General features: G+C 37.8%; 3 protein-coding genes across 6 annotated transcripts in view; 1 reads left to right on the top strand and 2 right to left on the bottom strand.

Moving 5' to 3' along the window:
- The window catches only part of LOC115442098 (serine/threonine-protein phosphatase PP1-beta catalytic subunit), a 7,949-nt gene extending 1,853 nt beyond the window's left edge, over nt 1–6,096 (bottom strand). Inside the window, exons 1-5 of the mRNA XM_030167072.2 lie at nt 5,960–6,096; nt 4,406–4,537; nt 2,750–2,965; nt 2,238–2,429; nt 1–87 (exon numbers count right to left, since the gene is read on the bottom strand). The exon at nt 1–87 is cut by the window's left edge and continues 65 nt beyond it. Of these exons, the coding sequence (XP_030022932.1) occupies nt 1–87; nt 2,238–2,429; nt 2,750–2,965; nt 4,406–4,537; nt 5,960–6,008 (676 nt within the window). The 5' untranslated portion in view covers nt 6,009–6,096. The remainder of the gene's footprint in view (nt 88–2,237; nt 2,430–2,749; nt 2,966–4,405; nt 4,538–5,959) is intronic.
- Nucleotides 6,097–9,217: 3,121 nt separating this feature from the next.
- LOC115442082 (nuclear factor related to kappa-B-binding protein) lies at nt 9,218–30,234 on the top strand. Of its 3 annotated transcripts, none has more exons than XM_037437408.1 (24): nt 9,218–9,977; nt 10,764–11,057; nt 11,561–11,674; nt 11,744–12,135; nt 12,220–12,350; nt 12,602–12,796; nt 15,244–15,356; nt 15,500–15,615; nt 15,797–15,913; nt 16,390–16,572; nt 19,616–19,762; nt 20,049–20,238; nt 20,321–21,001; nt 21,189–21,275; nt 21,357–21,443; nt 21,519–21,618; nt 21,698–21,762; nt 21,842–22,765; nt 22,851–23,024; nt 23,321–23,399; nt 23,725–23,780; nt 23,917–23,967; nt 24,543–24,780; nt 29,272–30,234. In XM_037437408.1, exons 1-23 carry the CDS (start codon nt 9,546–9,548, stop codon nt 24,672–24,674), a joined length of 4,860 nt encoding a protein of 1,619 aa, XP_037293305.1. In that variant the 5' UTR covers nt 9,218–9,545; the 3' UTR covers nt 24,675–24,780; nt 29,272–30,234. The 3 variants fall into 3 exon arrangements, with proteins under 3 accessions (XP_037293305.1, XP_037293302.1, XP_037293304.1); XM_037437405.1 differs by having other exon boundaries at nt 12,533–12,796; XM_037437407.1 differs by lacking the exon at nt 23,917–23,967 and having other exon boundaries at nt 12,533–12,796.
- Nucleotides 30,235–31,181: 947 nt separating this feature from the next.
- Nucleotides 31,182–36,928, bottom strand: LOC115441963. Of its 2 annotated transcripts, none has more exons than XM_030166909.2 (3): nt 35,514–36,928; nt 34,239–34,370; nt 31,182–33,538 (listed from the first exon to the last, which is right to left on the bottom strand). In XM_030166909.2, exons 1-3 carry the CDS (start codon nt 36,549–36,551, stop codon nt 33,464–33,466), a joined length of 1,245 nt encoding a protein of 414 aa, XP_030022769.2. In that variant the 5' UTR covers nt 36,552–36,928; the 3' UTR covers nt 31,182–33,463. The 2 variants fall into 2 exon arrangements, with proteins under 2 accessions (XP_030022769.2, XP_030022762.2); XM_030166902.2 differs by having other exon boundaries at nt 31,182–33,541; nt 35,514–36,926.
- Nucleotides 36,929–68,680: the final 31,752 nt, after the last annotated feature.

The following is a 68,680-nucleotide window of genomic DNA, read 5'->3' as shown; positions in this document are numbered from 1 at the left end:
CGAATGTGAACGACACTCCGCGATCGTTCTCGCCCCAGCCCTGCACGTCCTTGTCGGGATCAGACCACAGCAGATCACAAAGCAATCCTGGAAAAGACCATGCCGTCTATCAACCTGAAGAAATCACTTTCTTGCTCTTCTTAACTACAAATGCATAGTAATAATTAGCTGTTTATATCTATACTATTGTATAAAGCTGAAGAGTTTGTCTGAATGCGTTAATCTCAGGAATTACTCGTTTGAATTGTACAATTCATTTATGGTTGGATAGCCCATTTATCGAGGAAGACTATAGGCAATATAATAATTTATTCCGGAAAATCTTTAGGCGGGCGGCTGCAGGCAAAATTATACAATATTATCTACTTAACGTAAGTGGCATAACAAGATAACGTTCATTAAAATATTTGGTAAGCAAAGCTATTTCACCCTGAACATAAATTTATTTACGTAACTGTTATTTCAATTACGCTTAATTAGAAGCCGTCTTGGATTTTTGCCATATCTTGTTAAATTACACAATCTCTCGTGTTACGTGTGCTTTACTAATTTTATTTTAATCCCGCGATGCAGCCCGTAGTTATTCCAAGGGATACTAAAGGCGAGGTTAAAAATAAAACCCGTAAAACGTGCAATGAAATCCGAAAACTGTTTAACGCAAGAGCATAAAATTGTATAAGCATTTACATCAAAGCATCGTGCTAAAAATAGTTATTCACTATGGAGCTGTCGGTACATATTTTAACGTGTTACGTGTAAAAAAATATAAAATTATGATTGTGACAGACATAAGCTAACACTTGCTATTGTCATAAGATAACAAATGTCAAGCGTGGTGCGTAATCCATTGATCACATGCGCTACGTATCCAAATTCATCTATTGCGCACAATATAACACACACACCCGCGTTAATTTTTTAAAAAAATATTTCAACTTTATGAGTATTATTATTTTATTCCAGTCCGAATACCAATAGAAAATGTTTAATGCTAGCGTATATCCGATAATTTTATTATGCTTTTTCAATTAAAACATTGTGGATTAGGTGCACCTAACGTGTTTCGACTATGATGACAACGGTTCGCCCTAGGAGGAACGCTGCACTGATTAAAAAGAGATTTATTTCCCGCACATAGTGATGGTGTCCCATATTGCCGATGCGAATTCATAATAAAGTGTGTTGGTGGTATTGGTGTAGCGCAGCTCAACGCCAGTGCGGGACAACAGCCCGCGCGTGGTGCGTCTCACGGTTGGATATTTCATTGTTATGACTTCAGTCTGTGTGTTAACTTGCCGGTAACTTTGACGCCAGAGGGGAAAGGAACCCGTTTCTATGCGCCGAAGATATTCACCGGCTGGATGTGGTTGGCATGCCAGTTGTAGAGAGTTTCCATACAAATATAAATACAACTGTCCATTATTCACAGCCAAACCAATGAGCCGATTTTCATGAAATTTTATACGAAGTAAACTTGAACTATAAGGACAAAGGCTACTTTTTATCTGAGAAGAGTACATAGTAGGACGTCTAGAACCGGAAAGGCTTTTCACCTGGGATGAGTTGCAAGCCGAATTGACACCGAACACGTATGACGTATTAGATGCTGTATTATTATACAGCGTTAGTTAGCGTTAGACGAATCTCGCAATGCGACCCACAACGAGACGCCACAATACGTTTTCAATATAGACTGACAGAATATGTTTGTACGTTCATAATGCAAAGTAGTGAGAACGCCTCTGAACGCTCATTGTCCACGCAACAGTTACGCGCATCCGCGTAGGAGTGCATGGCGCGAAGCTATGTTTTTCATAGATGGTAATACTCATACAAGCTTTAAAACCCACCATCATAATATGTAAGTGTGTCCTGTTCCGGTATTAGCGTATGAATATCTGGTGTCAAACAGGCAGACATAATTGTGTTCATTGGCGTGGGACTAATCTTTCGTCAATTGATACGCTATCTGAATCCTGAACCAATTAGAATCAGTGCAGTGGACTCATTTTAGCAGGGCCATATAAATAATATAACAAATTCATATTATACCTATGGTAAATAAAAAAATATATATATTTAAACAAACATCAACCTACATCTGAGTCATCCTTTATATTCAAAGTAATTAGCAGGCCCGAATAAGACCATTACTTTAAAAAAGTTTACTATTTGTTGACCATATTTTTTTTCTTTACCTGTATAATTTATTATGATTATGTAATTATTTCATTTACCTGTGTCAGGCACATCAGTGGGTCTCATTATTCTTCTGATTTGCTCCATGCCCTGTAAATCTGGAGAGAGACCACCATGGCAGCAGAAAATCTTCTCGTCAATGATAGCAGCTATGGGCAAGCAATTGAAGCAGTCTGTGAATGTCTTCCACAGCTTGATGTTGTAACGGCGTTTGCATTCATCATAGAAACCTATAAGGAAAATTTATTAAGCTACTTACTATTTATAGACGGAATAATAAGTATACTTATTAATTAATTAAATTACTAAAGTATATACAATACACAATTACATTGTAGCTTATAAAATAGTGGAGTTTATTCTCAAATGCATCAGATAATTATTTATAAATGAATACAAAATTTATTACTTATAAAATTGTTAGATTTTCATTTAAAAGATAATTATAGTGTGAAAGTAAACAATACAAAAAAAAAATTGTGGACCTTATCAGTGCGACCACATGCAATTATGAAAAAACAAATGATTTCTAATTAAAAAGTTTACTTACCATAAATACGATTAATGCTGGCACATTCATGATTACCTCTGAGTAAAAAGAAATTCTCTGGGTACTTGATTTTGTAAGCAAGTAAAAGGCATATTGTTTCTAAGGATTGCTTGCCACGATCCACATAGTCACCAAGAAATAGATAGTTAGCCTCTGGTGGAAACCCACCATATTCAAAGAGACGTAGCAAATCTGTGTATTGGCCATGTATGTCACCTGAAATATAACACAGATGTTATCCTGAAAGATATGTAATAACATTTCTACATTCATAAACCACAAAATAGTGATAAAATTAGTGTAATCCTGGATTTAATTAACATAAACCATCTGATTTAAAACATGCAAGATAATAATAATATTATAATATCAGCCTCGTATTCTATAGTGTCCTATGATTGGGCACGGGCATCCTCTACTACTGAGAGGAATTAGGCCTCACTCCACCACACTTGCCTAGTGTGGATTGATAGAATTCATAAATCCTCAAAATCCCTATAGAGAATTTCCCAAGTATGCAGGTTTCCTCATGATGATTTCCTTCAAAAATCTTGTTAAAGCAAGCAATGATTTACAAAGTATACACACATAATTTTAGAAAAGTCAGATTTGTGTGCCCTTGGATTTTGAACCTGCAGACATTTGTCTCGTCAGTCTATTCCACACCCAACTCGACTACACCTGCTTGTGTACACCAAATATGTGATTGGGGTAAATCAATACCTTTTTTCAACATGTGTTATAATATCTATATTGAAATGCTTGAAGTATTTATTGCCACCGCTTCAACAACTTGCAACATCTTTTGCCAATATTTATTTATAAGTTAAACCAAGCATTGTTTAAATTAAATAATTTTAAATTAATTATACAGGGTCATTTCGACATTGCATTATGAAACCACATACTTGGTTTTAGCTTTGCCAAGTTTTTGCAGAAGATCCTCTGAAAAAATTTCATATTTCTTATCAGATTTTTTTATCATTTTGTAGCTTACCGAGAATATGATGTGAGTCTGGGTGTTTTTTTGAATACAAGAATGTTGTTGTCGCTATGACAAATTCTCTTGGAGTAGTAGAAGCGGTAAGAAGTTAATAAATTAAAACATTTTATTTATATTATTTTTGTTTGAAACATACACTACTTTAATTTAAATTTACAACTAACTTATTGGAGTTGTAGGAAATATTTTATATCCGCCCGGATAACGAACACCAAAGGTAAGGTGTTAAAGCCATAGCCCAGCCATGGTGGCCCACATAGGTATGTCGCGTTCCGAGAACAGCCTGTGTATATCTGGCTTCAACAGGCCGGTAAACTGTCGAGGGGCAATAAGTGTCAGTCAACACCCTGCTGGACCCCACTCCACTGACCATCAATGCAGTTGGGTGACTTTACTAAGTGGTTTCATATTAAAGTAATGCAATGTCAAGATGACCGTATATAAGACATAAGTACCAAACGATATAAATATTAAAAATATTAATTGTTAACCAATTATAATATTATGTTGTTTGTGCATTGACAGTATATTAATGTTGCATCTATAAACATAACATTATGAATCAACTGATATACTATTCACAGCGGTGACCTCATTCTAGTACATAATGAACAAGCCAAAAACATTGATTTAGTGTTAAACAAAAATTATACCACAAATTTTGAGTGGTGCCTCCAATTCCAACAGTATCGGCTGTTGCAGGAATATTTCCCTGGACTTGGTACAGAGGCCACGGACCTCTGACTCTGACATCTGCACTGTCTTCCCGGGCCTGCATCCTCGAACTGTGACCAATATCATCAGCTATTACATCAATTTATAGATTATATAATATCAAATGCATAAAAAATGTATGCAATATGAATTATGTTGATGGCAGGGTTAAAAGGCAAGACTCAAGAACATGTCAAACATGGCCTTAGCATCTGTAGTGTCACCTACCTAGGTTCCCTAACTAAATATATATAAGTACTCATAATTTGGTCAAGGCAATACAATAATTAGAGTAGACATACACAATGATATGCAATAATGAGTAAACAATTCAATTGTGCCCAAGCAATTATAACATTTAAAATTTTATGACAACAAACAAATAATAAGCACTGTAGTGTTGTCGTAAGAACATTTTGCATTATACAATACAAGCTGCCTATTCACGCAATATACAAATAAATGGGTCTAAAACATGCTAAGTGATATGACACAGCTTATCAATACTTTCAAAATGTTGCAATTATTTACATGTGTATTATATTAAAATATGAAGCAAACATTTTATAACATGCTAATAAAGTGCTTCTTCCAGCAATGGGGGAAAGTCACAAAATAAAATGTAAAGTAAAAATGTATATTTGTAGAATCATCATTTGTATCAAAACTTTTAATGTAAGTTTGCAAATATGATTTTCATGAATATGTTAAATATCATAGTTCCACAATATGTGTTGTACAATCAAACACAAAATACAATTGCAAGACCCTCCCATTCCATAGTTGTTTGCTTTGCTTTGTATAGACTTCAGTGGCTATTTTTAGTTCCTACCTATGAAGAATCAAACAAGTAAAAAGGTTAAAAAATAAAATAATGAAGATAAGTATTTTCAATGAGCACAAATATTTGGCAGTTCAGATCACTAAGGGAGGAAGAAAATAAACAATCTAGCTTAATACTCTGGCAAGAATTCTGTATGAAATCATACATTCTCCTGAAAAGATGTCTTTCAATTTCCCTTTTCTCCTTGCGTTTTCCTGCTGCAGTCTGTACACTGTGGTAACCCATCAAAAAGCAGCACAATAAAGTGAAATAAACATATTAAATTTAAGTAAATTAATACAAAACGCTGAATAAAACAAAACAATAGGCCTATGGCGGTGTTCCATGCTACGAAAGCTGACATCATTGATGCTAGTGAGATCGTCTATAAACTTTACAAATTTATGTTGCCTGTAAAATTGTGGATAACACTTTATTCCCGTGACCAAAATAGACGTCTGGTAATCATATAAATATCCCATTAAACGTAGAATCAGATAAGAATTGAGGATAATCGATTTATTTATGAGTTTGACGTTTCTATACCTACATACTCAGTGATAATTACGCAACAAGAGCATACTGAGCGAGAACCCATTATGATGAGACATTAAATACGGATTCAAAAAAATATTTAAAGCACGTATTCATGCAATAAAATGTACTTTACCTTCTAAAAGTCTATGAATTAGACTGTCAACATTGAGTTCGTCAGCCATATTTACTACACGAATAATTTACGTCAAAAAGTCAAATCTTCCGATACAACTTTGTGCTGATGCTTGTTTGTGGTCTCTAGCTGACGTGCCATTTTACGCAACTTTTTATAACATTTCATCAAAATTATAACTAGTTTATTTAAATTCAGTTTCCAAGTTTCACCAAGGTTTTACAAACGGCATGTAAAAACTTTCCCAATTTTACTATCTGATAAAATAACTACATTTTTTAAACCACCTTCAATAATAAAATCTAACTACTTACATACTATAAAGTTAGAACATAATAAATCTCTTGCCTTCTTAAATGTTTTAATCATCCGTAATTCTGAGTCATACAGTAACAGAAACGGACCCATACGGATAAATATATGAACCACATCTCACCCAAGAGGCAATTCTGGTGCGCTCGGTCACCAGCGCCCCACCGAATGTACGCCCACGCACGGTGGGACATATTTTGTCACGGCTTTAGGCACATAGTTGAGAATGTACATACCCAGCGGCTGCCAATTCCCATTGAGACATATAGAGGCTCACGAATATTTCCTGATCTTTGCTCCTCCTCCCATTCTAACAGGTTTCCCTATCCTTCCCCCGCGCTTCCTTCCCAGCTATCCCCCCCCCCCCCCCCCAACTTTCTCCAGAGCCAAAGAGAATATAACCACTACGTTAATCCAGGGCCCTACAGTCACTAAGCCGGGGTCCCTAAGTCCAGTATCCCTTTAGCGGTTTTCGCCCCTTGTTGACTGCAGCTACGGGGTCTGAAACCCAAAAAAAACTAAGCGGTGAAGCTCAACAGTTAGCTTCCGTGGGAAAATTACCATTTTGGTGATTACAAGGAATCTGTCACGAGAAATACCTGGCCGTTAAACTGCAACATAGCAAACACTGTGAAACAGCAAAGTCCAATTCCACGCCGCCGTCACAGAAACCGCGTGAAACCAATCACAGTTAAACGTATTCCGGTTGTTTCACTATATGTAAGCGAAGTCACCGACAAGATTAGCTAAGTATATCCTGAAAGCGTGATTCTATCAAAAGTTATTTGAAGCCGCTTAAGAAGGGTAGTTCATTTTTATCACCTGTCATGTATTATATACTTCTGTAAAAACCGGTCAAACAAACAAAAAGACGCGAGTTAAAGGACATATTATAGCTAACGTGAAACACCGACACTATGAAGTCTACAGTAAGCAATTAAACATTCGGAAGAAGGCTCACTAATATTATTTTCGCCTAGACAATTCACAAATTATTTTCAAGGAATACTGATTCCTACCTAGAATGATACTCGAGGCGTTTGAAATTAATAAACATCCAAATTACAATAGAGAAGATAGTTGGAGAATTGCACAAAGCTGGGATCCTGTTAATTTAATTCAATCTGAATCTAGAAGACCGGCTTCCATACTGACATTGTGAGCTCATTCTGCGTAGATCGGATCGTCAACAGTTAGATTTAAAAAAAAAGGATAATTATAAAATGTAGGCAGCCAGTCACAATAAATTGCAAATTGGATTGGATGTAGGTAGATATTGTAACATTGACTATATAGACGACTAATAGTCAGTCCGTCCTGTGACCATGAAGCTTGCCAAGTCTGCAAAACGTTGGGAAAAAAATTAAAAAGTATTAAAAACTGTGATAAAATCCGATAACTATTATTTCGGTACTTCAACAAAATTTCAACTATTTTATCAATATGGTACTATTTAATGTTGAATGTTTTTAAACTAAATCAGTACAACATATCATGTAACATGACGTTCTTACTTCTTAGTTATTGCAGCGATATTATATATAAATATGTACTTACGTAAATAGTCAACACAGCAGACATATTATAAATGTTAACTTCGCATGTATCGTACATCGTATATATCGAAGGCGTGAATCGAGCCACTATGCTTAAAATTCCTTGATGTTGTTACAACAGTGGACGCAGTAGGCAGGGCTTAATTAGAGAGTGGGAGGAGGAGCCAAAAGTTACCTGATCTACCAATCATTTGGTCGAAAAGCCGTTACCTAGGGTTTCCGCCCTGTGGAATGGGGGCGTTTGGAGAATACCACCACGGTAAACCCCTGCCTGTCGTAAGAGGCGACTTATAGGGGCCACGAAGGGGGTCGTCGGCGGGCAGCAGGGGGCTGTCCGCCCTAGTGCATTTTTGTGCATTTCTTGCACATTTTCGGTTGACCCCGGGATGGACGGCAGTGTGGCGTTGACCTCATGCTGCCGTTGACGCTGAGAGCGTCCTTCGGTGCGAGGGGCTTAGGAGCCCCCCACATTTAGGAGACGGGCCGCAAGGCGGCACCGCGCAGGGCGGCCGCGGACGAAGACTCGGACCTGCTGTCTCGGGAAGCCCGCAGTCGTCCCTTATGCGCCGAAGAGGGTCAACGCGGAGTTTTAGTTGGTAGGCCGTTGCGTAGGGACTTAGGTTAGGGTCATTGGTTAGGGACTCGGCCCGACCGCCGCCCGAGGGTCCCGGGCTGCTTCAATTGTCGGGTCGTAAGGCAACGGTTACCCCAACATAACCGCTCAGTCGCCCCCCGCGAAGACTGGACGGTAGTAATAAGGGACTTTCTCCGCGAAAACAAAAAAAAAAAAAAAAAAAAAAAAAAAAAACCTAGGGTTCGCTTCTCTGCGGACATCTACAAGCGATGGTTCAAATGGTTTGACGGCATGTATACCATCTCTATACTAAGTTGAACTAGACGTTTGGCAAGTGTGAAAAAAAAACAATGCAACGCGGTCAATATAGACGAGTTTTGTGGATGTGTCCACAATACGCCTGTGTGTCTATACTTTCTGCGTTGTCAATTTTTATCGTGCATAAGTGGGATAAGTGACACGTAATGTTAAATTAGATGTATAAGCGTTAGTGCTTGCCTTAACTTCGCTATAAATAGTCAAGCTACACCGAATGATCTCAAGGCAAGACAATTAAGCTATCTACACGTTGACATTGGCCCATACCTGGCCTAGTAAGGCTCAGCTAACATGTATTGCCAGCTTTAGCTGGACTCCGTTTTTATTCTAGAGCAGACTGTACATAAAAATCCATGTAGTACATCAATAGATTCGTACGTAGATAACAATCGTAACTTTAAAAATTATTGTCTACGGTTCATTCCTAAATCATGTGTCATTGACCCAACCATAGACACCATTACAGTTTCGCCAAAGACAAACTACGTTTTATTTTTAAATTCCATTTTGCGGACAAAATGTCGCTATTCTTGATTGTCAAGCTATTTTCTCGTCGCAATGTTCCGTTCTGGCGCATAGTATGTATGAAACATCGCGGTTTGGCGTGTGCGCTCTATTTTATTTTAGACAAGACTTGACGGCTGTTTAAAAAAACTTCATGGCTCTTTGTTTGACTTCAATATACCATTCCTTGGGTTTTTCGTAAACAACTACTTCCAAGCAACGTGAAAATCCAATGAATTGGACGGAAAATCTACATTGAAGTGAGTGATACATCTAGCTATTGCATCACTGGTGCACGAAATCCTATATTATCTGTCGCGTGATGGAAGAAAAGATGGATAGTGATCAGAGCTACAGTGAGGAGAGCAGCAGCTCTTCGGATTCCTCGAGCGGGAGCTCGGAGGGCGACGAGGAGGTCATGGAACCGGTTCGTATCCTTGGACAAACTTTGGAGCTACCACAAGAATTATGCGAGGACTATGCTGTATTCAAAGAGTTCTTTTCCATGAAAACTTGGGATTCATTGGAAGAAAAACACAAAGAGGAACTTTTAGCTTTGTTGCCAACGTTCTCTGAAAATGAGGAGGAAGAGAAGCAAACTACTATTAAGATGCTGTTCAATCATGAACCCTTTCATTTCACATCACCACTTGGTGATTTTTATAATAATTTAAGACAAGGCAACTACAGACCGGATATTGCCAAGATGAGAAAGTTCCTGACGAAAGCCAGGATTAAGCAACAGAGGCACAAGGTGCGTTCATGCTCAATATTTTTGTGAGAATCTTAGTGTTTATATAATGTGCTATGTGTGTATTTGGGATGATACATATACCTTGGTGTTGAAACAAAACATTTAAGTGTAAACAAAAACTGAGGTCAAGCTGGCATTGTTCTTTTAAATGTTTGTAAACTTTGTGGTACATTTTAAGATTATTGGGAGATTGGTTGAAATACAAATCACTAATGATTTCCTAACAAATATGTTTAGTTTGCTGCCAAATTATTGTTGTTGGACATTAGCTTCTTTAGTGTTTAAAAGATTTATGGATACTCATAAATAACATTGGTCTACAAAACTGAAACATTTTCTGCGCTTTAAAATAAATGCTATATTTGTATGTTGCATTCACTATATACACAAAAAAATTGCATTGGATTTTTTAATTTTCTATTCAGCAAGTAAAATTCTATAAATATAGTACAGTTTCATTTGAAAGGCAATTTTGGTATAGACAAGTGTAATTAAAGGATAATGGAAAAATAAACAATGTTTATTAAATACCTACATATAATATACTGAAAGTATCTGCACATTGTACATCTCTTGAAATTCATAAGGCTTACATGCCTTATATTATACTTATATGTATAATAAAAATATTGGATGATAAGAAATAATTTAATTGCAGTAGATTAATAAAACTGTTGATAAAGACAATATTTTTGAATTCTACCAAATACTGGATAATTAAACTATAATGTGTTTGTAATGACATCAATAAATTATGTAAGAATTCATTGTGTTTTTTCATTTCAGAGGAAATCATATTATGCAAAACTGTTGCCTGAAGTACTCATATCACGTGAGAGACTGTTAGCAGCTGCAAGAGCTGCTCCACCTGGACCTACTCCAAAAATATCACATCTTCCACCAAAACCATCAAGTAAGAACAATTTCAAGCCAGTGTATGTGAGAGCTAGACAAAGATACTTTGAGGAGTTAGCAGCTATTAGAAGTGAGGTGGGTGGGGACGAGACTGAAGATGAAAATTACCCTGAAGGACCTCCTGAACAGTTCATAAAAAGGAGGAAACAAGTTAACTCTGTACAGGTTAATTGACATTTTGATATATTTATTCCTTTTTTTTTTTCATAGAATACTAACCTGGCAATCAAGTTAGGTTAGATTGATTTGATTCAAATAATTCTTAATAATATAAAAAATAATTATAAAGAATTATTATAATATAACAAATATTTATGAATATATAGGTTGTAGAATGTAATGTATATATCTATAGTAACCTAAAGAATAGCTGTGGTCTTCTGATACATAAACTAATTTATATAATATTCTAACATGGTAATAGTTCATGTGAATGTAATATGTACATATATTTTCTGGTATTTACAGAGTATATTTACTAGTAAATATATATGAATGTCACTGTTTGAAATGTCCTTGATTGTGAAGTGGAAACTAATAAGAATTTGAAACTAACTTGCCACAAATGTTTACTAAGTTGTATGATCTATTGACTAATTTTACAGGTGTTTGATTTTATTTAGCAATGAGCAATATAAGGAAACTAATTGTATTATAATTGTTTGCAGAATGCTGAAAGTATATCGGGCACATTAGGTGGTTCAGATCAATCACTACCAACCTCTTTAGAATGCTTAAAGAATGTTCTAGCAGCACACAGAGCAAGGAGACAGTATAGAGAGGTTTGTTTTATAATTGTAAAATAGTATAGTTCTCTTTTCATTGAGATAATATTATGATCATGTTTTCAGAACCATCCTGAATTGAATGTAATTGGGATCACTTTGGATGATATAAAACAAAGAGTGGCTGTTGTGAATGGTGCCAAAAAACTTATGTTTGGTAGTCAAAAAACAGGTTCACCTATACAAAAGCTAAAGAGGGGACCAAAAGTAGGTGGGAAACAGACAAAATCACAAGAGACCAAAGCAATGAAAAAGTTAAAGGAGGAACAACTTGATAGCACTGATAATAAACCACTGTTGCCTAATATTAAAATAAAGTGTGAACAAGAAGAGTCTGATTCAGAAAGCTCATCTACTGTAGATCCAGTTACTAGCCCAAAAATATCTAAAAAATCGTTAGACCGTGTAGAGGTCAAAAGAGAAAGTATTGATGCTAAATACTCAACTGCTGTATCAAGGTGAGTATTAACTCATAATATTTTTGGAGATTATTTTGTTACACTAGTTTAGAACAATAGTTATACAATATGTTTCATTTTCAGTTTAAGCTATAGTGACACTGAAATGAAGAGTGTTATAAAACAAGAACCACCTGACTCTATGACGCCAATGCAAAATTCATCTAGACATAATCAACCATATCCAATTAAATTGGAAGATCTGGATGGACTTGGTGAGCATATATGAGTAAAATATTATTTTTTAGTTCATTTGACCCATATTAGTCCAAGTCGTTGCAATAAGCAACATAGAGTAAACAAAAATGAAAGTGTTATGACTCTAAAATTGGTCAGCTTGAAATATATGCAGCGTAGAATGTAACATTGTGATAAAATGTTGTTGGTGGCATTGCAGACATGATGGCATTACCAGTAGAGCTGGCTGATGAGTCAGGTGAGGTGATTCAAGTTGACACTTCGACAGAGGGCGGTGTGGAGATGGAAGAGGTGGTAGAGGCAGAGGAATGCCTGACGGAGACGACGCACGCGAGCTTCCTGTCGCTGGTGCGCGCGCTGTTCCCCGCGCGAGCCGCGCACCGCGCCTCCAAACCGCAGCTGCGCGCCCGCGCACGCGCCGTGCTCGCCTCGCCCATCGCGCCGCTCAACACCTGGTACCACTGTGAGTATACACCTTCACTCTAGTGTTACTGCCTCCACACCGCAGCTGCGCGCCCGCGCACGCGCCGTGCTCCTGCCTCGCACATCGCGCCGCTCAACACCTGGTACCACTGTGAGTATACACCTTCACTCTAGTGTTACTGCCTCCACACCGCAGCTGCGCGCCCGCGCACGCGCCGTGCTCGCCTCGCCCATCGCGCCGCTCAACACCTGGTACCACTGTGAGTATACACCTTCACTCTAGTGTTACTGCCTCCACACCGCAGCTGCGCGCCCGCGCACGCGCCGTGCTCGCCTCGCCCATCGCGCCGCTCAACACCTGGTACCACTGTGAGTATACACCTTCACTCTAGTGTTACTGCCTCCACACCGCAGCTGCGCGCCCGCGCACGCGCCGTGCTCGCCTCGCCCATCGCGCCGCTCAACACCTGGTACCACTGTGAGTATACACCTTCACTCTAGTGTTACTGCCTCCACACCGCAGCTGCGCGCCCGCGCACGCGCCGTGCTCGCCTCGCCCATCGCGCCGCTCAACACCTGGTACCACTGTGAGTATACACCTTCACTCTAGTGTTACTGCCTCCACACCGCAGCTGCGCGCACGCGCACGCGCCGTGCTCGCCTCGCCCATCGCGCCGCTCAACACCTGGTACCACTGTGAGTATACACCTTCACTCTAGTGTTACTGCCTCCACACCGCAGCTGCGCGCCCGCGCACGCGCCGTGCTCGCCTCGCCCATCGCGCCGCTCAACACCTGGTACCACTGTGAGTATACACCTTCACTCTAGTGTTACTGCCTCCACACCGCAGCTGCGCGCCCCGCGCACGCGCCGTGCTCGCCTCGCCCATCGCGCCGCTCAACACCTGGTACCACTGTGAGTATACACCTTCACTCTAGTGTTACTGCCTCCACACCGCAGCTGCGCGCCCGCGCACGCGCCGTGCTCGCCTCGCCCATCGCGCCGCTCAACACCTGGTACCACTGTGAGTATACACCTTCACTCTAGTGTTACTGCCTCCACACCGCAGCTGCGCGCCCGCGCACGCGCCGTGCTCGCCTCGCCCATCGCGCCGCTCAACACCTGGTACCACTGTGAGTATACACCTTCACTCTAGTGTTACTGCCTCCACACCGCAGCTGCGCGCCCGCGCACGCGCCGTGCTCGCCTCGCCCATCGCGCCGCTCAACACCTGGTACCACTGTGAGTATACACCTTCACTCTAGTGTTACTGCCTCCACACCGCAGCTGCGCGCCCGCGCACGCGCCGTGCTCGCCTCGCCCATCGCGCCGCTCAACACCTGGTACCACTGTGAGTATACACCTTCACTCTAGTGTTACTGCCTCCACACCGCAGCTGCGCGCCCGCGCACGCGCCGTGCTCGCCTCGCCCATCGCGCCGCTCAACACCTGGTACCACTGTGAGTATACACCTTCACTCTAGTGTTACTGCCTCCACACCGCAGCTGCGCGCCCGCGTACGCGCCGTGCTCGCCTCGCCCATCGCGCCGCTCAACACCTGGTACCACTGTGAGTATACACCTTCACTCTAGTGTTAATGCCTCCTGCCGCTGGGGCCGCGCCGCGCCGTTCTCGTCTCGCGCATTGCACCGCTCAACACCGGGTACCACTGTGAGTAAGTAGAACACGGCCTTTGACAATTCTCCGTCCACCTAATATATAGTATCAACACATCATTCAATTACCTGCTTTCCAGAAACAGGTATCTAAAGCACATATCTATACTTCTATACTATTATATAAAGCTGAAGAGTTTGTTTTTTTGAACGCGCTAATCTCAGGAACTACCGGTTCAAAAGAAAAAATCTTTTTGTATTGGATAGCCCTTTGTTTGTGGACTGCTATAAGTTATATATCATCACGCTATGACCAATAGGAGCGAAGCAGTAATGAAACATATTGCAAAAATGGGGAAAATTTATTAGTTTTGAGAGCTTCCGTTGCGTGCGCTGCGTAAGCGGATTATTCTTCTTAAGTTCTACAAAAATATATTATAAAACAAAGTCCCCCTCTGCATCTGTCTCCCTGAACGTGTTAAACTCAAAAAGTACTCAACGTATTAAGATGAAATCTGGTATGAAGACAGTTTGAGACCCTAGGAAGAACATAGGCTCCCGGGAAAATATATAGCGTGACTTTTATAACGGAAAACTTTAGCCCCAAAAACTTTATAACGCGGGCGGAGCCGGGGGCAAAAGCTAGTCTTATATACTAGCAAAGGGAACACCGTAGTCCTAAATTTGCCAAATACCAATTACACGTTCACATATGTGTTATGCCTCATTAAAGTGATACACATATTCATCTTTATGTTTATAATAAAAGAAAACACATTGGATTCAAATAATATATTCATATATATTTTTTTTTATATATATAATGAATATATTATTTACCAGTGATTATGGCATGTATCTTTTTTTTCAGTGTCTGATGACTGGTGTGCGGAATTAGATTCAGCATTAGATTTTCTGGCTGGCGAAAGAGGGCCGCATCCAGATGATTTTGTGCCATATTTGCAATTTTTGCCTGAAACACAGGTAATTATAATCTTACTTTCATTACCTTCAAATAATTTGTAGCAAGCTTTAAAGTTTGAATTATTTGCCTTAGTTAGACAAAAATCTAATATTTTATTTATAATTATTGTAAAAGTACTAATTATTTTTATACACCATCATAGATGTATCAATGGATTGGTGCGGGTCGAGATTGTGATGCAATATTGGGACGATTATGTGAGCGATGGTTAAGAGCAGCATCACCCGTTCAACCAGCATGTGAAGCGCCTCCTCCTAGGTATCCAATTTACATTAGCCTGCATTAGAATATTGGAGATAATGTAAATAATATATATAATTCTATAACTAATAATATATATAACTCATCGGGTATTATTACAACACAAAATACAAATATAGTTTCATGTGACCAAAAACGCATTGTATAACATTGATTTAATAAGGAATTCAATTTGTAGATATCCAACTTCATGGGTGGTGCGGTCACCGACTACTGCGGAAATAGCAGAATTTAGAGCACAAGAACGACGAAGGTTTTTATCTGCGGCGAAACCTTTCACGTACATACAACACGGGTATGTAAACTGTTATAATTTATTTTATTTAATCAATACATATTATAAAATATACACGTTGGACTTTCTGTCTGTTTCAACGCAATAAATTAAAAAAATCGTTAACGGATTTTCATACAGTTTTCACCAATGCGCACAGTGGTTAAAGTTGAAGGGTTATGTTATGTGTAACTCATGAATGTTTTTTTTTTAAATTGGTTTAAGGATCGTAGAGACAATACTATAGCAAAATAATAGTACGGTATATGGTTCTCTGCTACTGGGGTTAGGCCGTTACTGATCCAATAAAATATTATTTTTGTGAGGCAGTTTTGTCAATATTTTGTCATGTGTTTATAGATATGTCGTTAGCTATATTATTGTATTTTGAATGAGAACAGTGTACTAAAAGAGCGTTTCATCATCGTATCTCGATGAAGAACTCGATGGGTAGGTGGGCACTAGTGAGGTGTGACGGGCGTGTGTCGTGTGCGCAGGTACCGCGCGGTGGTGGGTCCGTGCGTGCGGCTGTGGGGCGGCGCGGCGGCGGCGGGCGCGGGCGCGGCGCTGCTGTGCGCGGAGCGGCCGCGCCACGCCGGCTTCGGCGCGCTCGTGCGCGACGCGCTCGCGCGCCTGCCCAACGGCGAGGGCACGCGACACGACGTGCTCACGCTGCTCAAGTCAGTACACAACACACTATTACACATTACTATAATGTCAATATCTTCGGCGCGCTCGTGCGCGACGCGCTCGCGCCTGCCCAACGGCGAGGGCACGCGACACGACGTGCTCACGCTGCTCAAGTCAGTACACAACACACTATTACACATTACTATAACTGTCAATATCTTCGGCGCGCTCGTGCGCGACGCGCTCGCGCGCCTGCCCAACGGCGAGGGCACGCGACACGACGTGCTCACGCTGCTCAAGTCAGTACACAACACACTATTACACATTACTATAATGTCAATATCTTCGGCGCGCTCGTGCGCGACGCGCTCGCGCGCCTGCCCAACGGCGAGGGCACGCGACACGACGTGCTCACGCTGCTCAAGTCAGTACACAACACACTATTACACATTACTATAATGTCAATATCTTCGGCGCGCTCGTGCGCGACGCGCTCGCGCGCCTGCCCAACGGCGAGGGCACGCGACACGACGTGCTCACGCTGCTCAAGTCAGTACACAACACACTATTACACATTACTATAATGTCAATATCTTCGGCGCGCTCGTGCGCGACGCGCTCGCGCGCCTGCCCAACGGCGAGGGCACGCGACACGACGTGCTCACGCTGCTCAAGTCAGTACACAACACACTATTACACATTACTATAATGTCAATATCTTCGGCGCGCTCGTGCGCGACGCGCTCGCGCGCCTGCCCAACGGCGAGGGCACGCGACACGACGTGCTCACGCTGCTCAAGTCAGTACACAACACACTATTACACATTACTATAATGTCAATATCTTCGGCGCGCTCGTGCGCGACGCGCTCGCGCGCCTGCCCAACGGCGAGGGCACGCGACACGACGTGCTCACGCTGCTCAAGTCAGTACACAACACACTATTACACATTACTATAATGTCAATATCTTCGGCGCGCTCGTGCGCGACGCTCGCGCGCCTGCCCAACGGCGAGGGCACGCGACACGACGTGCTCACGCTGCTCAAGTCAGTACACAACACACTATTACACATTACTATAATGTCAATATCTTCGGCGCGCTCGTGCGCGACGCGCTCGCGCGCCTGCCCAACGGCGAGGGCACGCGACACGACGTGCTCACGCTGCTCAAGTCAGTACACAACACACTATTACACATTACTATAATGTCAATATCTTCGGCGCGCTCGTGCGCGACTCGCGCGCCTGCCCAACGGCGAGGGCACGCGACACGACGTGCTCACGCTGCTCAAGTCAGTACACAACACACTATTACACATTACTATAATGTCAATATCTTCGGCGCGCTCGTGCGCGACGCGCTCGCGCGCCTGCCCAACGGCGAGGGCACGCGACACGACGTGCTCACGCTGCTCAAGTCAGTACACAACACACTATTACACATTACTATAATGTCAATATCTTCGGCGCGCTCGTGCGCGACGCGCTCGCGCGCCTGCCCAACGGCGAGGGCACGCGACACGACGTGCTCACGCTGCTCAAGTCAGTACACAACACACTATTACACATTACTATAATGTCAATATCTTCGGCGCGCTCGTGCGCGACGCGCTCTGCCTGCCCAACGGCGAGGGCACGCGACACGACGTGCTCACGCTGCTCAAGTCAGTACACAACACACTATTACACATTACTATAATGTCAATATCTTCGGCGCGCTCGTGCGCGACGCGCTCGCGCGCCTGCCCAACGGCGAGGGCACGCGACACGACGTGCTCACGCTGCTCAAGTCAGTACACAACACACTATTACACATTACTATAATGTCAATATCTTCGGCGCGCTCGTGCGCGACGCGCTCGCCGCCTGCCCAACGGCGAGGGCACGCGACACGACGTGCTCACGCTGCTCAAGTCAGTACACAACACACTATTACACATTACTATAATGTCAATATCTTCGGCGCGCTCGTGCGCGACGCCTGCCCAACGGCGAGGGCACGCGACACGACGTGCTCACGCTGCTCAAGTCGGTACACAACACACTATTACACATTACTATAATGTCAATATCTTCGGCGCGCTCGTGCGCGACGCGCTCACCTGCCCAACGGCGAGGGCACGCGACACGACGTGCTCACGCTGCTCAAGTCAGTACACAACACACTATTACACATTACTATAATGTCAATATCTTCGGCGCGCTCGTGCGCGACGCGCGCGCGCCTGCCCAACGGCGAGGGCACGCGACACGACGTGCTCACGCTGCTCAAGTCAGTACACAACACACTATTACACATTACTATAATGTCAATATCTTCGGCGCGCTCGTGCCAACGGCGAGGGCACGCGACACGACGTGCTCACGCTGCTCAAGTCAGTACACAACACACTATTACACATTACTATAATGTCAATATCTTCGGCGCGCTCGTGCGCGACGCGCTCGCGCGCCTGCCAGCGGCGAGGGCACGCGACACGACGTGCTCACGCTGCTCAAGTCAGTACACAACACACTATTACACATTACTATAATGTCAATATCTTATTCGGAAACAGTTGACCCACATGACCTAACGGAAATCCGCCTTCTGCTAGCCTTATTTACTTGTATTTAGTCGTCGTTTGTTGAACTTAATAATATCATTACATACGTATTCAGTTATTTTGTTAATTTGAGTAACTTTTTTGTCTTAGTTTAATAATAAATGCTACTGCTACCTTTTCGAATGTATGTATGTATGTATTTATTATGTACGAACCTTGACAGTAAGTAACTCCTACTTCATAAATAAATAAATTACTGACACTTGGATATTTACAACTTTCATTCAATTAGTAAATTAATATTGTTATAGTACTTTTAGAATCGTATATAGATAAAAAAGCTTTATTATTTTTAATTGTTATGGTTTGCTGGTATGCGTTAAAGGATACAAATCTATCTCAGATCAAAGGCTTCTTGATACTTATATAATATTAGAATATTTGATCCTTTCTAGCTTTTCTAGTCCTTTTACCGTAAATTTATGTTATTTGTTCGTACTTCTCTACTTTGTAAATTATAATATGACCATCTACTTGTGTTTACAGAATGTCACAATGGATAGGGGCATGCAGCGACCAGGCACTTCTCGCCGCGATTACGACAACATTGGATAAATTTAATTCAGTTAAGAGAGATCCAATCGTTAAATACGATCAACGAACGGCTGTGTGGACGTATTTACACAGGCATAGGTAATTTTAATACCAAAAATATTTATTTTATCTATCTAGATGATAATGTAGATAGTAGGCATTGCGGCTTTATCTTTGAAAATCTTAGATATAAATTATGTTTTGTAAATGAATGAGTGCAAATATTTGGGAATTAGCGATGAAATAAATAGTACTTATACTTTATGAAAATCGCATAAAGATAAATATGTTGTTTTTTATACTTTATTTTAAGTTTAGGTATTAGTTATCCCTAGTCATTATCAAGTGTTTGTAATGACGACGAACCTTACAATGAATATGACAGAAGCGAGGAGGAGTGGCTGAAGCTGTGCGGTCGCGGGCGCAAGGCGGCGTCGCTCCCCGCGCCCCCCGCGCCCCCCGCCGCGCTCCCCGCGCCCGCCCCGCCGCCGCCCCTCGCGCCCCCCGCGCCACCCCGACCGCCGCCCGCCGCCACGCCTGTCAAAGACCTTGCTGTAACCACACCACCACACTCGGTAATAATAAATTTCATTGGAATAGTAATTATCTATTCAAAGAATTTCCACATTTTCTAACTTTATTAATCAAACACTCTAGGTGGAGCTCGAAGTGGGTAATGTGGAAGAGATCGTGGAAGCGTCGGACAGTGACGTGGACGTTGACGACAGCAACGTGTCGTCTACTGTCCCGCAGCTGTCGTCCGCACAACTCCTTATGCAAGCCACTCAACAAACCAAACAACCGCAAGTACCTCTGCCGGTTAAACCCAAAGGAAAACTAGTTGCAACTCCACCGGCCAAACCGAAGGCGGCCTCTGTCAAGCAAGGCGTCACCAAGCAAATGGGCTCGAATAAAGCGGCGCTAATGACTCAATCAGTGAAACAGGCCAACTTGATGGCTCAGTCGATTAAGCAAGCGAGTCTGATACAGGCGAAGACTGCGGCGCAAGCGGTAAAGACTGTACTTCAGGCAGCGAAGCCGAATGCGGCGGCGCAAGGGGCTAAAGAAACGTCGCAAGCCAAACAAGGAACGCCTCCGGTGCCTAAGCTGTCCGCTCCGGCGCGACAGTCGACGGTGGTGAAACCCACGCCGTCCCCTAAACAGACTGTGTCGACATTGCCTAAGAGTATAGTGACTCAATCGCAACTCAATCTGAATGTGGCGGCGTCGTTGTGCCAAACCAGTGCGTCTATGTCGAAGTCGATGCCGTCGCTAGTGACCACGCCGCAGAAGTCGCCGCTGATCAAGCAGAGGCCTTTGCAGAAGTCTGAGTCACAGGTCAGTGGAACACAAGTGGTATTTGCTAGTGTATTAGAAATTAACATGATTTTGTAATAAATATTTATATCAGTCAACTATTGAGTTGATCTATACATTATAAAGCTTAATTTTTGTCATAAGATAATTTTTTTAAATAGCTTTTTCAAGATGTAAATACATTCATAACTTTCATAAAAAATTACAGGTAGTTTTACCAAACCAAACGCAAGTACAAAACACCACCCTCATACATTCTCTTCCGACAACAACTGCTGCACAGAGTATAAATAAGGTGTGTATCAATTTATGTGAACAATTGTACAGTATCTACTATCTAATAAGGGCTGTTAATTAACGAAACTTTATGTTTTAGGTGGTTCAAGGCACACGTTCTTTGTTAATAAGGCCTCCCACGGTTCAGACAACGGCATCTGCCACTAGTAATAATACTACACCACAGGTAAGATCCCGAGATTACTATATTGAAATATATTTTACCACCTCAAATATCAAACACGATGTGAATGATTTTTAGGTGACGCCAACGTCTCGCCGAGGAGTGGTCAGAGTACTAAGTCCAGCGACGCCTTCATCAGGGAAGTCGCTAATATCACCGCGTGCTTTAATGCAGTCAGGTATGTATCTAATCTATTTTTAACATTTTATTATGCTAAATTTGATTCGATGCTACAAAATAACCTAATTTCATTATAGGCACTCCGACGCCCAAAAAACGTACCACTACGCCAACCACATCCTCGGTTACGACTATTGCTCAGGTAATTGCCTCTTTTATTTTCTTCGTCACAATGTATCCTGAAATATACTATTTGCTAACGTTACTGGCTTCAATTACAGACTGCGCCGAGTGCTACCACCGTCGTAAGCAGTGTGCCCACCGCTGTGACGTCATCAATGTCGACGCGCACTGTCCAACTGGCTGGCGGTCGGACTGTACAGTTAGCGGCGAATCAGACTGTTCATTTGCCCGGTGGTCAAGCTGTGCAATTAACATCTGGGCACACCTTACAGCTGTCCTCCTTGCAGTTACCGACGCATAGTGTTCGGCTACCAAGCGGGCAGACTGTACAGCTAGCCTCGCCTCAAGCAGTACAGGCTGTAAAGATGTCTACTACTGCTGTGAAGAGCCCCAGTCCGCGCGCATTGCAGACTTCAGCTACAGTGAAAAATATACAAACTAGCAGTCAACCAACCGTGCAGATACCTGTGTCAACGGTGCAACTTGCGGGACAAACGGTTCACATTGGGGGACAAACTGTACAATTGGCCGGTCAAAGTGTACAGTTGACGGGGCATACTGTTAAATTACCCAGTGGTCAAAGTGTTCAAGTTGCTAGTCAAAGTGTTCTGCCGTCACAAAGCGTGCAGTTACCGAGCGGGCAAACGGTTCAGCTATCTAGTGGTAACGTTCAGACTGTGCAATTAAGTGGAACGAACGTTCAATTGGCAGGACAAAGTGTTCAAATGGCGGGTGGGCAAAGTGTGCAATTAGGTTCTCAAACAGTTCAATTAGGTGGGCAAACAGTTCAACTGGCTGGGGGACAGACAGTTCAATTGCCCAGCGGTCAAACACTACAGTTATCAAGTGGACAGACAGTGCAGTTGTCGAGTGGACAAACGTTGCAATTAGCTAGTGGACAAACAGTGCATTTAGCCAATCAAGCTGGAAAATCAATATCGCAGGTTATTCGAAGTCAAACGCCAGTAGAAAAATCTGCGACGGGCCAGCCAATAGTTGCCAAATTGCTCACCAATTCACAGGTAAAAAGTTTTTTTGGTGGTAACAAACAATGATTTTACCCCGAAACATATAGAATGAGAGTTTATTGTTATAATTTGTGTGCAGGGTCAGATGATATCTCTGGAGAGCGTGGTGGGCGGGAGCGCGGGCGCGGCGGGCGTGGCGGGCGCGGCGGGAGTGCGCGCGCGCGGCGCGGTGCGCGTGCTGGCGCCCGCGTCGCGGCTGGCGCGGCCGCTGCTGCTCACCGCCGCCAAGCCGCTGCACAACATCATCCTGCAGGTCCTATCGTATTGGATTATCATTGGTGGCTAATGTTTTCCGAGATAAGAACGTGCAAACAGCGAACTTCAATTTGATTACCTTCACTGCTTTGAACTAAACGTTGATTAGTCTTTAGGGTCAGTCAGGTCAAGTTATTCGATTACGTCAAAGAATGTCATATATTACAAAACATCATATATAACAAACAGTTCACTTACATTGTCATATCTTACAAACAATTCACTATTGTTATACTAATATAAATATTATTTCATTATCTAATAATTAAAGGTTTTTGGTTTTGTTGATTATAGCAAAGTGATGGCAGTGCTATTCGAGTAACGTCCAGTGGAGGTGCTCCCTCCTCGCAGACATTAGTCCTCAGCAATATCGGCAAGTATATTGTTATAGCTTCGTTAGTCTCTTGCTAATTTATAGTTTTCTAGCGTTAGGAGATGGCAACCGACACGCTTGTCATAGACCATTGACTTTGCGGCTGAATCCTATTTTGTCAAAACTCTGCTGTCTGTAACGTAAAGAAGTGTTTGCTTCGATTTGCATTACCTGTCATCAACTTCAAATGAAGTGACGTCACGACCATCGAGAGTTGCAATGTTTCCTTGGTCCATAAAGTTTTGTTTATAAACTGTTGCAGTGTAATTTTGCTACGTCAGGATAAAATAAAGTTTTTTTTTTATTAAATTACATTAATTTTCAGGCGCGCAAACCATCACAACCTCGTCTTCATCGGCGCCTGTTTTGAAACTACAACAGGTAATTTTTAGTTTTTTACATCACTCATTTGAGAAATTCTTTGTTTCTATAATATAGTTAAAAAAATACAAAATGGTCTTATACAAAAGTTCTACAATGTCGATACCAAGCTAATGGCGACTCCAATACATTTTAGGTGAATCCAATACAACAAGTAAAACTCGCACAGGGAATTAAAATTCAACAGGTGAATTATGCCAGCTTGCATGTTTTGACTGAGTATACGATTTATGATTGCATGATGACACTAGATTTGATTGCACGGTTGAATGGTTTCGTGAATGGGTGCGTCCATTTAACGACCGGTCTCGAGGAAATGCTCGACCAATCAGGATGCGGCTCGCGTGAAAATCACGCCCTGATTGGCTGATCATTTGCCTCTTTCGTCTTAACACTCAGTCTGCACCTAATGGAAAACTTTAAAACACTTAACATGCTCATAAAGATAACACACTCGAGATTAACATAGAGGTTTTCTAGTTTGATTTTGAGGGGATGGATTACGCTTTTAATATGTATTATGCCTTGACTTGATATAATAATTAAAAAATAGAAAATATTATGTAGTTCCTGGTCTGGTGACAGCTTAACAAATATTTACTATTGAAATGAATTGAAATAATTTAACATTTCCGATTCCCAGATCATTTATGGTAGATCTGGTAGCTTTCAGTTGGTTATTATGTAATTTGCATTATGGATTTATGGTTGCACGTCTGTATTCACTGTGCGTTTCTTAATTTTTGTTTGTGGTTCGTGCAGAGTGGCGCGGCGAGTACAGTGGCGACATCTAGCGGCGTCCGCAGCGTACTAATGGACGGGCAACAACTGAAGCTGGTCGGAGGCAGGCACGTGCTAGCCAGAATACTGAGGCCCGCGCATCCGCCACAGTAAACATTTTTTCACGTTTACATACTTTTTTACATTTACCAAATAGTTCTGTGGATGTAAAGGTAAGTTAACGAAACGAATCTCTTGAATATTGTAAAGGTAGAGTCAGTTTCTGTTAAATATGTAATTATTTAATGCAAACTCGTTGACAGTCAATAACGCACTGACGTCTTTATTGTGACAGGTCTAAACCTGCCAGTCATATATATAACATTTCTCCCCCATAACATAAGTATTATTAAGGTACAACTAAATAACAGAACATAAACTAAAATAACAAATTACAAGTCCATACAAAAGAAAGCTTTATAATCAACTCTTTGTTTTGGCGTAATAATCTCTCCGATTGACCTGGCCTTTGCTCCGAGGAAAGTTGATTCTCAGTTTCGTGAGCAACCTGACATTCTGAACCTGACGTCCCATCTTGAACGCACTGGTTTTCCGAATGTGATGTCACAGCCTCAAAAAACTCATCATCAGAGCTCAGGTTTGGCTGAAGCGGTAATTCGGCTGGAGCCTCGGCTAGTGCCACTTCATTTTCTCCAGCTGGAGCCTCGGGTAGTGCCACTTCGTTATCTCCATCTCCCTCTCTGGTGCAACTTTGCGACACAATCGCTTGGTCCTCCCTTGGAGACGTATCTGTCTCGTAAAGTTCAGGCGTAAAATCCAGGACGTCACTGGTATTAGAGATAGGAGGAAGAGACTTTCCTACGAGTTGATTTTTATACTTTTTCACTTGCACTAAGGTCGTACAGTCCGTGACTAAATATGTTAATTTGCCTATTCGTTTGGTAACAATGCCACGATTCCAAGTAAATTGTTTATTTCCTTGATATTTCTTGTACATAACAACATCACCCGCTTTAAAACTTTGTCTGTTGGAACCTCCATAGGCCCTACTCTGTGAACACTGTTGTCGTTTCACAAATTTGGTAAGAGATTCAGAAGGGGATGGCGGTGAAATAGGATTAATAAAATCTAGGCGCGAACGAAGTTTCCGCCCAAATACTAACTGCGCAGGGGAAGACCCAGTTGTAGAATGAACCGAATTTCTGTAATCGAAAAGGTATTTTAATAACTTTTCGTAACGTTCTTTAAATTGCTACTAGATAACAAACAGGATTTAATACCTTTTTTTGATAATTTTTTACATAGCTCTCCGCCTGGCCATTGCTAGCTGGATGATAGGCGGGCGACGTTACATGCGATATTCCATTCGCTAAACAAAATTTCGTAAATTCTTCAGAAACAAAACATGTAGCATTATCACTAACCAACGTGTGAATCAACCCGAATCGTGACATGAAATCGTATAATTTTGCTATCACTGTGGCCGAAGAAGTATAATTCACTCTGTACACTTCCACCCATTTGGAATGTGCATCCACAATGACACAAAATCACTCACCATTAATAGGACCTAAGAAATCTACATGAACTCTATAAAATGGTTGTAACGGGTGTGGCCACACGGCAAGCGGTGCCCGCGTCGGTGACGGTCTTAGCTGTGTACAAATTTCACAGCCAGCAATCATAGATTCTATCGCTTTGTCGATACCCGGAAACCAAAGTCTACTACGAGCTTCAGCTTTAGACTTTACAATGCCTAAGTGTGATTTATGAAGCTCTGACAATAAACTTGCTTGTAACACGTTAGGAATTACAACCTTAAAACCTCGCATGATCACACCATTTTCAAATGAAAGTTGGTCTCTACAAAGAAAAAATTTACGTATATTTTCGTCTGTAACTTTTTTCGGCCAGCCATTCAAAATATATTTTATCACTTTAGATAATATCACATCTTTTTGAGTTTCTTCGCGTAACCTCTGAAGCGTTACAGGTAAGCTAGAGTCTACAACAAAATTAACATAAGTTGCCTTATCCTCAACGTATCTTGAAACTCCGTGCGCTACGTGATCATCCATCTCACATGACTCACAATCATCTAAACTTGCGCGAGAAAAATAATCTGCGCTATTATTAGCACTTTTGACATACTCTATTATAAAATTATAACCACTTAAGAAAAGTGCATACCTCTGTAATCTATTTGCAGAAATCTCGGGTATTCCGCGATGAGGCCCGAATATAGTAATTAAGGGCTTGTGATCAGTTCGAAGAACAAAAGGAGTAGATCTGCCGTAAAGATACTGATGGAAACGACGAACCCCAAATATGATGGCTGTCGCTTCTTTCTGTATTTGCGAGTATCTGCGCTCCGCAACATTCAGTGTGCGCGACGCAAATGATACTGGCCGCTCCAACCCTGTAGCATCTTCTTGTGACAGAATGGCACCTAATCCGGTCGGAGAAGCATCTACAGTCAAAATTACTTTGCGTTTGTATCAAAATGAGCTAAAACTTGTTCCGATACTAACATGTTTTTATTTTCTTAAAAGCGGCATTATGCTCTGGAGTCCAACACCATTTACAATTTTTTGTAGCAATGCGTATAGAGGACTGAGAATTGATGAAGCATTAGGCACAAAATTACGATAGTAATTTACAAGACCTAAAACGATTGTAGTTTAGCAACGTCTTTTGGAACTGGAGCGTTTAATATTGCTGAAACCTTTTGGGTGACTTTTTCAACCCATGCTTATCAACTACATAACCTAAATATTCTAGCTCCTCTTTAAAAACTCACATTTGGCATTTTGGAGCGTTAGGCCTGCGTCCTGTAGTCGACCAAGTACAGTGCGCAATCTACTTAGATGTTGCGCCCTATTCACTCCCGTCACCAAAATATCATCGAGCATGCACAATACACCGTCCAAACCTGATAAAACATTTTCCATGAGGCGTTGGAAAATAGCCGGGGCGCTGGACAACCCAAATACTAAGCGCGTATACTTAAACAACCCTTTATGAGTATTGATAACTGTATACTTTTGAGACTCTTCATCTAATACACATTGTGCGTAGGCTTGTGAAAGATCCAACTTAGAGAACTGTTGACCCCCTGTAACTTTGTAAAAAGTTCTTGCGCGGTGGGTAAAGGGTATTGATCGACCAATAGTTGTTTATTAATTGTGATTGAATAATCAGCACACAACCGGATGGAACCGTCGCGCTTTAACACGGGCACCACGGGCGAAGCATACTCGGAATGCTCTACGGGCTTCAATATGCCAACGCACACTAGACGCTTTATCTCTTTGTCCAGCTTATCACGTAAAGCAAAGGCTACGGGACGCGGCTTAAAAAATTGGCTTTACGTCATTTTTCAATTTAAGTTTTACTTTATATTTACTAAATTTCCCTAACTCATCACTGAATACTCGAGGAAATTCATTCTTTAGGCGCACTATTAAATCTGAGGTTTTCTCACAAAAATTGACGGGAAGTAATTCTAATCGGAAGAAAGATATAAAGTCCCTCCCTAAAAGTGGCGGACCGCCATCACGAATTATAAACACATTCAAAGAACATGTTTTTCCAGTATATGTGAACGGCAATTTTGCAATACCTACGCATTCAATACGTCGACCAGTATAAGACATTAAATACTTAGTTGTTTTGGACAACACTACTTCCTTAAAATATTTAAAATACGTTCGTTCGGAAATCGCAGTAACAGCTGACCCGCTATCAACCTGAAACCTGATCCGTTTCCCTAGAACAGTGACAACCTCTGTCATTGGTTCACCATTATAGGTGCGAATATTATACAACTCACCGTCATCCCCGCTAGTGATCTCATGTGCCAAGAAATTATTTTTTACACATGCGACGCAAATGCCCCTTAACGTTGCACTTTTACATTTATAGCTAGCGAATCTACATTGAGTTGAAGAATGATTTTAAAACCGCAAACCGAACACAACAGTTTAACACTAGAATTATTTTTGGCGTCGATCTTGAGTATTTGATCGTTGTTAGACGGTGCCTTTCCGGGACCGTTGATGCTAAGGCGCCTGCACGCGCACACCGCATCCTCTCTGCTAACTCCACCGCTTTTCCTAGCGTTAAACTCTTTGGATCTTGAGCAAATAGTTTTTCACGCTCCGTTCCAGGTAGCATTGCCATTACAAAATGGTCCCGTAATGCTTCCTCCACGTTTAAAAATCCACAGTTTGCCGATAGTCCACGCAATCTCGCCGCCCATTGGTGATAGGTTTCTCCCTCGACTTGGATTGCTGAATAAAATTTATACCTCTCGTAAAACCACACACTGGGGGCGACAAAATGCCCGTCCAGAAGACCCAATATGTCATCGAACGGGATGGAAATGAGTTCTTTCGGTAAGGCCAAATTCGCAGCAAGCTTGTACGTGGATTCCTTGAGTGCGCTTAATAAAATAGCACGCCGTTTGGATCCTGAAGCATCGGTAGCTTCAGAGACGTCATTTGCGACGAACCATTGTAGCAACCGTCCCTTGTATTCTGGCCAAGTTTGCAAATTGTGGTCGAAGGTCGTAAGAATACCAAATGTTTGAGCCATATTTTCGTAAATACACTTTTTACGAGAATATTGAGTAAAATCCTCGTCGCCAATGTTAAATATGTAATTATTTAATGCAAACTCGTTGACAGTCAATAACGCACTGACGTCTTTATTGTGACAGGTCTAAACCTGCCAGTCATATATATAACAGTTTCGAATTTAGTTGTTTGTGTTTATTTAGATTGGAAATGTTTAGTTTAAGTCAACTAGTCGAATGACAAGCTGACAGACTTACAAATTATGTATATAAAGTATTACATACACAAGCGATTCGTTTCGCTAATATTACCATATTGTGTTATATAGGGTTTATAAGAAAATTAAAAATCCACTGTCGACGCTTCTCACTGGGTCGATTAGACGAAGCATTTGAGAATGTACTATAACAGTATTTGTACTGAACGTTTAGATTTTCGTATGAGAAAATGTACGAAACTATTGATTCTTTGTGAAATGACTATTCCGTACTTGATTTTGGTGTATAAAATTATTTTCGAGTTTTAACATTGTGACATTCATTAAAATTTGTATATTGTTTAAAAGGTTATTTATTGTAATTGTTTAAAGAGAATGCGTGTATGTTTCGACCGGCAATAAAATGTCCCTATAAGGGAGTGAGTGTAGGTGTGTACATATTAACTGAGTGTAGATAGTTCAATGGAAGATGCGTGCTTGGGGTAGAGAAAAGATAATTAGTATTTCATTTATTCTACTTACTAAACTGTAAAGTTACAATTTAGTTGAAGTATTTTGTGGTAAATAATAATTTATTTTGTCTATTTATCTCATTGAGAATATCTTGAAGTATGTTAAGATCATAGTATTTTTTTAAGGAATTACACACGTTCCTCATATCGAGTTATAACTTCGGAATTAGTTTTTGATGATGGCGGTATATTGAAGGTAAAGGGTTATTTAAAAAGGTGGATTTTTTCCACACCAGATCGATTCGTAGCAATTTAAGATCTGTCAATTGCAATATGTTTATTTTGTTACGAGCGATGGCTATTTTGTTACAGATGTATGATTTTTTCTTTCAATTGTACAAATAATGTCTGTTACTAGGCCTGATTAACTTTAAATCATTTGAAGAATAAGTCAATTGCTTAAAACATTTTTCGTTTTATTCCAAAATCCCTTTCTTATTTTCTTATAAGTTACGTTTATTCACTGTCCTGAAATGAGCTGCATGTTTCCTGTATTAAAGTTTTTTTCCAGTAATCCTACTAAATAGTATAACAAAGTAGTTTATTATTCTAGTTTATTTATATATCCCAATAAGAAATGCTTTTGCTTAAATAACCATTAAAAAACTTACTATTTAGTTCCACAATTCAAGTTACATCTATGGTCAAAATATAAAATAGTAACTTTTTTTTATAAAAGAGTTCTAATATTCTTTTAAACAACTTCACAATGCAGTATACGTGGTTTTGATGCATCTACTTTTGTTTGATACGATACTGACGAAAATTATATATTTTTTCGTATTAATGTGTCTTGGTTACTATCATGGAATACTATATACGAAAGTGTAAATACTCTAATTGGATTTAGGACAGCAAAATAAGTAGCTCATGGGCTTCGATGCTTCTCAGTTAATACGTACGGTACATACATGTTAATTTCAATCAATTCAATACTTTTCTAGTCGAGATTTTAATTCAAGATAGAAATTGAGTCACGCCGCTATTGAAATATAGTTTTGATTGCAGTGTTTTGTTGAGGCAAATTTAATATCTGGTTTTAATTGCAAGCCCTGGGGCGCAAAGGTCTCAGGAAACTATTAGCTGACTATGAGAAATATGTCCTTGGGCTATAAATTGCAATTGTAGACGCGCGATAAAAAAGTGTCAGTCAAGAAATGGACGCAATAGAAATTACTCTATATACATTTTTAATATTTTGTTAATAACCCATGCGTTTTTATTTATATTTACTGGATAAATCTTCGTCAACGAGGCTGACCAGTCATAGTGTTCTTCATCTTGTAATACCAATGCTTACATTGTCAGCAAGCGTCCAATTTTAGGCTCTACATGTTTGCAAATAATGGAGATATTGAGTGGGAAAACATAATTTATTTCACTTTTGTACATGGTGTGTTTCAGCAAAAATAAATCACAATGCTCAATACCCGATGTAACCACAGCGGTTATTATATGGAGGCGTTTTGAAACTTAACATCTATTATATATTGATGTGCGAAGTGTTGCATGATATAATATGTTAGCACGATTTATACCGAATCTTGATACACAAATACATCAAATTTACAGCTTAAACTTGGAACATGATAAATACAAAACGTACCGTGTATACGTGATCTTACAATTCCTTCTACAGGGGGACACCTTTATTCAATATCTACCACAGACTCGCAGCAGAATGATTGCGGCAGTACGACTCTTTCGTGTCATAAAGTAATGTACACTTATGGCCAAATTATATTAGGTTATTATTTGAGTTGATGTTTAAAGAGTATCGGTGTTCTAAACTGGAAAAGGTATGTATCTAAGGAGGGTGAATCCCGGTGCTGATGTAACGCCAGGCAGAAAGAACGGTAATAAAAATTATATGCGGAAAATTTGCGGGAGGCATTTTTTTTAAATTATGATTCAGTACAGTCATTCTGTTGCGACAAATATCACATTTTAATTTCTAACTACCGATACATCCCCTAATCGCCCCTAAGGTGTTTCTGCATCACTTCCATTAGCAGTATCCGTCTTGTAAAGGCATTTCGAATATTTTGCACCGGAAAAGAATTTATCTTTTATGTCGATTACTGCCACAATGGATATCTGTACAAAAACACCCCCACACTTACAATCCTGATACCTAACATACATACGTTACAATGAAATACCAAATACGAACGATTGAAATGAAATAGTGCCGTTACAAAATATAAAAGCTACATAATATTGCAAAAGTATGTACCTACGCATACGTCACCTGAATGGTTGGAGGAAGGAAAGCAGATGAGATCCAGGTATGAAAAGCTATCTTGAAATCTCCACAACACTGCTCCACAATAAGCAAATTGCGAGATATTTAATGAGATGTTGGTTTTCTCTAACCGGTTGTCACTGTCAGCGTGATATGTATGGTGTACGTTAGTACTTATACGTACTTTGTACACGCCAGGAATGAATCTCCAAACAGCACAGGGTAACGGCCTAAATCAATGAAGCTACCACAGCTCTTATATTTATAATAAATGAGAAGCAACACTAATTCTACACAACTCAATCGCTTATCAGTCTTATAAACTAGATTTTTAAATGATGAAGTATTAAAGTAGTTATGTAATTGAAACAGTAATCAATGGGCGACGTCAAACACATAATACAATATTACACCACGATTGATATTTCATCTTAATCTATAATCGCACTACATAAAAAATAAATATGCTTATTACATACATTTATACCACAGGGTTTTGTTAATACTGACGAGGCATACAATCGAAAATTTCAGAGATATGATATACATAGCATGATGTTTCCGATGATACGACTATGTGAATTCAGTCCCCACAGCTTTATATGTATAATCGTAGAAGCCAATATTCTGCGGCGCAAGTATACGCGCGTATATTCAAGTCACTATTTATAAAATGAGTGATGATTTATTGCGCCCTGAGTGTACACGCTACGAAGCTCATGAATACGTTATTAATATCTAATCATTATTATTATGCTCCATTACGTTGTTGAATGACATTAATAAATACATTGTAGATTATATTTTTGTAACAAAAATAAATTTTAGCAACTTTGGCATTTGACACGTACGTATCTAATATACATTCGAACATCTAGTGCGTTTACAAAATATACTTACATATTATATCGTATCTCTGAACATAGAACCCACATTTCGACCTTCGTTGGCGCGGACACCAGCCAAACCGTACATTATATACAAACAATAGGCACTGAAAGTTTGAAATATGATCGGCGTGTTAAGACGAACGCAGTTACGTCTATCCGCTGCGTTCTAGAATCTCAAGGAACTACACTATGGCGGCTAAATCATTACAATGTGCATGGAATGCCTAATGTACAATTGAATTACACCTTACTGTTTGTTGCGAATGTAATTTCTGCACTATTGTCCATTTTACAAAGTCTATTCTTACTCCGCTTAATTACAACGCTTGTTTTACACGTCTCAATTTCAAATCAAACCCAACTAAAACCGAGCCTGTAAAATTATTTTGTGTTAAAATATGTTTTGTTTCACAATTATTTCGTAGGATATTAAGTCAAATTGTACTGGAGGCATTCCGAGATGGAGATTTGAATAAGCAAGAAGCGTGGTGACCGACCACTTCACTCTTCAGCGTCTTCGGCATTTTCTGCCGTCAGGAGGTTGGTGTTGTCATCAGCTTGAAGGTCGGCGGTCAGCTTCTGGAACAAGGGCGTCATTTAAACTAATTCCGAAATAGTTAATGTTTAGGATGTGTCACGTTGTGTGTAGGTACCTATTGTATTATCGATATTGCTGATGTAGTTATAGCATTGGTGGCGTAGTTGTATTGCGTGCGCGGTACGACCAGTGTTCCTTGATCCAGTTCGAATCCCGGGCCGAGCAGTGATATTTGGATTATTCTGCTCTTACAATTAGTCTGGAGTCTCGATTATGTGCCCGGTGTGGCAACAGGCTCGCCCCCTATCACATCATGAGGCGGAACACACTTAGAAAAAAATGGCTGCCTTGGTTGCACTTCTGCCAATCCCTTCGAGGACAAAGGCGTGATGTGCGAATGTGCGTACATTGGAATAAAAAAGAGTAAACATATGATCATAATATTCAGTAGAATTAATTAGTGAGGCTCATTGGTGAGGACTAGTATTGCGTATAAGTGTTGTATGTTAAGTAAAAAAAGAAAGAAGACCTAGAGCTGGCATATTATGTTACAAAACGTCTTATAATTGATTAAAAAAGGAAATGCAAGACAAAGTCACTAGAAATAAAATTATGCGTTGGTGCGTTTGTTCCTGGAATCTGGATGAGCATTTACAATAAGGAAATTTCATAGCTCTTCGTAAATTGTTGGATATTATATTATTTGTCGAAATGCGAACAAGTATATAGAATTCTTACCCCAATTTGCGCAGTCACACCGTGGGTACGCTTGCGACGCTTCACCGCCAATGCAAGGAGTAGCACCAGGGCGACGGACGACAGCGCGGCCACCAGGAGAGGCAACAACAAGTTATCGCCAGGAGAGTAACCCTGAGCCATAATATTACAACATAAATATTATGTCTTGTTGGCGAATTGCAGGAAAGAAATACAAATCCATTAATATTCTAATAGAAATTTGTCCTATTTGTGATTGCGTAGCGTTCTTTGCGGAATTGTACAGAAGGAGATAACTTACATAAACTCCCCACGGGTGGCTTTTAAATTGTCATTCGACAGTTGTGCCGTGGTACAGGTTAAAGGTGATACGATCCTCTGACTTCCCGCACTTTAGAAATTTATAGTTTGCATGTAACGGGATTGTAATTTAACATTTTCCTAAATTGGCATATGGCACAAATAGAGTATTACACGCCTATTGTGCTGACATATTGAAAAGAGACTTTTCGACTTTTTTAAATTTTGTGTTATTACATGTTCGTAATCAATAAAAAAGACGTATCTAACATCTTTTTTCTCCTTATAAAATTTTATAATTTTTCCTTATGTCGGCAGTATGTAGAGGCTATAACTCAGCCTGTTGGCGAGCGCTAATGTGGGAAGTATGTAGTAGGGTTTAAATTGTCACGTAGTCCTTTATATATAAAGGACTACGTGACAATTTAAGTTATATTTTATGGGCTATAGCCCATAAAATATAACTCGACGTAATACGAACCAAATTGATCCTATGATTGTCTCTAAATTAAATAAGTACTTTTATTGCCTACATGCACTCGGCTGTCTGTTTATAAGTTAATATATTGTCATTTCGTAATAGCTAAATAGCTACTGATAGAAACATATTGTGGCAAAGTGAATTTTATTTTTGAAATTAAAATTTCAATCGAACTAAATACTATGTTTAAGAAAATTAAAAGGTCATTAATCTATAAACAATTAGGTACTGATCTATACGCGCCTGTATATAGCGATAACTTATTATTATCACGAAGTCAAGGAAGCGTCTGTAAAACTAACTAATATCAAAATTACATTATATAATTTCTAATCCGCAATAAACTACGTCGTCTCTACTTTCATAATCTATCCGTACGAGAGTTACTGTTACCGAATAAATTATATTAACTATTTTATTTTGATCAAATACCTCGACACGGTGTTACGAATTAGATGTGGTAAATGCGTTTGTAGGTAAACATTACATAACAATCACAGCGTCGCAATACTCACCGACCACTGGAAATACGACGATGTGTCCACAAACGGCCATCTAGCGCCGTACCATACATTGTCGTTTGCTTTAGAAACTGTCACTTCATCCGAGTCCGAACTGATGTCAGAAGGGTCCGGCTTCAAGGAAGGTAGCGAGAACACTTCGTCCACCTCCAATGACTCCTTGAATTCTTCGTCATCATCCACGGACAGCATAGTATCTTTCAAATCCTTTAATTTAAACTTTTCACTGGAAGTCGTGAATTCCGTTGTTACTGGAGGTGCTGAAGTCGTACTTTTTGTTATTATGAGAACGTCGTCGAACATTTTCGTATTAATTACAATAGATTTTTCCGACGGCATAAATGTTTGTGAGTAATATTTGATTATATTTCGGAGTGTAACTGGTTCCGCTGTAACAGTCGGGCGGATTATTATATCTTTGTCCCATGGTTTCAGGGATATATCGTTTTCTAAATTATTGCTATTAGATGTAACGAGTACCGGCGTGTTTATGCTTTCTTCAGTAGCGATAGGTCGAGTGGTAGTGGATGACGTTGAACTTTTCCAAGATCGTAATGCTGGCATTGTCCAAGGTGGGGTGGTAGCTTTTTCACCCAATACTGTTGATGGTACCAAAGGCGTAGGAGTAGTAGACAGTTTCATGGTGCTCGTTTCTAATTTCGATATTAAAGTTGAGAATATTTCCGGAGAGATTTTTAGTTCCTTCTTCCGAGATTTCACTATATCGCGATTTGGGGACGCAAAAGGTGCTACAGTGATCACGTCATGATAATCTTGCTGGGACCTACGCGCATATAGAGCCCCGTTCATTATATAGAGAGGAACTGATGCCAGAGCTAAAGCAAATATCACGCCGAAAATGATGAGTAAAACGTATTTTACTGTAGATTTTCTCCGAGTTCGTCGTACGTGGATCGAGGGGCTGTAGTCTCGTCCCTTCCCCTTTAAGCCGCTGTTGCTCAACACCTCTTCCGTCTGCGGAAGGATGGTGTATTGCAGACTGTTCTCGCCATGTCGCACCGTCTTGTACATGTTAGCCACTGCTATAAATCACTACAAAAACACTACTTTTACGTTGTATGTCCACTATTTGTCCTATCACATACTCGTGTTTTCACTACGGTGTGATATGGCGTTGATGTGTATGTGTATCAGTATAGTGATTCATCAACGTCGGGAACAGTCAGTGCGAGACATCGCGGTGGATCGCGCTTTGTGCAGCGTTGTCGTCTGGTGGCGGAAGGCTGGCCAGGGCGCATGCGCGACAACATTGAGCGGCTGCGCGTTCCCCCATCGCCGGGCGGCTCGTTGGCCCCAAGCTTTTGAGGTTATATGACTTAGAAGCCGGCTTCTATTCTACATTATTCTGTCGGCAATAACAATAACATCACGGACTCATTAACTGCCTCGCCTCGTTAGCGCGAGAGATTTCACCTCTTTTCTTTGTATTTTTAATCCTTTTATTTACGAGTGAGAAGTTTTAATTTATAAATGAGACGGTTAAAACTTTAACACTTTATTTAAAAATAATTAATTCATTTGTCACTAAATCAGTAGGGAATAGTACAACTAGTCGTCATAGTACAGTGGACCATCGTCAATTCAATTTGACATTGATAAATTTAGGTTCTTAATTGATAATTTACTTTTATTTATTAATCAATATTGACTTACTTAAAAGATCCGATAAGGCATAAAAAATCTTTGTGAGTCAATACGATAAACACTAAGTATAAGGTTGAAAATGAATCACATTTCCTGTAACTTTTATCAGAATGTTTTTTGTAAGCATTGATCAAATGCAATGACGGGTAATTTATTACCAGGATGAGGCTGTTACTGCCCACAGCCTTGCCTACCGAATCACCGTATAAAAATATGACGTTTCGTTTCGGTTGCATACTAACATTGAATATGAAAACTTGTTCCGCACAATACTACATGTATTACGCTTATATTACAACATAAAAAATTAAGGAAGCGTTAAAAACACTTTATACATTTTACATAAATATCTTCATAGATACACCTAAAATAATAGCTCAAAGATCATTAATTGAGTGTCTAATATATCAAAAACAAGTCCAAGCGCGGGTAAATCATGTTCCGGAATTACACGATCCAACTGGAAATCTAACTATTAAACAGCTGATGTAGTACGCTACTGAACTAAAGTGATGATTCCATTCATTACTAACAATTGCTCGTGATTCCGCATATGCAAAAGTTCGTTGTCGAAATAAAAAGTAGTCTTTACCGCCCTCGGATAGTGTAACTTCTTATTATAAGACTATAGCAAAACTTTCATCATCCGAGAAGATCGCTGGATTAGCGCGTTTAAACAAAAAAAAAAAGTTCTAAGCTTTAGTTTACTGAAGCCGCGGAGACTATTTAATATTAATTTTATTTACCTATTTGTAAGTAGAGATACATAAAAATATGTAATTTTATACCTGCTCAAGTTGTATTGTTGTTCAATAAAATGCATAAAATAGGGCGCACTAAACACACCTTTGCCGATGAGCAACAATGAATATAAAAATTATGAAAACTGAAATAAACGTCTTTAATCAAATGACGCAAACAGGATGTCCGTATCAGTTCACTCCCGTGGATTTTTGCATATAAACATATATGCATGGCTAGAGTGCCCAGACATTTGGGCACTGTCCAGTATAAATCACTAACATTAATTTATGTCCATCCGTATAAATCCAGTCTAATCTGAAGAGGAGCTCTTACTGAACAGTTACTATGTTTAAGATAGCTCTTCACATCATTATAAGGCTACAAATTTTTAATGGAAACTTATTATTTAACGATTACAATTTTTTTTTTCTATTCTGCAATATTTATTTATGTGTTCCTTTAAAAACTGTCGGAACTCTACTCCATAGAGACAAGGTAACGAAATTAAAAAAAATACATACAATCATGGCATATTATTTAAATTTGGTAACATATTGTAACTATTCTCACGGAAAAAAATCTGGGATCAGCATTGGCAGTTCTAATCAAGCTTAGAAAAAAGTCTACGAACAATTCACATTAGGATTTTTTGTAGGCGGTCAAACAGCGAACACACCATACGAATACTAATTCACTTGACCTTGGAAAGAATCACGTTTCCTTTCGAAATTGGTTCGTGAATGCGATATTTTTAGAATAAAAGTAAAAAGAAAACGAAAGAAATAAAAGGGTTGGACGGCCGAATCGTCCCACTTTTTGTTGGTCGGCCATCCTTTTCTACTTTTAATTTGGTGAGCATCGTGTTAGATAAAGATTTTAGATATGTGTCCCTACAACCAGTTCTGTATATTTTCTTGTTTTGCTATCGAGTAGAATGTTTGTGTTTTTTTTAAGTCTGTCTTATATAAGTTTATCCGCTTCAATACGTCATTTTAGTAAGTTCAGATTGTAATCAACATTCTGTTTATAAATGGTGGTACAGATATACAATTAAGGGTATATAGCGTATGAAATATAGCTAATATTACCTAATTGTGCACATAAACTGTGTACAAGTGTGTAATTTGGTAGCAAATTTTGATTTTAATGGGTGAAATTAAGCGTATTGATTATGTTGTCAAAATCTATAATAATTATAGAGTTTCATTGGTGTATAGATGCATCTTACGACGTACGGTGGACCCCCGTTGATAAAGCGTAGGGCGTCGTTTGCTCTAGTACAATGACATCTACAAAGCGGCTATTTTCGTTGGCTCCTGGAACACGGCCAGCTCCGCGGGGCATCGCGTAAATAAACGTGCATGACAAACGCACGTTGCGCTCTCGTCGGACCGATTTCGACAAATTTAGTAATGCCCTGCAGGCCCTGGTAGGAAACGGTCCGCGGAAAATATTATTCCGGCAACACGCAGCAGAAACTAGCGAGAAGGGAGGGGTAACCTTCACAAACCGGTGCCATAATAACTTGAATATGTTAAGTGAACTCGTGAAAATGTCGATGTTAATTAACTTAATCGAGTTTTACTAGTTGTTTGCTGATTTTAGGCGCACCGGGCGTTAGTTGCAAATTTACATTAACACACTTGGTCATAATTGTCAATAATAAAACGGCTATTAAAGTAAGCTGCACAACCTTGAGGGTTCAAAGCACATCCTGCCAGTGCGTTTTACGAGGTTTGCCTAAATAAACATTTTCACGAACACGTGTTTGTTCGCTAATGTTGGCCGTTGCCCGCCACAGCGCCACAGCGAGTCGAACAAAACTCCTTTGTCATAAATACACTGCCAGTATTTATTGCCACACGAATATTGTTCTTACATCCACTTAAACAATTCTAGAGAGAAAAAAATGTAACTTTACTACCTGCTATAAAGGGCTCGAATGATTTTATTTTGGGTCTTTTGGCCAACGCTTTTTAAATATTGTTCCGTTTGGTCGATCCCTAAGGGCTTAAGATAAGTAACTCTCTTATCTTATCCACGAATGAGACGTTCTAATCTTGTGATAATATTTACTTAATATTCAATCTTGCACAAAGTTCCTTATTATGAATTTACAGGCTAGCTTATAAATGTAGTTCAGTTACCTCTGGTATTATTATAGACCGTACTATATCTATTGATATTAGGTATTTCCTTAAATTTTTGTCATTTATCGGTAGTTACATCTTCCAGATACCTAGCCAAATAGAATTGTTTTGTAACTTGGAACGTATAAGACGGCGTTTGTTATAGTTCAATAAAAGGTTTCCTTAGCAAGTGAGTAAGAGTAGAGCTATAGTGATGGACCGATGGACTGCGAGGAGTGCATCGGCCGCTCCTGACCCTGGCTGGCCCAATGCCACGATATATCTGCCCGCCGCACCACGCTGGGCACCACGCCAACGCCAGACCCTTCCGCATCGTTAGCAAATCATCATTTTACGCAAATCTCAACCGATCATTTGGGCGGATTATCGATAATGTGGGTTAAGTGCTTTTTATTTAAATCTTGTTTGTGAAGAAGAAATTTTAGTGGGCACGTAGAAATAGAATAAAAGGTTGCTGTGGCCTGATACGATTTTCGCCATTGCGGAGCTAAAGTTCCTGAAGGTTTTTGAAAGCTACGAAACGAAAATTTATGCTGGATCGTTTACGTATATAATAGAATGTTTGATATTACTAAAGCAAAAAAACTGATAGCCCATCTTTTAACTGCCATATTTAAATTGTTTATAATACGTTTATGTCTATCACGAATATGTGGACAGCTGCAAATGTAGATAAACTCTACTATATATTTGATATATGACGTGGCTCTGACGCAAAATTATTTATAGCACGCTTAATCGGCTCTGGAGAAGCTAAACAATAAAGTGATTGCTTTGTAATTCTATTTCTCCTCATGGACTTGCATAATAAATGTAAGGTTTTTCATTTTACCTATAAATATTTGTGTTAACCACCAAGTTCACTCGATAGCTGTATCCGTGAGATTTCATTATAAAATTGATGTGTAATATAACAGGATCTGAATAACTGTGCGCTCTGTATACGTGTAGAAGAATTAACTGAACGTTTATTGGCAGCAAGGAGTGTTGGCATTGGCATAGGTTCAGGGCGTTGAACCGAACTAAACACGTGTGGTGCGTCTAGTGCATGAGACCGAAAGTGCAAGTGCATTGTCCGATCTTGTAACTAATGTCTATTGGTATTCTCACGACTTACAATGTAACGCACTACAAAACTCAGGATGTTTCTCTTAACCACTTCAGTGAAACTACGCACATTCTAGCCCACGTCACCGATCTACCAATCTTCACGTAGGTATGTTTTTAATGGAATCTTTCCTCAATTTCTTTTTTTGATTTTACTTTCACGCGTAATTTACCAAATGTGTTTTAGCATTCAACTTTTTTTTATATTATGATACGTAAAATACATTCTTGAAACCAATATTTAGGTATTCAAAATAAAAGAAACTGGTGACCTTGACGAGTGACATATATGAGTACATATTACCTAAAATTCCGCGTACTTTTGGAGATCGGCCAGTTCCTTACACGATATAATCATAAATCAAAATATCTCGTGCTGACATTGCCTATCGCGTCATGCCTCGGCAGGTAGAGAGACTAGCCAAAACTAATGACACACTATACTCTTGTACTATGACACAATATTATCATATTGAAATCAACAGATTGTTTTATTTTATGAATGATATGTACTTGTTTAATTAGGCCAACCATGAAAAAAGAGGCTAATGACGAGACCAATGATGTCATATCCGATATTCAAATAATTAGAGTAGGCTATGCACTCGATTTTCCTAATAGTTACATATAACATGTGTATAATTGTCTATGTTGTAGACTTTATAATAATGTTTTAAATATTTAATTAGTGTTATGCTCCGAATCATTTCAACGTAATGAAAGTAACAAATCGGTTTAAAAATGTCCGCCTTGCTACTAAAATACTGGTTGCCACTCGCTATGATAGAGAAATAAAATCGATACATTTATTTACGTAATTACATACCGATCGTGCAAAAATATACTGTAATTATTGTTTACCACCCAAGTCTAAGTAATAATTTTTCGGTGTATAAATATAAGCTAGTGTCAGGTGCTTATAATATTTTAAAGTCGACAACAGCTACAAAATATGCAGATTTAATGCGCAATTGAATGAGGCTAATCGGAAATCTTGTTTTGATATTCAATTGTTTCTGTATAAGTTAATAATATTTAATAATAACCAAGTTAATGTATCAATAAACAGGGAGGTTTGTAATTAAGTAGTTATACAAAATGTTACACAACAAAATATCACTTGACGTCACATAACTAAAAATCATAAACCTTTAGTCAGAATTGTGCGATATAAAAACATGTTGCGCATAACGAACATTTCTGAGCATATTGTGTACATTACGAAATCTATGTATTAGCAGATTTTTTCTGTTATGCTCTCCATAAAACTTACTATTTCGTAGATCATCAATTCGTTAATTTGAAACTATTAACATCTTTTTCCCCTAAGGGTTAAAGCTATAATTTAGCTCTCAGCAACAGCAAAAAGCCTAACAGTGGATATGAATGAACGAACAACTCCCATTGTATTTCTGATAAATATCGCAGGCCTATCCACGCACAAATACGTTAATTTTAACCATGATGCAGTGCAGAACTTGTCATAACATGGAATTGTAAACAGACTCCTAACGACGTCGAACAGTTTATAATTTAATCTAAATGTGCAAGTTCGGTCATTACGAGGTCGGAGTAGATCGTGTTAACTAAACGTTTTTATTATACACGTCTCGTAATATTGAGATAAAGCTGCGGTCCATATGTGCGCTGCCGTTCCCACGCTTCGTCCCCTTTGCCCCCACCGTGATACACCATGTGGCATCGACCAGTATAACCAGAGCCATCGCATTAACTTATTACACGAGCAATGTGTGTTGTTGGAGGTCAAATTGCATTGGGAGATGTTTACCTCCCGGGTTTTCTTTGCATGTTCACGCCTAGGGCTTCAGGAGTGATGAACCGACGTTAATTGATCGATGGATAATTGATTAATGAAATATATAAAGTAGTGAGTCGAGTAATGCGCCGTCCGGGGGTATGGCGGCGATGTCGACACGGCGTCGGTACAAAAAGTGCATGTGGGTAAGTACGGTGCGTGTGACAACTTGATGGGCTGATGATGGATTACATTTGTATGGGAGTGAAGATAACATGAGATTGTCAGTACTTATATACATAGTTGCCAAGGCATACAGAATTAGGTCCGGTTAAACGTACGCTGTTGACGCGGCAGAACTTCTTTTCCTTGAGTGCTGTTTCTGCACATATATTTTTTCATGATTTTTTGTTGCTTTAGTATCAACATACTACACTTGCAATCGTCAAAATTAACAAAATTAACACTGATTATTTTCGATGCACATTATATCAATTTAATTGATTAAAACGTGTATGTTATCATTTAATAATACTTACTAATAAAAATGTAAACGTGATGTAAAATACTTACAAAATTTCAATACAAATTGCAAAACGTTGTGTGTAGATATATCGGAAAAAGATCCAAACGTGTAATTTCTGTAGAGCGTCAAATCACAAGAATGGAATCTTGAATTAAATTGCAATAAGGTAAATTGTGAAGTGAATACTGATTCTACTATATCGAAATCATCTTGGCAGAGAATACGAGTAGTAGGTACTCATGAAAATTTATTCAAATATATTAAAATATTTTAAACCGAAAATTACTAACATAACATACGAAATGTCGCATACATATTGCGCGACGCAGCTTGCAAAATGACGTCATCATAGTGACGTCTCCGAAGCATCGTCATTCTGTGACGAATAATGACGTCGGAGTATAGTCATTACTGAGCTTACAAAACAAGACAACCGTCGATTATTGTTTTTATAACTTTAGTGCGGTAATATCTACCACACACCAGTGGCTAAGGGTCCATATAACCCGATTTCTGCCGTCTTCCCTTTGTGTAGAATTTCTGTAGAATCCAATTCATCATAACGATCGTATTTATGCATATTAGTACCTATACGTAGTGTTGGGTTCCTTTTCGGACAATTTCACTTTACGCCACTGCAACACACTGTAGGTACTAGGTACCTGCGGTTTCGGAATATAAACTAATTTAATTAAGTAGTAATTAAATATTCTCATGTACCTTGACTTATCATAAGTGCAGCTATGTTCGCCTACGTGCTGAATAAAGCATTTTATTTATTTATTTAACGAATTTGCAATAGGTCGCTATAGCTTTGATTCTGGGCTGTGGTTCAATAGGAGCACGTAGATCTGATTTAAGGCATTTTCATACATTTTGTTTCACCTTTAATCTGGGTAACTAAACAAGTATTGGCAAGTAAAGAATTTAAATTCACGTCTAGTTAGTGATTAGTTCTCGCAGTTGAAAGAAAAACGTAAAAATAATTAATAATCATGGATATTTCGGCCTTTAAAATTTAATATGACGAAATTTTAAAGGCAGAAATATCCATGAAATGTATGAAAATGGACCTTGAGGTATCGCCTTAATGTTGCGTGATGTACAGCCATTTGAACATCTTTGTGCGATACAAGAACTTAGTGTATTTTTAAATCATATATCTATTTAATAAAAGTTTTCGATAGTTTTAACGAAACAATAAACGTGATAGATATTTACAAGTCGTATAAAATCTATTTTAAGTTGTATCAAGCTTAAAAGAAGATCATTCCGACAATCATGGCAAAACGTTATAATTTATTAAGTTATTATGGCGTTATTAAAACAATGTTTATGTAATATGTAGATGACATAAATATTTTTTATTACGTATGGCCAATGTTTATACCCGTAATGTCGGGTTTCCGCATTATCTTTTCAAGTTTAACTTTCATAATTTCCATGCACATGATATAAAGGTTTTATACAGGATAATAAAAAAACGTTAATGCACAAAATCTTGCATGTGATCGATCGAATAACTGAGGCATGCATCCTTTGCTCACGCTACTAGATTTGCAGATGGTAGGGCATAAAAATCTCATCTAATTTTTATGGCTTCCTTGGTACAGATTACATTTGCGAACACTTGTTTGGTATAAAACGATATATTCGTGGGTATATATCGTCTGCTAATGCATTAGGACGTTGACTTCTAGAAATTATTTACTAGAAAGAAACTTTGTCTACCTTTAGATTAATTTAGTATAATATCTGCAAAAATATAGATAAATAGAAATTTAAAGCCAAAAGCATAATCATGTATAGCAAAATATGCGAGATCCGTATTGATTTAATATATTTATGGGAAAATGTTAGCGTTTGTATAAAATGCAATACCAATCGCGATTGTTTTAGTAAAAATATTTACACTTTCATTTGTTATTTGTTTAATTCATTTAAGAATTAACGTCATTTTGTCCAAAATAGCGAAAGGCCTACAATATCAGTATGAGAATATCCTTTCTCCCTAAGTATTATTATGTATTTGCTAACATCGAATTTACATCAAAGCATACGTTTCATTATTAGTTATTAGCTCCACTCTAATAGCACGATATTTATCCAAATACAAAGAAAAGAAAAGAAATTTTGTATCATCTAATAATTCAGAATTTACTACCTATTTTATGAAGTTTGGTGCGAACATCAAGAATTAAAGGCGCGCAAGATAAAAACTATAATAAATATTATCTTCATACTTCAATGTACTGTAACAGAGATTTGATTGCCTCCAAGCAATAAAAGGCACAAAGTTATATTTTATAAGGAACGCGTGTAAATTAGCAAAGAGAAAAATATGTTGTACCGCGGAGTCTTGTAACAAAGCATTGTTTGTAAGACACCAGCGGCATTTCGAGCTTGTCAAATACACATGTGCATTGGAGTGTGTCACCTGACCTAACCCAACCCTACACTTGTGGCTCCCGCAGGCATTAGGGCTGCAGTCTATACGACAGGTTTATCGATACTTTGATTTATCTATGATTATTTTTGTTGTTAGAAAAATGCTCTCTGTAGAAGGTATCATATTATGATTTAAACTGCCCTTCATAAATGCAGTGATCGTTTGCTTTTTCTTTCTGATTGTTTTGAAGACTAATAATAAAATTGTACGAACAGCTCTTCCATTATATTTCGATACCAGTTCATTTTCCTATTTATGTTAGTGATCGTCTCGATGGTCCAGAATGTCATCATTCGCACGCGTGAGCGACGAATGAATCGTAAAGTTCTGATTTAGATTCTCAAGTTGAGCAATAAGGGTTTTTGATATTGTTAATAAAAAAAAATAAAATGCATTTGACCGGTATAGGTAGGTATAAAAATTTGTAAATAAAAATACCGAAATAAATGGTCTTAAATTTTAATCACATGCCCAAAAGAATACTGAATAAATTGAAATTACTATTTGCGGTGAATATAATTTTTACACAATATTTATAATATGGAACATATAGATGTACTAAAACGCAAAGGTTAGAACAAAAGTACGCTAATGGAAAATTAAATCTAGCGCAACATATCCGTAACAAATTCCTAAAGCTGAACTAAAAAAATAAATAATTATATCGACAGAAGCGTCTACATAAAAACTAGCTTTGCCACACCACTACACTGTTTTGTTTTTTAACCCAGAGTGAGTGGGGTTGACGGGCCCTAGAAAAAATGCAGCTTCGTTGTGGTGACAACGGAATCATTTCCACGCTCCTTCGTAAGGGCCAACTTATGAGAATTTTGTTATTGAATATCTCACCCTTACGGCGGTTGTGGAGGATTTCTAATCGCTCGTAAATATGACTGCTTCGTCCATAATAAATTCTCGCTTGACAACGTAAATGGCTCCAGATAATGTTTTTGTGATCTTTCTTCGAAAATAGATTTTGACATACTGATGGGCTGTTTGGAAATCATAATTATTGTTTTTTTCGTAGGCCATAATTACGTCGTTCTAGAGGAATGTGTAATTTTTCAATTTCTAGTTTATCAGTTCTTTAATTAACAGAGTTTATTCACTTAGGAGCTTAGTCAGACCTATTTTTTGCTGTGTATTATTTGCGAGCCGTTTGTTTGGTGTTATATTCTTTTCAAATCATGATTAGTTGTAGGTTTTGCTTATATTTTTTGTTTTAATTCTATATCAAATGTTAACGATGTAGTTAAAACTTTAAAGCCTTTTTGTTACTTGTGCGCGCTTTGTTAGTTACCATGTTTTAATTTATAATTTTGCAAAATGTTTTTACCGGAATTAAAGCGATGAGGATTAAAGTCTGGACCAAGAAGCAGAGTCCCGGAATCAAGAATTGTGTTTGCTTGTTGTCGAACTGAAACACGTTTTAAACATTAAACGAATCTTCAGCAAGCATATCTTTTTTCTCGCTCACAAAACAAACACAAGCAGAATTTTTCTTTACAATATGATCGACGTAAATCAGCGTTTTCTTTTTAACTTAAACTGATACATAGCTGTAGACATTTAACAGGTTTGGTTTGTTTATGCGTGCCGATATAAACAAACCGTAGAGGATAAATAAAAAATATCTCTTTGTGAAATATCCTCACGCAAATGCAAGCGGATCTCTTTGATTACGTTCGTACGTGTTTTGGTTGGCTGTCGAAACCGAGGGGCATGTAAAACGACAGAAAAGTGTTTGGCAATAATGCTGATCGCCGGTCGGCACAATTTCACGTCGTCAATGCACTAAATTGTTTAAATGATTCTGTTTGATTGATCGTTTTTACGTTAAGTTCTTATAACTCATAACTTTTGTATGTTTGTTTATAAAATGAACGATTGAGGGTGTATTGAATGTAATGCGGATGAATTTATCATTGTTTCAATGATTAAATTTTATACGGGTAATACATGAGAATACCTACTTTATCTTTACGATAAATATTATAAATTACCAACACGCCGTAACTAATTTTACAATTTTCACAGAATACAAGTCTTTCATATATTATCCATATCGAGAAATAGCATGTAAAATATGGTTTGTAGGTAGTGTTTAGTGTAAAATGTTGAGTATAAGTGCTTATTAACCCTCAAAGATAAGCGAAATGTGTTGTCGTTGGCCTCAAAAAATCACGCGCAGAATGTGGAACTATTGTCATAAATGTTCATACATACCTACTTAATGTAAAACTAGCTACCATTGTGCTTATCACAATATATTTCACTATAAAAGATTTTCTTTATGTACATTATGTATTTGAGGGCCATCCATTTTCAAGTTTTAATCAGATTAAAACAAGGAGTGTTTATACAGTTTCTAAATTGCAGGCTTTCAACACAGTATTTTTTATCTTAATAAATTTTGTCATACGATTGCAACTAATACTAAGTAATCTAACTGCACTCTAAAAAAAGCGAATTCCTGTTATATTAATAAATGCATTTTTTTTAACAGCCTTTTTATACTTTACGATTATGTTTAAAAACGCGCCGTGTCAACTTAAGTCGCTTAATTTAACGAAAACATATTTTTTGCAAATCGCACGATATTTATGTTAGATGTGTGTAAAACAATATTAGTTTTAACATTCAAAGTCAACAACAGGCCCATGTGTTTGGTTTATTTTGGCGTGCCTCATTTATTTTAAATGTGTCCAAATAAATTAATAGTTAACAAATGCTATATGTATGTAAATAATGTGCTGCAATGGTTAAACTGTGAAGGTCTCTAAAAGTTCAAAGTTATGTCGCCATTTAGGCTAACTTGGAGCTTGATTTTATTTAATGTCGTAACATTTTTGACTAACAACGTTAAGTCATCGCCGTATATATTTACATATATTAAGCTGTGGTGGATATGGTATATAGCACGCTGTATTGTTTCGTAGAAGTAAAGTCGAACGTTTGGCCTTGCATGTAAAACGGGTGTTCCTTGCGTTTATAATAAAGCATCGGTCGGAGGAACGCTTCGGAAACAAATAAGTCGTATACGTTATTTATTGAAATGCTCAATGGCTATATTTCTTCACAAGTGCTCTTCGTATCATCACGTCCTTAAACGCGTGAGGAACGGCAGTTGAGTACCGATTGCTATTACCTATTCGACGAGATTTATTGGTTATTGGCTTGACAGCTCGCGTGGTTCTAAGCTCTAGAATTATTCAAGACTTTATATATAGCATTTACATGTGTAATTATCTATCTATAATCGTAGTGTGTGTGGTATAGCTTATTCTCAAGCCTACTATGTTGGTGAAGGCGGGAAACATATTTCCGTCGATAACGTACTTATATGTACAGCAGTTGGTATGCGTTGTTGTCCCTTCGAGAGATATTTCTTGTGTAGTTTGTATCAATTGCTCCTACGTCATTGGTAACAGTTAATGAATTCGAATTTACGGGCGAAGTATTGATTTATTATTGCTGTAGTTCTGTCGGTTAGGTTGAAGGGGGTGGCGTAAACGTAAACAACCCACAGAAACGAACCCTTGCAAGTTGCTACATTTGGTTCAAATACTGAATGTAAACATTATGGACTAGTTCTTCGTTAGGAATGGGATATGTTGCAGGGTAATAATGCCCTTAGAATTTATAAATTGGATAGTTTATTTACTATTAGCAAAGCTTACGCTACATCGTATGTATAACAGTAACACCATTTTTGTTCTTGTTATTTTTCCATTGTTATGTAAACTACAATGACATTTACTATATCAGCCAGCTAAATGGATATAATACATATATAAAACCTTCAACATTCTTAACCATCACTGCTGTAATAGACAGGGCTGAATTAGACACATTGTTTTAGGAGATTATTTGTTTATAAACATTATTATTTCCTTTTTGGAAATTAGTTCTAAGTATATTAACTTTGAATGAACTTGGAAGCGGCGATAGCCTAGTTGGGTGTGGAACGGACTGCCAAGACGTGCCAAGACCTCTGACTTTTCTAAAAAAAATCTAATGTGTATTCTTTGTGAATTTATCGTTCGCTTTAACGGTGAAGGAAAACGTCGTGAGGAAACCTGCACATCTGAGAAGTTCTCTATAGGAATTTCGAAGGTGCTAGAAGTCTACCAATCCGCACTAGGCCAGCGTAGTGGACTAAGGCCTAATCCCTCTCAGTAGTAGAGGAGGCCCGTGCTCAGCAGTGGGCAAGTATATAATACAGGGCTGATATTATTATTATTAACTTTTTTATATTAATAAATATTTTTTCTATATGTAAGTAGTGACTTTTATATAGAATATAAAATATAGGCACAGACTATTAATCTTAGGGAATGTTATCTAGATAAGCATCTTCTTTTTACCATCAACCATGCATGATATCAGACATCAATGGGCATTAACTTCCGATGAACCAAAACATGCATGTCACGGGCCCCTCCGCTGACTATAATATTATACCCGTTTCATTTCTTTGCATCCATAGCTGGCGTTTGTACACAGCTTTGTTCGCTTCAATTATTGAAAGACTGAAACTTTTCTTTAAGCTAAGATTAGGCAACTTATTTTCAAATCCCTATAATAAAATTGCAATGTATATACTAAATAGTTGATATATATAATTAATCAGAGGCCGTAACTTAGTTCCCTTTTTACAATAATTAACGCTAATAGTAAACAAATAATGTATGGAAATAACATATCCAAGCGATAAGTCAGTCGCTAGGATATGTAATTCCTATACATGAGGTTAGTGTTAACGATTGTAGAAATGAATCTTGTGTGTACACAAGTCTTTATGCATCTGGGACTGTAGTCCCAGATGCATAAAGACAGGTATATGAGTTATTGGGAAAACATTTATCTAACACCTATGTGACGACAAGATAATTTTAAATATTATTTTTTTACTGTTACCATGGATTGTACTAAGTTAATACAGGATTGCACAGTTTTTATTTGTTTGTAACTCATAGGGACAAGAGGTATGGTGTACTGAAGGTTTAGTCAATCAACGACTTGGGTGTACTAACATAAATTCGCGACATTTTCAAACTAACCATTATTTTCAAGATTTTATAGCTTTCTAACTCAGACATAATATACTCGATATATCTAACTTCCTAAATGTCATTAATGATATTAAACGTTTTCTTTGTGACGGCTTTCCATCGATATAAATTGTTTCCTTGAATTAAGATACCGCTGGTTCTTTTTCGAGATAATGAATCTAATATTATGCAGGACATAATCTGCTCGTGTACCAAATATCTTCTTAAACCGTTTAGCAGTTTGACATTCAAACACCCCACACACTTTCGCATCTATAACAATAGGACCATTCCATACCGAGGTTTATAATTATGCATATTCCAATACCAAACAAAACATTTATTGATGCATGCTTACGATATTACAATATATAATATGTATACTAATAACTTATACATATTTTACCGATAGCCAGTTAAGTCAATGTATGTAAATATGTACAGATGACGTAGAGTGATTTCCAAGAGGTGTACAATGCACTTTTATAGTATGCCAGCCGCGTGAAGCTCACCGCAATGGTGTTGGGTCATATATCGATGCTATTCTATCGAGGATTCAATTTACAAATTAGAATGACAAGTATGATGTTTTATTTTCACATATTGATAGCGTTTGTATGGGACGCTCTCTAGAAAGTAATTGGTTATAATTTATTTATTACGTATATGATTTTAAGATCTAACTGACAGCTTTATGGACTGACCGGATAATAAGAAAATAATAGAGTGATAGAGATGTAGAACATAAACAAAAAGCCAATTTCTGGCCTTTAATGTTACGAACTTAGACGATTACACAAGTAATAATGATGTTCAAATTACATTGCATGTTCGTCATTCTGCAATATTCTGGTTTGCAAAAAACACACGCAGTTACGAATAACTTATTGCAATATGTCCTTGATGTTACCAATAAAGCATGAAAGGGTATCATATTTAATCTAACATATGATTAATGATACAAAACGCCATGCAATAAATCGTTCATATAAACAGGTTAAATAATCGACAAGAAGAATTTATCGACAATAAGTGCGGTATAAGCAGGTAGTGCGTCTCTCGGCCGACCGCAAGTTGCGAGTCCGGTCACGCACTTCCCTAAACGTCCCGCCGTATTGTCCCCCAGACGATACAAAATATCTACTGCTCGTGTTTTAAAACCAAAAAACGAAATAAAATTTTATTATTAGTGAGAAGTCAATTAAAATGCGGAGAATTATACTAAACTTCGGGTGTGGTTCTCAAAGCTTTTTTTATTTCTTCATTTGTTATTCTTTTCCCCATTATATAGTTGCTTCAAATAGACTGTAATAAACGGATTGTGTACTACGCTTTGCCGGCGGGTACGTTCAGTTTTGTTTCTTTATTTGGTTCCCTTTAACAACGTGATTATGCTGTACATATCAATCGTGAGCTCAGAGTATTTTACAAGGCGGTTCTCGTCAATACTTTTCGTTTGCGCAAATAACGCTAATAAGAAACATGTGAGAAATAGCTGTAATATTTAATTAATCCTAATAATGTTCTTAATTATTTAATTACTTGCGCGTTAATTTTGCTTTTAATTTTAATTATAAGTATTTTCTATTTAATTCGAGTTACTTGCATGTATCACTGCAATCAAAATATCATGGTAATATTTCACATTGAAGCAATTATATAAAGAAGATTCCTATATTTTTTTTTAAACAGACATTTTTCTCACACTTGCGTAGTATTCTATTTTATTGAAATAAATAAGCCAAATACAAAATATTATTAGTGGATACAAAAATAAAACTTTGATGTGACATGTAAACGAGTTATTTAAATTTTTATTGCATTAAACGATGTTTTATTATTGAGTCTTTGTCATATTGCCGGATCTGACAGTTCCTTGTATTGCGTTGAATTAATAAATTGGTTTTGTAGATGAATGAATATTTATTTGACCTGTTCTAAAATATTTTGATAGTCATTATGTAACGAGTGTTTTGAAATACTCATATTAATGGATGATTGCAAGTTCACTTTTGTTTAAAATTATTACGGTATGAGGTAAAAAAAATCTATTGGTTATTTCTGATCTACCAAGCTAGTTGATGACATACATTTGTCTAATATCGAAAGTAACTTTTAGTCGAAGTCGTATGTTATTAACGTCGATGCTATCTAGAGAGAAATAGATCCTACAGGCTACAAACAAGATTGATGACGTAGAGAGCTAATTCAATAACTCTTTCATACTTTTTTCTTGAAAAGAAATACATCGCGGATGACCTCACGAGATTTCGCTATCTTGCCATAACCGATAATTCGATAATGGAGTTAGAGAGTTCTTACAGGCATTCCGTGTTAGTTTAACTGAAGAACATTGTAATTTATTGGAAATCAATACCCGTAATAACCCATAGACGGGCATGTTGGCTGACCTGGAAATCGAACCTACAACCCCAGAGTTCGCAGACGACGTGCCGATAACCATGATTTGCATTAGCATAGTTAAGCTCAGTTGCGTATTTATAAATGTATAATTTCGTTGTACAATTGTAAGCGTCAGTAGACAAAGTAAAACTATAGACGTTGGACAAGTAGGAAATAATGTCAGCTCATTATTCAGGAAGATTAGACGACCTCGTCAGTTCGTTGATCCGGATGAGGAAGAGCATAATTTATTTTATTTCCTACTGTTTAAATGTTCTTGTGTGCATGTAGAGGACAAAATTGTCAACGACTTAAATGTATGCTGAGTGATTAATTATATTTATCGTGTGCATTGTAAACAGAGCAAAGCCAATAGTATGTTTGTTGGCTGTCGTGTTATGATATTCTTAAAGATAAATGATAATTTATCTGTTGTGATAGTTTTGTTATACAAAAGATTGTGATCCTCTACGATTTTATAAGGCCATGTAGTAGTTTGTCGCTTGGCCTTTGGGAATGTATGACAGTGTGATAGCTTATATCCCCATTCACTTGTTTATAGTCGATGCGAGCGTCTATAAGCGCGGTGTGCCCCATTATCGACTCGACTCATCGATTAATCACCGTTTCTCAAGTCGCTACATTCAAAGATGCTACGCTTTGTTTGAAATTTAATCTATTGTTTGGCAAATATACCCAACTCTCAACGTTCTTTACTATATGATGTAGAGTATTTATAGCGATAACTATGTGTGTACATGCATTCATGGCTTCAACAAATAAATGTTAAATATATAACCCAGAAATACTGCGGTCGTTAACGTAAAGACGCAATTTGTATTTAAACTGATCATATAAAGTGTATAATCATAATGAACACAATTAAGTTCTTGTTTCAATTCCAAACGCAAAAACGACGAACAAATTAGATTTCTAGCTAAAAAGGTATTTTTTCCACCGTCGCAGCCTCGGGCGATGTTATTCAAACAAGTGGAGATCTAAAAACTGGTCGCGCGGCTCGCGGCACTCTTTGATGCTACTTCAGAATGTGAGCACGCTCGAAAAGCGCGACTCCCACTTTGTTAATCAGTTTCATTTTTTTAGGCTCAGCAAATTACGCAATGGCATTTTGTGTACTAAGTTCAGGTACCTAAGAAATATTTCGAAAGTGAAATTTGGGTTATTAAATTGTGGTTTCCATTTTTTGTAGGTATGTACTTACTCCGGGTAAATTTATATCTTCATATCTGTTACTCTTGTCCGTTCATAAGCATCAAATTACTGCGTAATTTCAGGATGAAAACACGTTTAACATTTAAATAAAAACAAATTTAGTCTAAAACTGGTACATAATATTCGTGAGACGTCAGACGTAACGCGAATCTTTATTGATATCTAAACGACTTTAATTTACTAGATCATTATTTTTATACGTCAACATAGAAACATATATAGTTGTAAAATTACTATGTCGCCTATGTAAGGAGTATTTTAAAAACACCGTAAAATTATCAGATTGTCCAAAATTACGAAAACGTGCCAAATTTTGCGCCACAAACAAAGAGCGTTGTTTCGAGATCTCGCGCTTGAAATTAATTGGTATTGTGGCCTCCGGACACAGAGACATTTGTTTGTAGAAAAAGCCAATAACATTGTCTTTACAGTAATTAAACCAAAGATACGTTGAAAGGTTTCTTCGTGTTTGAGACCTCCCAGAGAATCCATATAGGTTAGCAAAACATCACTTCCTAATAAAAGGAATTTTACCTCATACCAACAGAGTACTTAACATTTCCATTAGAATTTCTCTAAAGCGTCTAAAATCAAGGTAAAGTTGTCATTACCGTGTCGTTTTACTATATAATATACATAAAAAGAGTTAAATAGAGTCTGCATATACATTATATGTAAAATATAGTAACATCTTCACCAAACACTAATAGAGCGGCGCGGCGGAACCGAAACAGAACACATGGCAACTTCCTTCTATGGAACATCCTAATATGGGACACTGAACAATACGTAGATATTATATACATAAACTATTAGACTATTTTCTCTTAATATTATGAAATAAGGTAACATTTATTAGCCTAGTGTCTACGTGATAATTTACATGTGTATATGATACTTTATTAAATTAGATGTCACTTGTATTGTACCTTAATTACTAATTGCCACAAAGGTGTAACATGTATACCTAAGCACATAACCATGTTCAACATGAACAAGCTAATTATTTAGATTAACGATGCAATACTGTTGTTTAAGTATCCTTAATTACTATTTCCTTAACAATAGAATTTCTTTCTTTAAGAAAGTGAACTCTATACCGCCTTAAATGTCGACTTGTTTAACTTTGATAGCACTGTGTAATATCCGTACCACGCGCGAAAGAATACTAATGATACTTTAAAATGTCTAAAGGTTGACTGCTTTCCTTTTTATGAGAATGTTGATTTTCCCCCTCAATTAGATCCAAACTTTATGGATAACAATGTCTGGAAGTTATATATCGCATCGCCTCATCCATGTTTATGTGTACAACTACTGTACTATACATTTGCTTTACAGCTGAACTGATACAAAAGGAGCCTTGTTCGTGAACCACCGAAGGCCGTCGGGCTCTGCGACAACGAGATTCCTACATACGCTAGCAATATACTCGTACATACATTTCGAGAAGTTCATGGCTACTCTTATTTTTAAATGAGTTACACTGAACACGAAGGTCAAGGGGTTTATTTTTGGCGGATGCCTTACTTTGTTGTTGCCAGCGACCTGTTTTTGATGATAAGTTTTGTTTATCATTCCCCAAACCGAGTTACTTCCATATTAATGGCCTGATGTATGTAAACACGAGGGTTTAATGATAATATTTATGTTGTTAATAAAATTTCTTTTTATAGTACTCTTACCGATTTTCATTAAAAACTGAACGTGGAGACTCGTTGAGTAAGTCACCGAGGCGGATTATTTAAATCGTCAGATGCTTAGTCATCCATCTGTCATAGAAACTTGTTCTTCTTGAAATCAATTCGTACCCAAATAATTTACGAGGGTAATTTAGTAGCAACGCGTATTTATAAAGTATTTTGCGCCGTATTTGTCTTTGGTATTTTCCGATGGTTGCCACGAAACTATAGTATGGCAGTTTTTTAAAGCGCATAAGGTATTCACCGTAGCGAACGAATTAGCATTTCGTACGCAGTTCTCTGTCGGCGAGTCGCCTGTCCTTGGAATAAGGATGTGGCAAATGGTCGTCTTATCTGACCGTTTCAACTGTTAGAGGCCTGAAGTTTAAACACCACTAACTTGTCGATAATTGTTGCGTTAGCGCCTTGCGCGTTCGGTAGTTTTATCGACCTGTATATTGTTGGTTTGGAAACCCGAGTTGAATTTAATGCTTAATGGAATATTCAAAATCAGTTTATGTTATTTCTTGTAACAAACTTTTGCAATGTTGTCTGTATATTTGCTCATGCCAAACAATTTACAAATTTTCAATTATATTTTAGTTTAATATAATATTGCTATATGCGTTGTAAAAGTTTTAGGTATTTTAATGACAGACTATAAAATTTATAAAGGCTCAGCAAAATAAAATTTGTTGTATAAAATACAACAAATTTTGTTTGTCTTTTAAAAGGCAAAAGTTATAGATGTAAGGACTTATATTTCAAGGACTATTAGTACTTATATACCTACTACACACTGAATAAAGTACAAGTATTTTATACGTGAATAGTGTGTCTTTACTTAGTCTGGTGTTTTTTTTCTAAGCAGGCTTATTTAGTTCTGGGTGTGGATAAAATAGCGCATAGAAAAAATGACACATGGATTTCCCCAACATATTTTACCTCACCTTTAGAAACAAGATATGCTAATTAACACTCAAAAAGTCAGTAGTGAACGCTACTTAAGAACACAAGGGCTCATCCATTAGGCTGCTAGTGATCCAAATTACCTGTTTTGTAAATAAAGTAATGAACTTAATGGAGCTGGTAAAGTAGGTAATATACGCGGGTTTTTCTTCTGCATAATAAATAAGGCTGGAGTTTTGCAAAGGTTAACAATGGAATTACAATGTATTATCACGTAGAAATGTACTTTAAGTACTATGGTAAAATGGGAACTTTTAGTTTCCACGCTTATAAATTAACGCATAAGTTGCAATTTAATTTGTTTTTGATTATAGGATAGACATACATCCATACAGTATACATATCGGTTCAGGTCATCAAGTATTTCGAGAATTGTTATTTATAGATGCCATAAGAACTAAACAATATATATTTTTAATGCATATTGAGTTTAATGCATCTCAGTAACTTGCAAGTCTTGGTGCATGTGTATAGTGATAATTTTTGACGAAAATATTTTCCAATATTACAAAGATTAAGGTCATCCATTCATGTAAATTTATTATCTAGGAAGATTTTTAGTAAATACATAATGATTTCTTATGTTTATTTACGTGGATTTAAGACATTGAAATAAAATTATTTCTCGGATTTTATCACAGTTTTTTTAATATTATTCTCCCGATGTTTCGAAGACTTTGCAGAGTTCATGGTCACGGGATGGACTGGGCTGTTGGTGGTCCGAAAATTCAAAGTTAGAATATCTACCTACATGTTACAATAATATTATTCAAAATTATAGTTTTTTAGCTGTTGACGAGACCGTCAACGTGCGTAGACACGCAGAATACTAAATACTTGATGGGTACAGGTAAAAGTGTTTGTCAAGCCTTACTACCGACCTCTTTTCACGTAGGGTCTGTGTTATAGTTGAGCAGTTAATGCGGGTCAGTGGACTCTTTGTCCATGTTTTGTAAGGAAATACTGAATTAGGCTTGTCAGTAATAGGAATTTACTTCTGGTAATATAACTAAATATACGTAGGTTAAAAGAATCGACAATAATGCAGTTTTAAACCTTTTGCAGAACTAAAAGAGTGTACGTTGGATACGATTAACTCGTTCCATTCATACATGATTGTATGAGGATAAATATTTTTATATAAAATTTGGCTTTGAAAGTTCAACGAACTGATCAAGTTTGCGCTGTAACTGCGCCGTGGCCAGAAATTTACCAGAAATATCTGATAAATATTTGTGCGCGTCACAGAAACAAGATTGCTTCGCTGAACAAAAATATGACGTGTTTGGTTGTGATACGTAATCAGGTAACTACAGATGCTGTTTTTTGCAACGCAAAAGCAAACTAAATGTCAGTGCAATAGCAATTAAGTTCGTGATATACAGAGTCAGTAAACCGTATTGGAATAATGCCCTAGAATAGAGCGTGTTTTAATAAAACGTGTTACAGATTCTAGTATGTGTACTTAATTACTTAGACCGCATCTAAACATAACGAGAACTAGTTTTTATACTGCTGATCCGTAAATAAATGACATACTCTAGTAATCAACTTCTTGCAGCCTTTGGTTTAAATATGTATTAGAGTATATACCTTAAAACTGCAACGGTCAAATTAATATGTCACTTAAACATTTCACGTTTTTTCAAGTGATGTATTGTAAAAGAAGTACATTTGCATTTTTACATCATACTTAACTGTTAGCTTGCGCTAGTTACTCTTCCTATTCGCTATAATAGTTGACAGAAATACGTTTACTTACATCAGCTTATATCCATTCCGATGGCGCGAATAAGCAGGTTAAAGTCCAGCACGCTGGTCCAATGTGGCTCGTGGATCATGTTTAGTAGGGAGCTCATAATTAATGAAAAACAAATGTGCTAAATGAAGATTTAAGCGCACATGTTCGTATACTAAAAAGATAAAAATAGTTTATTTTACTTGTGGTTTCAACAAACTCAGACATTGATTGCAATCATGTGTACAAATTGTGGGATGGTTATCTCAGAAACCCTAAACTTTAAGTAAAATGTTGGGAGGCTAAACTTGTCACATATTTGCATTCTTCGCAGCTATTGTACGCAGATTTTTGCCTTAGATTCTTTCGTGTAGGTATGTACTCCACCAGCCGAATGTATTAAAGTTCACTGAATAGTTTTTGCATTATTCATATACGTAGATTGTTGTGTTATTTAGCCGTCTGACCTTGAATCGCGATGAAGATGCTATGATTCCTCTGATTGTAATTCAGTAGAATACAGTAGTGGTTAATGGTTAATCTGGTTATTTTGTATAAACATTGTTAAAAGGTTAAGAAATGAAACTTATAGAGTGATCAGACGTTTATTATACGTAGTCTAGTACAGTAAGACCTGAAGCAGACCAACGATATGAATGCGACATATATACTTAGTCTGGCCATAAATACTGTTACACTTAATTATAAAAAAATATTACATTTGAATTTCGAATCTGTCATTTTTATACGATTGTTCATTGTGTTTTCTCATTTTGGCGCCAATACATTGTAAAATATTTTGCGATATTAAAATGGTGTGGGGTGATAAAGAGAACCGAATCGCTGTGATAGCATTACACAAAGTAGGTATGGAGCCAAATGCAATTTTTAAAACTCTCCATACACTTGGTATTAGTAAAATGTTTGTGTACCGGGCTATTAATAGGTACAATGAGACCTCCTCTGTTTGTGACAGAAAAAGATCTGGCCGTCCACGTAGTGTTCGTACGAAAAAGGTGGTCAAAGCAGTAAGGGAAAGAATTCGAAGAAATCCTGTCCGAAAGCAAAAGATTTTATCTCGGGAAATGAAGATAGCACCTAGAACCATGTCGCGTATTTTAAAAGATGACTTAGGACTTGCAGCCTATAAGAGACGCACTGGCCATTTCTTAACTGATAATTTAAAAGAAGAATAGGGTGGTAAAATCGAAACAACTACTGAAGCGGTACGCAAAGGGAGGTCACAGAAAAATTTTGTTTACGGATGAGAAAATTTTTACAATTGAGCAACATTTTAACAAACAAAATGACCGTATTTATGCTCAAAGCTCTAAGGAAGCTTCCCAATTAGTCGACAGAGTGCAACGTGGACATTATCCGACTTCAGTGATGGTTTGGTGGGGTGTTAGCTATGAAGGAGTGACTGAGCCATATTTTTGTGAAAAAGGTATCAAAACATCGGCACAAGTGTATCAAGATACCATTCTTGAGAAGGTAGTTAAGCCCCTTAACATCACCATGTTCAATAACCAAGTATGGTCCTTCCAGCAAGACTCGGCGCCGGGTCATAAAGCTCGGTCCACGCAGTCTTGGTTGGAATCGAACGTTTCGGACTTCATCAGAGCTGAAGACTGGCCGTCGTCTAGTCCCGATCTTAATCCGCTGGATTATGATTTGTGGTCAGTTTTAGAGAGTACAGCTTGCTCTAAACGCCATGATAATTTGGAGTCCCTAAAACAATCTATACGATTGGCAGTGAAGAATTTTCCCATGGAAAGAGTGCGTGCTTCTATTGATAACTGGCCTCATCGTTTAAAGGACTGTATTGCAGCCAATGGAGACCACTTCGAATAAGCTTTTTATATTTTTAATTGTTTTATATTTATGTATTAAACTGACACACTGTAAAAGTAATAAATGTTATTTGCAGTTAACAATTTTCTTTTTTCTTTATTACAATATTTATGGCAAGACTAGGTAATTATATAAATATGTAGTAATCTTGTTCATTCAACTTGCCATATACAATGCCTTTTGCAATATTTAAAAAAGATCTTTGTGGAAATATATATTTAAGAATTTTCTGCAGTATCCAATAGGTGACATTTTGTCTTGTTTAAGTATATTTCGCCAGGCCTAAGTGAATGTCGAAATATAAAACTAAATAGATGAATTCATCTTCGTGCTTTGTTCCGTACAAGGGAGGGCAGAGGCGTGCCCGGCTCGAGATCATGCACCTTTCGTCGTGACGATTAGTTCCTTCCTAGACTTGGCACGTATTGCAACTGTCAGCAGCGTCCGGCACAAATCACGCACAACGCTCAAACGTTATTTGAATGATGTGCGGTTTTCCTCACTTTGTTTTTCTTTTAGCACAACTGTGTAATAATGACGCAAGATTCGACAAATCATTGGCAAATACTTATAATTAATTTTCTAGAATCACAACCTATCAAAGCATTGTATTAATGCGTCTGCGATAAATATTCTTCCTTACACCTAATAATTTTAGCAATCAGACTGTTTATTATTCATGCAGCGTGTGTTTACAATGCAGATACAGTTCCTGTGACTGGTATCCGCGTCTTATATTATGGTTTCTGCATTCAGTTGGAAAAACTATTAATTTGTCGATCCAGACGACGCAACACGTACATCATCCTTATGTATCACGTCATTTGTTATATTTTCGAGGAAATCAGCCTCCGTTATTAGTAAGTGTTTCTTGACACGTGTATTTATTTAACATTTCTATATCACAATTCGTTTTTGTAGTATGGTATTACTACAAAAACGAATTGTGATTAAAATCTTTTTCATTAATTTGGTTTTATTTATTAATCAGGTATATTATTAAATATTTTGCTATACTCTTATTTACGTCTCGCGAGCTCTTAAGAATCGATAGACTATTTAAAACGCACACTGATGTACACAACGAGTTATTAAATGAATGGCAATGTAGGTGGGACTCGTCTTCGAAAGGGCGTCATTTATATAAATACTTTCCGTACGTTCGCGATCGCCTAATTAAAACTTGGCTAGAAATAGATTACTGTGTATCGCAATTTCTTACCGGCCATGGTAATTTTAAGGGTAAACTGTTCTCATTTAGGCTGGTTGATTCTCCTGCGTGCCCATGCTCTACACCTGGTTACGAGGTTGAACAATCTGCTCATCACGTACTTTGGGAGTGTGGTCTCTGGCATGAAGAGCGCAACATCATGTTAAACAGTATGCAAATAACATCTGGGGTTGTATACTACATGGACCTTGTTGAGACTAGACGGAATTTCCGTGCTTTCCGGCGTTTTTGCCATGCCTATTGTAATCAAATCTAACAGCTCATGTGATAGGACCCTTTCATTTAATTTTATCCGTGGTGCTTTATAACTAGCTTATCTAGTTGTAAACGTCCCTATCCTTGAGGTTAAATCGCCTCCTTACATCATGATTTTGTCACCCGCATTGCTCTGGAGGGAAGTGGACAATTAATATTTCCAACTCCTCCCTATTTTTTTCTATTTGATTAATTTCGTTGCGGGATAATGACATATTAGTTTTCCCTGAGACTCGCCGAGCTTCACTGCTCGGTGTCACAAAATGCGTGCCACTGCTGATCCTGGCTTACAGGAGTTGTAGTGGTGGGTGTGAGGGCGGGAAAGTCTCTATACTCTTATTTTTTTTAGAATCGTGTTTTTGAACAGATAAAGGAATAATATAAAATCCCATATAATAAATTTACCTACACCAACATTTCGTATGATTCAGTTGTAATATTTTTATGAGTAACATGTGAGTCAGTGTTTAATCCAACTAAAGATGTTCTGTTCATTTACCCGGACCATTTTAAATAATTATTTAAGGCGGTAATGTTATTGGATTAGCGATAGCGTATTTTGTTGAACTGTGAGGTTTTTGTTGCGATTTCCAGGTCAACACCTTTTTTTTTTTAATTATGCACGAGTTGTTCCTGACAAGATTGATATCGCCTATCATAAAGCTTGGCGAAATGTAGATGCATTGGTTGAGAGCTAAACCGCTGCGTACATAACCTTTAACCTTTAAGTTAAGTATCATTGGAGACACTTCGCCTGACACCTTGTTTTATATTATTTTTATATCTTGTTTATAAATGTTTGTACTTTATGTGTGTCAGTGTATTGTACTTTTCTTTCTCTCTTTCCATTGGAGCAACGGCGTAGTTTATTATTCGCTTGTATTGACAAATCAATAGTAGTTCCCAGCCAGGTCAGAAGTCGAACCCGGGGACCCCGGCAAATCATCTTAACGTCGATTTACTCAACCGGTCATGGAACTTGCATAATACTTACACAACGCTTCATCAACTAATACGCCGTGATGTTAATACCATCTTTCCCAATTTTAATCCAAATATGGCGTCATGTCGTAAGAACGACATTTAATATCAAATTTTACGATCTCGCGCTTGTTTATATTTGATTTTCTATTATTGTTGTTTTATGTGATACAATGTGGATCAAGTTTTGCATGGTTGTGTGATATACTTGAAGAAGTTTTTATGCGTAACAAAACAAGTATTTTTAAATAAAATAAATAAAAAAATACATTATAATAAGATTTTTTTATCGCCTATAATTGTGGCCGTGAACGATTTTTTTCCAAATCATTGGTTTTATGTAGTCGATGTCTATTTTTTAATGAACGCTTAATATGCGTCTACGATACATATAGGTTATAAAAACTATTTCTTGCAAAGGAACATAAAAAGTATAGAAACACTAAAAGGCGTTTTTAGATATTTTTAAGTACTTCATGATGAATTTTTACAAAATCGCCTCATGTAAAAATAAGCAAAATATGTTTATCGCATCTTCTGCATCCGTATATACCGGTGTAGTATTATTATGTTTAAAGGTTTTAAACACCATATCATTAATTTTAAAATAATTTCTGCGCAATACCTACGAACTACGCAAAAACATGAATGGGAGTCACAACAATAAAAAAAAAGCACGATATTAACACACGACTTCGTAAACTATCCTTTATCTCCTTATTGATATCGATCATGAAATGTAACAAGTCCTCCTGTTTTTTTCCCATTATAGCTTCAGAGCACAGACATAATATATTTATCCAGATACTAACCCTTCAGGCCATTATTTCAGTGATTATATATTAACGTCTAATTAGTATTTGATCAAAATTGTTCAGAATTTGTTTCCTAATGTAGATATCTTTTTTTTTCATATTAAATGTTTCAGATGCCGTTTTATCGGCCAATATCAAGCGAAACATTTTCATGATCCAAGACGCATTTTTTTCTTATGTCTATAGGTATTTTGATCATTAACCTTGATGGATAAAATGAAACCTTAGCTTGCGTGTTAATGCATGGAATAGAATTTAGGGCATTTGAATAACGTGTGTTATTAAAGCGGAACATCAGGTCGGCCTCGAGAGTCGCGTCAGGAAGCCAGCCGCTTCCGACCGGAAGACGGTGCAGACGGTGCAGACGGAAGACTTACGTCACTTCCGACCGGCCTCAACTTGTCTCCTTATAAGGCGGTTGCGTCGGGATCTCATGATCTGAACTATGTTCAACGTTCTTCCTACTGGCTAAGGAATAGGAACTTTTCCTTGTTCAATGTTTGCGTACTAAGTACTAACATTATAGGTTAGCTTTTATGTATTTCAGCGTAGGATTTCCTACTGATGTTTCGATACCTGTAAGAAGAAACTTTATAGCTAACTTATTATTTTGTCAAGCTTGGATACAATCATGTCGACGTAAAATACGATTCCTAACCATCATCGCTATTTAATTTGGATTTTTGTCTTCATCATGGTTAAGGAATTATACAACATTTAAAATTTACGCGGTATTTCCAACAGTGAATATTTGTATAAAAAACTCAGGTACCGAATATTGGTATAAATTCCTTCTAAAATCAATGATATTGGCAATATCATAATCTACCAAATCGCAGAGAACGTAAACGCAGACCGTTCCAATCTTAGACTTACAAGTTTGCAATTTCTAAATAACATAAACCTTAGTTTACCAGCGCCGTTAGGTTTTCTGGTAAGGCAAGTGAAATATAAGGCAGGCTTAGCTGTTTCAAGGAAAAATACCGTCTGATGCAAATGGTTTGGTAACTAACTTGCGGTTATTAGGTGTCCACTCGAAGGCTTGCGCTTTATTCAAGCAAGTTGCAAGTTGTCATTACGTGTTCGCGCATATCGTAAACCATTGCGTTGTTAGCTTCTCTATTTATAACTCGTTGCATTTGTGGCCAGCGGTGGATCGCTCGGTATGTTTACTGTCGTTTTGTGGTCGATATCAATTAGGAAGTGGTAGTGAGTCGAGTGACGTGGTGGCGGGCGTTGCGTGGGCCCGCAGAACGAGTGCGACCGGTCCCCAGGTGTCAGCTCCGGAGACAGGGCAGGACTCGGAACTTGTTATCTCACCACTTACATTTTGTAATGAGTGTAGGTAATATTCGTCGTTTTATCTGATCTAAACATGGTGTTGGTTTGGCAAAGATGTAATTATATTACATTGTAAGTTGATTATCACGTTAAAGGTATAGACATGTTTACATGTGTGACAACTGCTTGTATGTTACTAATGTTTAATCGTGTGGATATGTTTCAGTAATTGTTAGCGATTATTTAAATCAATCGAAACGAGTACTTCTTTATTGCGTCCATAAACCTGTATATAGTGGAAAAAACACGTTGTATTATTTTGAAGGTAGGCAGACGTTTGCCCACAATCTTATTAAACGAAACGACTCTTCATCTCCGCTCGCGCCAGACATAGCCGGGGCACGTTCCCTTAAAAGATACTTGTTTCAAGAGCCTCGTGTATAAATGAAAATACTCCAAAGCGTTAATTTGGGACGTAATCAGACATGTTTTTTATGAACATTTACCGCCAACTCACATTAATTGTGTTTTAAATTAATTATGCACCGTAACTTGATACATCCCAGTGAGAGCGGATTATTCAATTAATTCCAATAATTACTTAGTCTATCCCTGGTTACAATCTAAGCATGGTCGCTAACCAGCCTGGTCAATACGGTTGTTTGCGTAAATAGTCACTACATCACCCGGGTAATGTTGATGCCACCTCTGTAAGGCCGCTAATGACTTATGTCCACCGGCCACTAACTACGATTTTTCTAAACACGTATAGGTTTTGTTGGGGTTAATTTACCTGTTACCTACTCCGACACAAATTACTCCAATCAGTATGTAAATTAGATTACAATGTTGATAGTTGTTGGATTACTTTTTAAGTTAAGTATGAGGTGTGGTTGTTATAACAATAGAAACGATAAAAAAAATCTTAGTTGCCTATTAATGGTGAAGAAGTCAGTTAGAGAGACAGGATATTTAGAAGGAAAGTAATGACCCATAAGACAGAATATTTTTTACTAGAGGAAATTGAAGTAAGTTAGAATCCTGCAGTTCTTAAATAAAATGTGAAAAGCTAATTGCTAATAAATCTCGGATTACGCTTCTCTTTGCAACTCAACTTTTAGGGCGGTTTCGCTCTCTTCGGATGGGTAATAGAGATCAAGGAGTATATTGATTTATATTTCATTGATATCATTCCCATACAATGACGTACCTAATATTGTGGGCAAGACCAAATGGTAATATATTTCATCCGTAAATGCAAGTCAAATATACAAGAATCATTTTTATTATCGTTTTATAGTCTAAATTTTATCCTAATAAATAAGAACCTGTAAAGACGGTTGGGTTTATTTATTTTATGAAGACGTACTGTTATTGTCAGAATACAAGAAGTCTTGCGGATATACCTAAATAAATATATCTGTTAACCTTTTGTTATCTTATCTATTTAGCTCTCTTTATTTTTATTAACATACCTAAGTCCGTTAACAAAATAACCGCAGTATCATTGGCCTTAATACATTATCTAAATGTTACCGTCTTAAACGTTGACAATTTTTTATATTTGATAAAATTTATAAATTAAGAATTTATCCGTTTTTATATCCTTTTTTACTATAAATCTTTTTTGCATAACAAATAAAAAATCTATGAATACGGGTAAGTGCTACGTATTTTTATTAACGTTCATTGATAGTCTTAAAAAAACGATTGAATTCGACATAATAAGTTTTTCTTATTTTAAATGCCTAACACAAACCAATAATAATATCAATTGATAACTTGACAGGCGTAAAAAATTTAAGACTGAGTAAAATGTTTCAGATTTTACTTATTTAATTTTTAGACGCGGTGTGAACGAGAACTATTAAAGCAAAATACATAAACGTTTTGGTTGGCGATTTGTACCTCATAAATTAATGTTTGTGGGCGTGGCAACTAGCATCGACTGTAAGAAATTCGACACTTTTTTTCCCCAGATATTTAAAATGTTAAATAATTTGCCATAATCTTAGCTCATCTGCACACAAAGACTATTTGCTCATTACTGCGTGCCATTCCAACAATCTATCTTGATGTTTAGACGTTCAACGCGTGTTCAAAATACATGAAACGTACTGTCATTAAAATAAATGCCTCGATGCATGATTAGTATAGCGATGTGGACTTAACTTGCGAGGCACGTCTTAACTGTGTATCACTGAAAGGGTTCTGCCATAGTTTTGTAAGCATCGTGAGGTTTTACCACTACGTTACATAACCTGCAAAAATAGGGACAATGTCAAGGTCCAATTTCTCTCAACAAGGCTGAATTATTCGAAGAGTCACGTAGCACCCACTTACAAGGAAATCAACGTTCTATGAATCAAAATTTACGTGACTATTTTATAAGCAATACATAACCTAACTCAACTTTAAAATAAACCATTGAAGTTAAACAAAGCGTTTATGTTTTTCGCGTTCATTCAAGTTTTTCTACAAGAACATATAATTAAAACTGTTTATTTTTTTCTTATTATAGCAATGTTTAAAATAACGGCTATTTAGGTTTTAATGATCTGTAAAGTCTCGTGTATAACGGACTGATGAGCGAATCAGATCGGTCATTGTACTTCCTTGAAAACGTGTAACAGGTATGAATGTTAACATGATTTTCGGATTTTGTTCAAACGTCAATAAATTCGCTTATGTACTGCTTGTGTTCAGTGACTAATAGCGTACACTGAACTTCATATATATCATTATAATCATAGTACTCTGATTGATTAAGCCAGTGGTAGTTGTATCACTAGGTCTTTCGTTATTACTGGACGGTTAGTCTTTCGTGTGAGCATATTGATTTCAAAACTTGATACGCAAAGTGGATGCATCACGTCATGGATCTGGCATTTCGTTTTTAATGCCAGACCGGATCTGATCCCTTAGGTGATAAAAGCGTGAGGAAAATGTCGCGGTATCTGCATTTTTTGGAAAATACATTGGTAGGTTCTTATTATTTCAATTGTAAAATGTTTCTTTTAAAAAAATGATATATTATTATATAAATTGACTAAGGTATTCAACACATTTTAAATTGCAATCAACTGAAGCAATTCGGTGAGGCAATCCGTTGAATGTTGTAAATCATTTGTATAGAACGTTCCTTACTATAGTCAGTTTTCTAGAAATAAAGTGACACGCCAATTTGACGGCACGCTTACGAGTTGCAAAAACCCAATGTATTATCTAGTGTCACAGTAATCGACAATTTAGTATAGCGATCAAATGA

Source organism: Manduca sexta, chromosome 11 (genome assembly GCF_014839805.1).
Source record: "Manduca sexta isolate Smith_Timp_Sample1 chromosome 11, JHU_Msex_v1.0, whole genome shotgun sequence".
NCBI lineage: Eukaryota > Metazoa > Arthropoda > Insecta > Lepidoptera > Sphingidae > Manduca > Manduca sexta.
The sequence above is the reverse complement of the archived record's forward strand: the minus strand, read 5'-3'. Positions and strand labels throughout refer to the sequence as shown.

What these genes read in the sequence shown, in the direction of transcription:
- LOC115442082 (XM_037437405.1), top strand. Translation starts at nt 9,546, where the DNA reads ATGGAAGAAAAGATGGATAGTGATCAGAGCTACAGTGAGGAGAGCAGC. An exon ending in GTAATAATACTACACCACAG is followed by an intron (nt 21,444 to 21,518) that starts GTAAGATCCCGA and finishes AATGATTTTTAG; the next exon opens with GTGACGCCAACGTCTCGCCG. An exon ending in AATTGCTCACCAATTCACAG is followed by an intron (nt 22,766 to 22,850) that starts GTAAAAAGTTTT and finishes ATTTGTGTGCAG; the next exon opens with GGTCAGATGATATCTCTGGA.
- LOC115441963 (XM_030166902.2), bottom strand. Translation starts at nt 36,551, where the DNA reads ATGTACAAGACGGTGCGACATGGCGAGAACAGTCTGCAATACACCATC. An exon ending in CGTCGTATTTCCAGTGGTCG is followed by an intron (nt 34,371 to 35,513) that starts GTGAGTATTGCG and finishes ATTATGGCTCAG; the next exon opens with GGTTACTCTCCTGGCGATAA. An exon ending in GTGTGACTGCGCAAATTGGG is followed by an intron (nt 33,542 to 34,238) that starts GTAAGAATTCTA and finishes CCCTTGTTCCAG; the next exon opens with AAGCTGACCGCCGACCTTCA.